Source organism: Oncorhynchus clarkii, chromosome 15, assembly GCF_045791955.1.
Source record: "Oncorhynchus clarkii lewisi isolate Uvic-CL-2024 chromosome 15, UVic_Ocla_1.0, whole genome shotgun sequence".
Taxonomy (NCBI): Eukaryota; Metazoa; Chordata; class Actinopteri; order Salmoniformes; family Salmonidae; genus Oncorhynchus; species Oncorhynchus clarkii.
Genome location: NC_092161.1, coordinates 28558781 through 28630869, shown reverse-complemented (window position 1 = coordinate 28630869; position 72089 = coordinate 28558781). Strand labels below are relative to the sequence as shown.

Below are 72089 nucleotides of genomic sequence, written 5' to 3'. Positions count from 1 at the left end.
TTAAGCATTTACTATAGGAGTACCTATGTCTTTGTTAATCGCTCAATGGAGAATAGCCGCATGTACGGACTCCCTCAAATCATTTGGAGAAAACATGATTTCTATTTTCTTATTCAGCTTTGTTCAATTGTGTTCTTCATACTATAATATAAAATAATGCCACAGAATTCTAAGTCAATTAGACCGGCAGTTATTTGCTTGACATTCATCGGCTTTACCCTAGGTCCACCTGTGTAATGATCATGCGGTTAAATCGGTGTCTTGATATGCCACACCTGTCAGGTGGATGAATTATCTTGGCAAAGGAGAAATGCTCACTAACAGGGATGTAAACACATTTGTTCACAGAATCTGAGAGAGATAAGTATTTTGTCCCTCTGGGATCTTTTATTTCAGCTCATGAAACATGGGACCAACACTTAACATGTTGCGTTTATATTTTTGTTCCGTGTAGTTAGTGAGTTATTAGCCCAGTTATAGATAATTTGTAGTCAGCAATGGGGGAGTGATTGCTTCCTACAAGAACACAAAATCTGTGCATTTTTTTTTTTATCTTTGAAAAACAAGTCGGGTAAAGTTTTTTTTTTTTCTGTTGTATTTTGAGACAGGTTATTCAAGCCGAACTAGCCAATAGGCAGAAGGTAGCATAATCTGATTCTCTGTAATAGTGGTATGGGAAAAATTATGCATTTAATTTTGTTAAGTGGTTTCTTGCATCAAATAATGCAACACATTTTGTGGATAAACAGGTTAATGTCAAGCCCTGCATGTTTCATGGAATGTAGACCGACATTGAGCACCACACATTGGCTGCTACTGTAGGCTGAATGAATAAACGGCTATTTCCATGTTAAAATGTAATGGGATGCATTTTTTCCATTTGTATTTCATGGTAGGCCTACATTAAAATCAAATTGCCACAGTAGCCTACTTGACCACTGTTAAAACTAACTTAAAGCAGTCACAGGCGGTGTTCACAGAATTTTCACAATGTTAAATTTTGAGCTCAGTGACAAACAATTTGAGGGAATGTTGTTTGGTGCACTTACAAACTTCACCTCCCAGTCTCACTCCGTTTATACTGCCTCCCCTTTGTGTCCATTGTGATGCTCCGTCTGTCAGTATGATGTTAGTGCCCAGCGTGACCTAAAACCATGACCTCAATCAGGTCAATCCCATCTCTCTCTGCACATATTGTTCATCTCAGACCAAACATGAAACAAAGTATGTGGTCCTTATGAACATAATGAATGTACTGTACTGAAATATCATCATCTGGATGACAATTGCTATTAGTCTATTCATGCTAACATGAATGCGAAAGAATTAGATTCCCTGAGACCATATTCAAAATGTCTGACACTGCTGCAGTCTGTAAATGTGTACCATTTTCCAAAGACTACATTGAAGACACAAGAAGCATTTAGATTTCCACCTGGAATAGTAATAGCCTATCAAATTCAGCCTACAGCTAGTGTATCATGTTATTCATAGCACATGATTTCCCAGGAATTTGAAAGCCTCTGTGTGTTTGAGACTGGAGTAAGATTTCATGATCATTGTTCAGATTTTCTCCACGCCTCAGTCTTGAGTCTTTTGGGACCAAGTTGCGGCCAACTCAGCTTATTACAAAGAGACACCTGGTCAAAGCTTCACATTTACCATTAATGTCTTGCGAGAAAAGTGAGACATTTTGTACTGCCAATGCAACCTGAGATGCTCTCTGCTCAGTGGTCTTTCTTAGTACCTAATCAGTTATGCTGGCTGGGTCCACAACGGTTTGTTTTTTTAGATTTGCCTTCACAACAGAAGTTAAGTGGATATGCACTGAACAACATCCATGGGGTCATCCACACTGACATTTGACATGGGGTGGTATGGTCTGTATGCAGGCCTAAACATTGGCAGGGTCAGTGGTATGCAACAGTTGTTGTAACACTGACCATAGCTTGAACTAGAGGTTGACCGATTATGATTTTTCATTACCGATTATTGGAGGACCAAAAAATGCCGATACCGATTAATCAGACAATGTTTTTATTTATTTGTAATAATGACAATTACAACAATACTGAATTAACACTTTTATTTTAACTTAATATAATACATCAGTAAAATCAATTTAGTCTCAAATAAATAATGAAACATGTTCAATTTGGTTTAAATAATGCAAAAACAAAAGGTTGGTGAAGAAAGTAAAAGTGCAATAAGTGCCATGTAAAAAAAAAAAGCTAACGTTTAAGTTCCTTGCTCAGAACATGAGAACATATGAAAGCTTGTGGTTCCTTGCTCAGAACATGAGAACATATGAAAGCTGGTGGTTCCTTTTAACATGAGTCTTCAATATTTCCAGTTAAGAAGTTTTAGGTTGTAGTAAGTTATTATAGAACTACAGTGCCTTGCGAAAGTATTCGGCCCCCTTGAACTTTGCGACCTTTTGCCACATTTCAGGCTTCAAACATAAAGATATAAAACTGTATTTTTTTGAAGAATCATCAACAAGTGGGACACAATCATGAAGTGGAACGACATTTATTGGATATTTCAAACTTTTTTAACAAATCAAAAACTGAAAAATTGGGCGTGCAAAATTATTCAGCACCTTTACTTTCAGTGCAGCAAACTCTCTCCAGAAGTTCAGTGAGGATCTCTGAATGATCCAATGTTGACCTAAATGACTAATGATGATAAATACAATCCACCTGTGTGTAATCAAGTCTCCGTATAAATGCACCTGCACTGTGATAGTCTCAGAGGTCCGTTAAAAGCGCAGAGAGCATCATGAAGAACAAGGAACACACCAGGCAGGTCCGATATACTGTTGTGAAGAAGTTTAAAGCCGGATTTGGATACAAAAAGATTTCCCAAGCTTTAAACATCCCAAGGAGCACTGTGCAAGCGATAATATTGAAATGGAAGGAGTATCAGACCACTGCAAATCTACCAAGACCTGGCCGTCCCTCTAAACTTTCAGCTCATACAAGGAGAAGACTGATCAGAGACGCAGCCAAGAGGCCCATGATCACTCTGGATGAACTGCAGAGATCTACAGCTGAGGTGGGAGACTCTGTCCATAGGACAACAATCAGTCGTATATTGCACAAATCTGGCCTTTATGGAAGAGTGGCAAGAAGAAAGCCATTTCTTAAAGATATCCATAAAAAGTGTTGTTTAAAGTTTGCCACAAGCCACCTGGGAGACACACCAAACATGTGGAAGAAGGTGCTCTGGTCAGATGAAACCAAAATTGAACTTTTTGGCAACAATGCAAAACGTTATGTTTGGCGTAAAAGCAACACAGCTCATCACCCTGAACACACCATCCCCACTGTTAAACATGGTGGTGGCAGCATCATGGTTTGGGCCTGCTTTTCTTCAGCAGGGACAGGGAAGATGGTTAAAATGGATGGGAAGATGGATGGAGCCAAATACAGGACCATTCTGGAAGAGAACCTGATGGAGTCTGCAAAAGACCTGAGACTGGGACGGAGATTTGTCTTCCAACAAGACAATGATCCAAAACATAAAGCAAAATCTACAATGGAATGGTTCAAAAATAAACATATCCAGGTGTTAGAATGGCCAAGTCAAAGTCCAGACCTGAATCCAATCGAGAATCTGTGGAAAGAACTGAAAACTGCTGTTCACAAATGCTCTCCATCTAACCTCACTGAGCTTGAGCTGTTTTGCAAGGGGGAATGGGAAAAAATTTCAGTCTCTCGATGTGCAAAACTGATAGAGACATACCCCAAGCGACTTACAGCTGTAATCGCAGCAAAAGGTGGCGCTACAAAGTATTAACTTAAGGGGGCTGAATAATTTTGCACGCCCAATTTTTCAGATTTTGATTTGTTAAAAAAGTTTGAAATATCCAATAAATATCGTTCCACTTCATGATTGTGTCCCACTTGTTGTTGATTCTTCACAAAAAAATACAGTTTTATATCTTTATGTTTGAAGCCTGAAATGTGGCAAAAGGTCGCAAAGTTCAAGGGGGCCGAATACTTTCGCAAGGCACTGTATTTCTCTCTATACCATTTGTATTTCATATAGCTTTGACTATTGCATGTTCTTATAGGCACTTTAGTATTGCCAGTGTAACAGTAAAGCTTCCCTCCCTCTCCTCGCCCCTACCTGGGCACGAACCAGGAACACATCGTCAACAGCCACCCTCGGAGCATCGTTACCCATCGCTCCACAAAAGTCGCGGCCCTTGCAGCGCAAGGGGAACAACTACTTCAAGGTCTCAGAGTGAGTGACGTCACCGATTGAAAAGCTATTAGCACGTACCCCGCTAACTAGCTAGCCATTTCACATCGGTTACACCAGCCTAATCTCGGAATTTATAGGCTTGAAGTCATAAACAGCTCAATGCTTGAAGCACAGCGAAGAGCTGCTGGCAAATGCACGAAAGTGCTGTTTGAATGAATGCTTACGAGCCTGCTGCTGCCGCCTACCACCGCTCAGTCAGACTGCTATATCAAATCATAGACTTAATTATAACATAATAACACACTGAAATACGAGCCTTAGGTCAATTAATATGGTAAAATCCAGAAACTATCATTTAGAAAACAAAACGTTTGGCCTCCCGGGTGGCGCAGTGGTTAAGGGTGCTGTACTGCAGCGCCAGCTGTGCCATCAGAGCCTGGGTTCGCGTCGTAACCGGCCGCGACCGGGAGGTCCGTGGGGCGACGCACAATTGGCCTAGCATCGCCCGGGTTAGGGAGGGCTTGGTCGGTAGGGGTGTCCTTGTCTCATCGCGCACCAGCGACTCCTGTGGCGGGCTGGGCGCAGTGTACGCTAGCCAAGGTGGCCAGGTGCACGGTGTTTCCTCCGGCGCATTGGTGCGGCTGGCTTCCGGATTGGATGTGCGCTGTGTTAAAGAAGCAGCGGCTTGGTTGGTTGTGTATCGGAGGACGCATGACTTTCAACCTTCGTCTCTCCCGAGCCCGTACGGGAGTTGTAGCGATGAGACAAGATAGTAGCTACTACAACAATTGGATACTACGAAATTGGGGAGAAAAAAAGGGGTAAAATTAAAAAAAAAAAAAAAAGAAGTTTATTCTTTCAGTGAAATACGGAACCATTCGGTATTTTATCTAACGGGTGGCATCCATAAGTCTAAATATTCCTGTTACATTGCACAATCTTCAATGTTATTTCATAATTACGTAAAATTCTGGCAAATTAGGCGGCCCAAACTGTTGCATATACCCTGACTCTGTTGCACAGAACGCAAGAGAAGTGACACAATTTTCCTCGTTCAAAGAAATTCATGTTAGCAGGCAATATTAACTAAATATGCAGGTTTAAAAATATATAATTGTGTATTGATTTTAAGAAAGGCGTTGATGTTTATGGTTAAGTACACATTGGTGCAACGACCGTGCTTTTTTCGCGAATGCGCTTGTTAAATCACCCGTTTGGCGAAGTAGGCTATGATTCAATGAAAAATTACCGGGCACCACACCGATGACAAGCTAGATAAACTAGTGATATCATCAACCATGTGTAGTTAACTAGTGATTATGTTAAGATTGATTGTTTTTTTTATAAGATGCGTTTAATGCTAGCTAGCACCTTACCTTGGCTCCTTACTGCACTCGCATAAGAGGTAGTCAGCCTGCCACACAGTCTCCTCGTGGAGTGCAGTATAATTGGCCATGATCCAGAAATTCCGATTTACCTACTGTTATGAAAACTTTAAATCGGCCCTAATTAATCGGCCATTCCAATGAATCGGTCTACCTCTAGCTTGAACCATACAAATGTAAATATACTGAACAAAAATTTTAATTGTTGCATTTATAAGATTTTACTGAGTTACAGTTCATAGCAGGAAACCAGTCAGTTGAAATAAAGAAATTAGACTGGGCAGGGGTGCAGCCATGAGTGGGCCTTGGAGGGTATAAGCACACCCACTTGGCAGCCAGGCCCAACCACTGGGGAGCCAGGCGCAGCCAATTATAATTACTTTTTCCCACAAAAGGGCTTTATTACAGTTGTGAGGTCGGTTCAACGTACTGACAAATTATTTAAAACTACATTGGAGGTGGCTTATGGTAGAGAAATTAACATTCAATTTTCTGGCAACAGCTCTGGTGGACATTCCTGCAGTCAGCATGCCTATTGCACGTTCCCTTAACTTGAGACATCTGTGGCATTGTGTTTTATGACAATTGGCTTTTTATCCCCATCACAAGGTGCATCTGTGTAATGATCATGCTGTTTTATCAGCTTCTTGATATGCCACACCTGTCAGGTGGATGGATTATTTTAGCAAAGTAGAAATGCTCACTAACAGGGATGTAAACACATTTTAGAGAAATGTTTGTGCGTATGGACCATTTCCGGGATTTTTTTTATTTAATCTCATGAAACATGGGACCAACACCTTACATATTGCGTTCATATTTTCATTCAGTGTAGATCCTGATCTGAGAGATTAGGCTACATAGTGTCCATTGCTGGTGTGTGTGATGGCCAGAAGAGAGCATGATCGTGAACCATGACTAGTGCATAAACCACATAGGTCTGTTAAAAAAGGACCTCAACTGGGGATTTGGGATTTTTCCTTTGGCGTTTTTGAGAAGCTTACAGAGATTTACCATGCTTTTTGATCTGGATCAAGAGTTTAATTCATCACCTTTATACCAAAGACTTTCAGCTTTTTATTCAGACTGATGCCAAGTACATATCTAGCTAACGTATTTGTCTACAAGAGTGATTACGTATTTAATTTGGATAATTCAAACACAGTAGTAGATGATAAAAGTCTATTTAGCAGGCAAGGCTATTAGCTCCATTCCAACATGCCAATGGGGTGTGTTTGGGACTCAGCCCTAGGATGTATGGAAGGTGTGGTAGTAGGCAAAAGTTGGATGATGGTTGCTAGTTTCAATGTGTCAAATTGTGTGCTATCAATAGTCTACCCACCACACCCCTCCACTCAATAGCCCTTGCTTGCCTCCCTGAGGTAATTGTGCAGAGGAGGCGGGTCTTGTTACAGCAAGAAAATGAAATGCCTTTTACAATGTTCTTGACATTGTCTGTTGTCACAGGATTGTTATGTTGAGCCTCTGAAGTTTCCATTCTGATGCTGCGTTTTGTAACCAGGTGTGAATGTACCCGTTGTTAAGTCGTAAATATAATTTGGATGCATTCATGTGATTTGAACTCGTTGAGAAACGCTGATTCGATAAAGGGCCTCGTTGCCAACATCCCAAAGTATCCCTTTAACCAAATAGCTATCGAGACGATCTGCATTGCCACTTTTTTTCTCATCACATATGCTGCTGCTACTGTTTATCTGTCACTTTATTCCTAGTTATACAGTATACACACCTACCTCAATTACCTGCACATCGACTCGGTACTTGTACCCGTGTTTATATCGATACTTATTGTGTATTTATTATTGTGTTTTTACTTTTATTTTTATTTATTCATTAATTCTGTATTGTTAGGAAGGGCCCTAAGTAAGCATTTCACTGTTAGTCTAACCTTGTTGTTTATGAGGCATGTGACAATTTGACTTGATTTGATAAGCTATTGGCCAACAAGCTGCGGCAACCATACATTTAAAATACTGCTATCATGCTTGTAAACTAATTATAGAGTTAAAAAATCACAATAATAGATTGCTTTTCATAAATAACGTTTTGTTGCATTTAACTTATGAAAATGCTGTTATAGAGGCCATTTCTTAGTAGGTGATGTCTGAGTTGACCATGTGTGGGGAAGTGAGTGCTCTGGATGATGGACGAGTTACCAGCTAGTAATTACCAGTTGGAGGGCCGTTCAAGTGGATTTTTCGCAGTCGTATGTGGTAAATTCCGACTTCCCACTTTGTTATGAACGCACCATGACACTACCTCAAATTTTGACTGTCATAAATGGGGCGTGTCTGTAGCACGGTTCATCGCCCAATTCATTGGAAGCTTTGGCTTGCTTATATAGAGCGGGTACTACAGGGGTTGCTCAACTAAAAATGCTGCGGTTATGCTGCAGGATTTAGAGGTAATTTGTGGTTTAGTACGGTACCCTGCGTCACTACTTCATTTACCAGACCAGCACAAGGAGGAGTTGGAACCCAAAAGCATAATCAGTGCTCTAAGGCACTACTGTGTCTCTAAAAATACACTTATTTGTTACTACTCGTCAGTATTACTTACTAAAACTGTTGTTACATTAAGGTTTTTATTCTAAGAGAAACTTGGACTACAATTATGGTGTGGAAATGTTAGGATTATTTTTGCTCTTACTGTAGTACTGTTTTCTACAACCGACCGGTCACGTTGTACAGCTCCCGAGTGGCGCAGCGGGTCTAAGACACTGCATCGCATTGCTACAGATGCTGGTTCAATACCCGTGCTGGCCATGCCCGGGTGACCCATGAGGTGATGGTAGGCTTTTGATTTCTCTCCCTCCTAAAAAGAGAAATAAATCAATCTAAATAACAAACTGGCTTTATTTACAAATTAGTAACCATGTCTCACCCCAAGTTCAAGAATGGCCTTTTTCTCGCTCACTTTACGTTATTTGAAAGCTAAATCATCTCTAAAATATTGTTATTTTTAAAACAAAGCTATTATTATTCATAATAATTCATTTAGAATGTATATAAAGCCCCTTAGATATTCTCAGATATATTATTAACCCTGTTTTTCACAAGCGTAGCAGGCTGTGAATTCTGCAAACAACGTTTCTAGCAGGACAATATATATTGGTCATGGCTCCCGAGTGGCGCACGATAGGGATTGCCTTGCAGTTCTCCAGCTTTATCCACTGACTAGAGAAACGTTCTTGCTGTTCTTAGTGCCTGTCTGAACATTCAAACTAAAACAATGTAACTAATAATGGCGTGAAAAATTACGCTTAGATATGAATTCGGAGGGCAGATATGATTATATATTGAAGCATTAGACCTGGGTCTAAAATTGGGGCGTCAGGGGAGCCTAGTGGTTAGAGCGTTGGTCTAGTGACCGGAAGGTTGCAAGTTCAAACCCCTGAGCTGACAAGGTACAAGTCTGTCGTTCTGCCCCTGTTAACAGTTAAACCACTGTCATTGAAAATTTGTTCTTAACTGACATGCCTAGTAAAATGTAAAAAATCAGGAGACCTACATGTAGAGATTTAAAAAAACATTTTTAGATATACTGTAGGCCTACCGTAGGTGGTGTTGGTCTTTTTATTTATTTTTATTTAACCTTTGTTTTACAACATGGTCTACTTACTCTGCTGGCGTCTTGACCCAGTTTATGCCCTCATTTGCAATGCAAACCGGGCGACAGTGTGTTTTCGGTCATTGTCTGCTTTTGGAGAAGAAAAAAATACATTTAGCCTAACAGGCAAAATTAGGTACAATACTAGAAATATACATGTAACTAGGCCTAAACATAACACAATATTGCTATAATCCTACCTTGAAAGAAACGACGTGGTCCCAGAAACACCTCTCTAGCATAGGGTCCAGCATATTTCTTGATTTCTTCCTCAAATAATTATCGAGCCATGATACCTGAAACAGGAGGCAACAGTGAATTATTGTGGAACACATAGCAGTCCGTGATGTGTAGGCTACAATATTTTATTTACCTTTTGCTTTGTAAATAGCCAAACTGGGCCTGGTCCCTGGCGAGAAATTGCCCCCCACACATGAAGTTTGAGCGGATGCTTGGGACTCGGCTTGCTTGATCTTCCTTTTTTTCCTGTAACAATTTGGAGCAAATTGCTCAAGGGCCATGGTAGATTCGTCTGTGAAGATGACATCATTGAATGTCTCGCCAGCTTTGATCCATGCCTGGGCCTGCAGGACACAAAGTTCTTTGTCAGATGTATCATAGGGTTGAAACTACAGAACAGTATAAAACAAGCTCACATGGTTAATGCTCTGGAAAAAAGTGTGTATGTATGTACACTATCGTTCAAATGTCCTTGTTTTTGAAAGAAAAGCATGTTTGTCCATTTAAAATAACATCAAATTGATCAGATATATAGTGACGACATTGTTAATGTTATAAATTACTATTGCTGGAAACGGCTGATTTTTAATGGAATATCTACATAGATGTACAGAGGCCCATTATCAGCAACCATCACTCCTGTGTTCCCAATGGCACGTTGTGTTAGCTAATGTGTTGGCTAAGTTGATAATTTTTAAAAGGCTAATTGATCATTAGAAAACCCTTTTTCAATTATGTTAGCACAGCTGAAAACTGTGGGCTGATTAATGAAGCAATAAAACTGGCCTTCTTTAGACCAGTTGAGTATTTGGAGTATCAGCATTTGTGGGTTCGGTTACAGGCTCAAAATGGCCAGAAACAAAGACCTTCTGAAACTCGTCAGCCTTAATTTCTCAGAACAAGAATAGACTACGTTTCTTCAACTGTCTTCTGACTGTGATTTAGAGCGATGTTGATGTTGTGCCGTGATGCCAGCAGATTACAGAAGGCCTTTGCCGATCGCTCATCTTCATTCATCAATGAGTCGATGGCTTGAATAGTCTCGATGGAAATGGAATACAATGTAAAAATGTGCAGTATACAGTAAAGACCAGCAGTCACTTTTTTTATTTAAGCATTATTTTTAGCATTATTAGACCCACTTTACAGTATAGTCTCCCACTGTACCTGTTCATTTTCTTGGGCTTTCACGGTCAGCGTAGCACAGGCATCTGATGATAGTGTTTGCGAATAGCACTGACCGTGACCAAAATCCCCAAGTCTACCAGTATTTTTTAAAATGTCTCCAGTAGAGTTTCCATTCATCCTGAAAGCCCAAAAATGCTCACTTAAATGAATAGAGATCCTAGTCATGGTGCTACAGTATGTTACAGCATAATCAAAGTGAGAACAATCGCGATTAGGCACTTCACCATGTTTACTACAGTATGTACTGTAGGCTATATTTACTTCAGACAGCACAGTAGCTTAATAAAAAAATGCAGGTGGTTTCTATCTTCAAAATGCTTTATTATCCAAATGTTTAAAATGCGTGTGGGTGACGACCTGTAACCGCAAAATGTCGGATAAACCATATACTGTACTGTATTTCTTCATCAGCATCTTTATGCTTTCGTTAATAAAATGTTGATAAAAATACTCTTTCAAAATGCAGATGTTTATTTCCTTATGGCTGCATAACGAATTGCTATGAGAATAAATATCCACTGAATGACAGAAATATTGGAACAAAGTAGGCTAATGAAGGTAAGCAAATGGTTGCTTACTGGAAAATACTCTTTCAAACACACACGGTTATGTTGTACAGCGCCATTCTGGCTATTATCAGGGCTATTATCAGGACAATAGACTTGCCTAGAAAGAGGGTAGGGGGAGCGTTCTATCGCCAAATGTATTTCTCATTAGGTTTGGTTGGCTGTATCACAACCGGCCGTGATTGGTTGCAATTTCAGTTTAATCTACCAGAAAATACAGAACAAATAATACAACAAATATTGTGGTTAAATTCAAATATCTTAATTGATAAAACATGTTTATCAATTGGAACCTTTTAATATGTAGAAGGGGGGGGGGGAATAATAATTTATTATGTATCACATCCGACCGTGATTGGGAGTCCCATAGGGTGGCACACAATCGGCTCAGCGTTTCTCTCCTTCTAAAAACAGAAATAAATGTTTTGGCCTTTGGTGGTCAAACTAGTACCAACTAGCATTAATGGTAAAAATGGCTGACAATTTAAATAACGTGCCATAGAATTCTGTGCATATCCGCGGCTATAAATCAAAGACTGTAAAAAATATAAACCTAGCTTACCTATCGCTCTTGTAATTTATTTGGCCCAGTCAGAATCAGTTGCCAAGGAATGTTTGAATGCAGAGGAGAGACGATGTTGTATTGTTTCTTTGAGTTTCCATCTTGCTCTGGTTTACTGGGGTGATGTCGGTGTAAATCTGTCGACATATTTGAGGTGTTGGCAGCTGCAGAGGCTATTCTCATAGAGCGTGGCGACATACTGTTAATGTTTTATCCACAACTCTCTGTCCTTCACCGTTATAATCTATTGGGAAGCCAAAATGTTCCCAAGCTGGAGATTTAAACAAAGATCCTTTATCGACTCGCCATCCTACAGAACTAGTTCCCGATTGCACCTCAAAAGGACAGTGTGAAATGTGGCAATTAAGATTTGAGTTTTGGTTACAATGTGGGCATAGTCTAGTTGTTTTAATGGAATAGCCTGAAATTTGTTTTCTTTTTCAGCTCAGATTTACTCAAGAGGCATAGGCCTCCAAGGCATAGCCTATAGGCCTAGTGTTTTGTATTTTTAAATCTTTTTTTGTATGTAATCGGGTTCACAGTCCGGACTGAACCAAGGTCCATGTACTGAATGGTTTGGTACGAATACGTGTACTCTTACACCCCTCGAAACCACATGTTTGGCTCTGGTCCATGAATTCCATTCTAGCCATTACAATGAGCCCGTCCCCCTATATCTCTTCCCACCAGCCTCCACTGGTATCGAGGCTAGAACGATGACTGAATTTTCCTCTTTAGACAGTGGGGTCTGTTGACAATAAGGAAGCACATGAAAACCTCCATCAGCATGCCACCATGGGATGTCCTCAATCGGCCCTTTTATATATCCCTCCCCCCAAGACAGGTGCTACTTAACTTGCAGACAGAGCTGGACAGACAGAGCCGGCTGACTGATTCTTCTGAGGGTAGATGGAGAGAGCTGGACGTACAGTAAATTCATCAGGAGCAGCTGTTGCTGTGTGTGTGATGCTGGAAACACTCCAGTTACTGTGTGCACAGAACCCCCAAGCCCTAGTGCTATTTCAAGGGAAACAACTTTTCAACGGAGACGAAGCTATCAACACTGACCACTGCCAGATCACCATAGGAATAAACCAATAGGCCAACTGGGCTTATAGCAAACACCTATCTAGATCCAGGGTCCTTCTTATTCAAGTCGGTGCCAAGACAATTTTGAGAGGGCTTTGACTAATCAGGGGACTGGTGAGTTTGTTTATGATGCGCCTGTTTACTTACTTGCAAATGTGTAATGATATTTGTTGCCTGATCCGGGATTAATAATGTTACCACTATTTGCCATTACAAAAAAAGTTAGCTTCTGAGGGATCGTTGGTCTGAGTGTGTATCTAGATCATAGAGAATGATTGAGGCCTCTAGTGGCCAAAAGGCTTTATTAGCATGGGCAACGCTTTATCTATTAATGCACCAATCGACTGCACTGCAGGCATTTTATTTAAAAAGTACAAATATCCACGTATTTAAAAAATTATAATAATCCTATGCTATTGAAAACCATACTGTGGGTATTTCAAAATACCCCGGGATATGATAAATACGGTATAACGCCCAACCCTAGAATGTCCTTTAAAAAAGCCACTGCTGCAAAAAAACTAGTGGAAACACTGGGCTACAGGCTTACAACAGGAACAGAAATGATAGGAAGCAGTAGAATCTGCTGCAGAAAGGAATTTTGCTGATGGTTTCAAAACTCAGTCCAAGTGAGCTCGAAGTGTTTAAAACACCATAGTTATATATCACTCAAAGGTATACATTTCATTATTATTAGTTTTTTTTTAATGTGTATCAGGCAATTGGTTAGAATACCTTTTTATATCTGTTATATAGACTAGGCTATATTTATAGTCTTAGATTTATGTTCAGGTGTTTGCCCAGTTACAGAAGTTTTGGTAATTTCAGCCAGGTTTGGATGATGCTGTTGCTCACCACATCGTCAACTATTTCCGCAAGCAAATATGTACTCGGTCAGTTCCAATATTTCAAAAAGGAAAACAAAGGGAATGTAGTTGGCTGTGTTGCAGAAAGAGCAGAGAAAGAATGCTGTTTACATTTCAAGCTATCTACTGAGCATTTGCCTAATTGTCTGGTGGCCACGGTAAAAAAGCTCATCCTCCACAATCCAAAGGGGCTCTCACACCTCTTTTTATAGGTCTGACCACAGTACTCCATGGAGAAATGTTATTTTCAGTGTGCTATTGGGACAGAGGAAACCCCAGTCTTTGAACTGGTGTCTAGTTTGAGCTCATTGTGGCTTTTGCTCTGCGTTTCCTCTTTCTTCCAGAATGTCATGTGACTCCCTGTGAGCACATATACCCAATGACAAACAATCATGCCTGCACACTAATACTCTCACACACACACAGGCACACACACACACAGCTGTGTTTTTGTGGAATTTCAGGACTTTTTCAGGGGTAAACATTTACCTAACCTTAACACAAAGACCCTAAATCGAACACTTAAGCTTAAAATAGCATTTGACCAAATTCAGGTTCTTGTTTTCCTACCTTATCAGGACCCCAATGTCCTGATAAGGTAGGAAAACAAGTACACACACACACACACACACACACACACACACACGTTATGTTCTTCTATCATCATGGGGACCTAAAATTTTATTTCCATTCAAAATCCTATTTTCCGTGACTACGAACCCTTACCCTAACCCTAATTGTAACCCTCCGCACGCGCGCACACACACACACACACAGGCTCACATAGGCCTTGTCACCCATGGCTACAGGCATTTCTTCAGCACTAAGTCTCATGTAAGCTGATGTAGGAATGCTTGTTGTTTGACCCACTGGCTAAGTGTTTAGATTGAATTACTGCACACTTTGTTCAAAACATGTATAATCCAGTACCTTAGTTGACTTTATGTGGAATTGTTTGAAGTTTTAAGCGGATTGATAGTTCCGTTTTTCCTAACAGAGGTATGAAGCTTACTATACCTCTGGACTACAATAAAGCCTGGTTGCAATCATTTCAGTATCTCAAAGTTTACATACACCTTAGCCAAATACATTTAAACTAAGTTTTTCACAATTCCTGACATTTAACCTTAGTAAAAAGTCCCTGTCTTAGGTCAGTTAGGATCACCACTTTTATTTTAAGAATGTGAAATGTTAGAATAATGGCAGAGAGAATGATTTATTTCCGCTTTTATTTCTTTCATCACATTCCCAGTCGGTCAGAAGTTAACATACACTCAATTAGTATTTGGTAGCATTGCCTTTTAAATTGTTTAACCTGGGTCAAATGCTTCCTTAGCCTTCCACAAGCTTCCCACAATAAATTGGGTGAATTTTGGCCCATTCCTCGTGACAGAAGATAAATGTTCAATGGGATTGAGGTCAGGGCTTTGTTATGGCCTGAGTTCTGAGTTCTTAGCTGATTTATTTAGATTTTCCCATAATATCAAGCAGAGGCACTGAGTTTGAAGGTTGGCCTTGAAATACATCCACAGGTACACCTCCAATTGACTCGAATTATGTCAATTAACCTATCAGATGCGAGCTACCTATCAGCTTCTAAAGCTATGACATTGTTTTTTGGAATTTTCCAACCTGTTTAAAGGCACAGTCACCTTAGTGTATGTAAACTTCTGACCCACTGGAATTCTGATACAGTGAAATAATCTGTCTGTAAACAATTGTTGGAGAAATTACTTGTCATGCACAAAGTAGATGTCCTAAACGACTTGCCAAAACTAGCTGACAAGGTACAAATCTGTCGTTCTGCCACTCAACAGGCAGTTAACCCATTGTTCCTAGGCCGTCATTGAAAATAAGACTTTGTTCTTATTAACTGACTTGCCTAGTTAGTTTTTTTTAAATTTTTTACAAAAATCCCTCCCATCCCGTAGAAAAGATAATGGACCTATATTTATAAAAAAAAAACACTTTAAGATCTAAAATATAAAAAATGATACATTCAGGAGTATTGTTGTCATTTGATTTTGTTATGTTTGAGTCACTCAAATAGCATAAGCCATGACCGAATGTGAGGAATTGCAGTACAGTTTCTATAAAACTGCACATTTTTCTCTCAGCCTCATGGCAAAATGTGTAGAATTGCAGGAAATTAGCTTTAAAACGGCTACATTTTTAGGTCAGCCAACCATCATTAGCCATGCCCCCGCCACAACCACCACCTAAGCCCTATGTTTGATCCAGAAAAAACCCTGTACTATGCTAGCGTTTGGTTCAGCGGGGGTTAATATAAACCCCGCTGTGTGCCTATTCGACCTGTGCAACATGTTGCAGTTGTTGCGATCACCACCGTGCCGTGCAAATGAACGTGACGTGACTGTCAGCTTCTCTCATCAAAGCAAATGAATTTATCAGGATCATTATAATGGATATATACAAAGAACATGGTTTGCATGACGTGCTTAAAGTACTTGCATTTGGCACTCTGAAATTCAAGTACTGGAATACCTTAAAAATCTGACATTTTCTGAAGTTGGTACTTGGAAAAGTACTTAAAGTACTTGAATTAAAATGAGAGGACAACAGACAATGATCAAATATGTTAATATGAAGAATATTAGAAACATTTATTGGTCTTGTGAATTCATTTCCTGGCAGACTACTGAGTTTTATTTCCTCATGTGTTTTGCACGCTGATTGCTAGGCAAGCTCGCTCAGTCCAACCACACTGCGACTCTGTCAAGCAGGTACGGAACTGACTGATTAGGCGCCACCAAACGTCACATCGATAGCTAAAATGCCGGGCAAATACAGATTACTTTTTGCTTGGCAGGATATTTGTTTATGAATGTTTTTGCCAGACCCATCCAGGGATGTAGTGGAGGGTAAACCCGTTAATGTCATTTACTCATTTTTTATTTGTGAAATAGTTTACTCTCCTTTTTTTGTTTAATATCGTTTACACACTTATTGCATTCCCAGCGTTGTTCAACAGTCAGAAGGCTTCTTGATCTGAGTTCTAATCGCACATACCTCTGCGAACGAGTGGAATCATAAACTATTCATGTATGCTCATTATGTTCACCGGCTCCCTTGTATTTTGCCTTGTTTTCAGTGCATTCATCCACCACTCTGTCCAACGAGACTCCACCCACGACAGGCTGAGAGTTGAAATTAACTCCATCAGCCCAGACCTACACTGGCAAGTGGGAGACACTGCTGACAGTGGGATTTTTTTTTAGCATCCTTTGACTCCTGCTGTGTCAACAGACATTCCCCAAACGGGGGAAAAAAAACTGCCACTCAAAAAAATGAATGTACAACTGGTAAATAGTCGCTGATATTTCAGTCAGATGTCTAGGTAGCTCAAGTGCTCTGGCTGTTAGCCAGGTAGCTAGCTATAACTAGTTGGCTAGAAGGATGAAGTTGGAAGCTAATGTTGAACAGAGCCTGACCTCAGCAGGAGCAGTTGACTGAAATTAAGCTAGCTATAATCAAAATATGGGCTACTATAAGTTCTCATAACAAAATGTATTTTATTTTTACAGTGAGTAGTGACACAGTGGTGAGTCAGGATGCAATGAACGAGGCAAAGGAGATACACCGAGAGAGGGAGAGAGAGAGAATTAAACCAAGCAGGGAGAGTGGTTAATAGTACAGTGGGTTCTAAACATAGTGGGTCCTTTTGTGTTGGGACAGCCTATGGGACCTATAATTTTGTGAAATATAAAGACATTTTAAATTTTAATATTATCATGTACACTGAACAAATATAAATGTTACAATTTATTTATTTTTTACTGAATTACAGTACATATAAGGAAATCAGTCAACATCATCAGTACTGACTTACTTCTCCATGTATGTAGTGAAACATATATTATTGAGTAGAACTTGTAAGATAGTGATGAATAAATAGTTTGTTTTTTCCCCTCATGAGGTTGTGACGATATATGGTGGCGACTAGAAACACTTAATCTGAACTATTACAAATTGATGGTCCTTGAAAATAAATATGTGCTTGAAAAAGTACTGAAGTCCTTGAATTTGACTTACCACTGTTGGTACAAACCCTGAAAGAAATTTGACCAACCACCTTGATTCGGTCTTAGGTAGCAAAATTTGAAATGTGTGCTTTTTACATTGGATAAAAGCATTTTGAGGAACAATGGGAAAGTAATTCTGCTTTGAAAGTTGATAAGCTGGCCTTTGAATGTTTTGGTATCTACTGGAGAGCTCTCCTTTGTCTACACCCATTCAGCGTTGTCCACACCCTCTGAAGCCAGCCCCACCCATCTCTTTAAGGATTCACATGTGAGGTCACGTACTAAACAGTGAGAACTGTGGTAAAGATTAAGACTAAAAGTGGTACAAGTAGTAGCCTACAATTAAGGAAAAATTCCAGGTGAACAAAGTGTCCCGATATCTAGTATTTAAAAGATTTTCTAAGTGTATGGATCTCTACAGAAGCTGTAAACGGTACAGCCAAGCCAAATGGTTACTTGCACAGTAGCAATATCAGATAGTGTCAATATAAATAAAATGATATACATTATGTACAATAACGATATCGGTAATAGATGAGGTAGTTGTATGCATACAATCAAGGGTAAAGTGGCTGAGCAGCAGGATAAAAAGGAGAGAGTCATTTGAATAAAGGCACTGCAGATAGTCCTGATTACTGGTCCATCCAAACCAAGCATGAAGAAGGGAATCTATATTTGGAGAGCCTGTTTCTGTCCTGCCCTTGATTTTGGTGCAGGGCATATGATGTCCATAGCCTCTTCGTCACAAAGCTCCCTGATCTTCTCAAAAATATAAGTTTGTCTAGCTGTGTCCAGGTGGTGCAGGCAGACCATCTATGGGAGGAAGGATGTCTCAGCAGCTGAAACCTGGTCCCAACTGAGTCCGAACGCTCCTTGGCGGCAACAACACCAGGCTCCAGAGCATCGAGGCTGGAAAACAGGAAAAAAAAATGTGAGCTCAGTAAAAGTTGTGCTAGTCATGTTGGAGGTAAATTAAATGATCAAAACACGTTGTTTATGCTTTACATACAGTGTTGTCATCGATTCCTTGTAGAGACGCCACACCGCTGATTTTGTCACATGGGATGGCAGCAGCTTTCCACCAAGTGTTTGTGTCCTGGGTGGCGTCCTGGTAATACTATTGCATTATCCTCTGCGTAGTTGTTGAACTTCACAACTCGCTTCAAGTCCACATGCTTCAGGTGTAAGCTGTGCTTGCTTGGGTTAGCTCTCTTTTTGATGTGAGGCATTAGACCATTCTCCTTGTTTGACTGGTGGAGGAGAGTCAGGCGTGTGCTACTGATGCTCAAAGACATATTCCAGATACAAGTATTTTGGCATTATTATACATAGATAGCCAGGTGTGTCTGACGGTGATTATGGCTAACTTTATGGGTTATGTAATCATCTTGCGAAGTGTTGTCTTTTGTTTAGACATGCTAGCTAAATAATTAACCATAATCCTAATCCATATAGTACCAGCAATACAAACTGATTGTCATAGCTAGCAAAAGTTAACCAAATAGGTTCAATGTTAGTTAGCTAGGTAACATTAGGCTATACCTAGCAATGCAAATGTCATTCTGAGAACGTTACTACACAGATAGTACATGTAATGTCAGCTAGCTAGCTAACAGGAAGCTTTAACTTGGGGTATTTTGTTCCGACATCTAGCTAGCTCAACAATGACCCATAATCCCAATCCATAGAGTACCAGCAATACAAACCGATTTGTCATAGCTAGCTAAAGTTAACCAAATAGGTTCAATGTTAGTTAGTTAGCTAGCTAACATTAGGCTATAACTAGCAATGTGAAATGGCGTTCTGAGAACATCACTACACACAGATCATAAATGTAATGCTAACTAGCTAGCCAGCCATCTAACATCAGCTACCTAGCGAACAGTAAGCTTCAACTTGCAATGAAAACAACTTTCGAACAAAATTAGGAACATATAATATCTGAAACTGTAGCTAGACTCTTAAAAGCAGGAAATGCATCACCGATGCTTCTACTACCATTACTTCCAATTAATCTTGTTTGGATTTTTCCCTGACCACTGTGGCTGCCATTTTTAGACCATTCTGGAACTTTGTGGGTTTATGACATATAAACTAGTAATAAATAGGATCTCTGAAAATATAATATATTTCTTATTTCTGACAGTATTTGATGTTTCTAAATAATAATAATAATAATAGTTCTAAATATGCTTTATGGTTAGTGCATGAACCTAGAATGGCAGCAAATTATTTCTAATTGGTTTTTGTGGGCTTTCTCCATTCTGATTGCTTTATACTGTTCAACCGAACTTCAACCAAAAATAATAGGAGGACACAACTGACAGTAAAGTAGTCTTATTTGTAGAACATTGCATCAAAATATTATTTTGTAGCCTCATGCTGGTACTCGACCAATGGTTTCCAGTTGTGTAGTTGGGCTATTTGTTCAATTCAAGCATTCACTTCCAGAAATGTCATCAATTTCTTGTTCTAATTTATAATTTACACACGGTCACGTTTCTTTTGTCTTTTAGTATTTACATTTTTTTGTAAACAAAAAAAATTGTACTTTTGTCACTAGACAGCAGTCCGACGATTTTCGGGGGTCTCTACTCCCGAAGTTGTAGACTTGTTGTGCTTGCAAGTTACCTAGCTCAGCTGTTAGCAGTTTCTTGCTGGTGATTAAAAACAAATTATTTTATATAATTTACTGAATTATTTAATGTAACAAATACAACATATAAAATACTGTTAGAGGGTACAGTAAAAATCCACACCAGTGCGTGGATAAATACCTGTAGGCCTATGTAGTAATTAAGCAATAATAGAATTATCATTTGACAAGCTGAAGCCAAAGGTGAAGCCAAGGGCTGGTGCTTGCCTCTTAGGTGGAGAATGGGATGTCCCACTCACATCGTTGCCAGCTAAAATGGCACTCCAGCACTGGAATTCTGAGTGTTTACGGTTTCCTTGGTGAATTATTAGTTTCATGTTCATTCTTGGGCTAGCTAGGAATGAACATGGTACAGGAGAGATTGTTGCACAGGTCGTAGAGGCTGACAGATAGGTTTATACAACTGCCGACTGTTGCAAACCAAATAGCATGGACAAATAATATGTAGATGTTTATGAATTTCCTGCCTGGGCTGCGGGGACAGTGGAATTGACATTAACACCATGTTATTTTGCGAGAGTTATTGTCCCACAACTCCTGCATATCAACCAATCAGCATCAAGGATCCAAACAACCCGTTTTATGAAATATGATATACGGCCCTGCCCTACGCCACCGTTTGTCATTGTTCAGCACAGAATTGCTATTCAGCTCAATGTCCAGTTGATTGTATGTCATGGCAACCAGATTTTGTCGAGCTCTCTTCATGTTGTATTGTTAATGTCTACAGCATTTACTACACTGCTTGCCCATTGTGGCACACTATAATCAAGCATTATTGTCCCAGGTTTCGCCTGTGTCAATATAGTAGGAGCCAGACATCTGAAGATTGGTGGACTGCTTCCCTGCATTAATCTATTGATGATGAGGTCATAAAAATGATATCTTGTAAGGCTGAGGTATTTCCTAATCCAGGGTCACATTATCTTGTATTATTCTGGTGGGATCACCACACATTATGGCTGTGTTGTTACTTTGACGCTAGAGGTGACGGTTTTCATCACACAAGATTAGCTACACGACTCCATCACTTTGGCCTTGTTCTATTACAAGGAAATAAGTGTGTTATCTGTTTCTTTTTTGAAATTCCAGATAGAGGTATAATGTTTATACAGTAGTTGATTGTGTTTTGTGTTCAGTTCATAAGCTATAGGCCTGTTCAATTGCATCTAAAAAAAAGTGTCTGTGTGCTTGTCCGAAGCCTCTGACTCAGAGGCTTCGGACAAGTCGTCACTGACTCCAGTCACATGGCTACTTGTCAGCGGGCTGCAGGAGGAAACATAATCCTGTGGAGGAAGGCTGCATTTATCAGTCTGTGACTGTTAGTGTGAGAGGGAGCATCTGGGTGAACAATAAACTAGGCTCGGAGCCCACCACGGCCAGTAAAGCCACACAGAAAGCCTCTCTAATTGCAGCTTGCTTTCTGTCTTTCTTTTTGTCTCACGCTTTTCTTTTTCTTTCCTTCACTTTGTCCGGTTCCTGGTCTCCCCTCACAGCGGCGTTCAGCTTTGCACTACAATGTCAGGCTCCCCTGCAGGAGGCACACAAAGGTACAGTATAAGGTTTTTGAAGTTGTCTCGGTAGTGACTTGTTGGAAGTTTTTGATACCTGTCCAGTTTGGCTGTTTTCATGTTACTTTTAACCATTTACTTCAAATTGGATTTTGTCTGCTTCATTCAATGTGAGTTTTTGTGATTTCAGTTTAATACCGTACAACAAGGTTCATTTGGTTAGAGTTGCATTGTGCTCTAAGTAATTCAATGAATTGAGAGTAAAGTTTCCCCTTGTGGACCTGCAGAGGTTTAGGTCTCTCCAGAAAAATTATCCTAATTTCCTATCATATTCCTGTCCGCACTGTTTGTGCTCTTCTAGTTAAGTGGCTCCAACAAACACTCCGCCACAGTCGTATAAAGCTCGAAATAGACTCTTTTATGAACTTGTTTTCAGCAACACACATGGTTTGCTAAATGGCATTTTGAGTTCATGATAAATGCATTTGCTTCCCTCAGAGTTCTTTGTTTGCTCTATTGGAGGATTGGGCATTTCTTTTCACTTTCTGAAAACTCTCCCCTGTCTAGTTCATTCATGGTCAGTAAGTGTAGACAGTTGGTACCTAGGCTACATTTGAGGTTTTTCTTCTGTAGTCTGTCTGTACCTTTTAGTGCAGGGGTGTCAAGCGTAAGGCCCGCGGGCCAGATCCTGCCTGCGAGCTGATTCAATGCAACCGACAGGTGGTTTGATGAAAACCTTTTTTTCAATTATGATGGACTTACAATACAATCTCTTCGCTAGACTGTCAGGTAGCGTCAAAGTCCAGGACAGGCGCTCTGTGTGAAAGATGCTATGAAAAACGATGCACTCTGAATTACCTAAAATGATGAATCCCATATTGGTCTTTCACAGTCTGGCCGAACCCAAACTGTACTGTGCAAGTAGGGTAATAGTAGTCCCACTATTAAAACAGATAAATGAGGCTACATTTGCTTTGGAGGTGTTGATACCTAACCTGTCCTGTTTGGCTGTTTTCATGTTACTTTTAACCATTTACTTCGATTTGGGTCTTTTGGTTTTTGTCTGCTTCATTCAATGTGAGTTTTTGTGATTTCAGTTTAATACCGTACAGCAAGGTTAATTTGTTTAGAGTTGCGTTGTGCTCTAGTCTGATAAGTAATTCAATGAATTGAGAGTAAAGTTTCCCCGAGTGGACCTGCAGACATTTTGGTCTCCGATGACACTCACTCCAGGTTTCAGCTTTTTTGGCTCTCAAAGTCACACTTTTTAAAAAATAGAATAACAACAAAATGTGATGTTTTAAGACCACAACAATGCTTAAACCACTTCAGGTGACCACTTTTGAGGTGTGGGAAAAATCTAGAAATGTTGATTTTATTGCAAATAATCATATAATTCCGCCAGGTAGGCATAGGCTACTTTGTAGCTAGTTAACATTTAATTGAGAAGGTTTTTGGGAAAACCTGTCCATCTACCAGAAGACAGTTGGGCCTATCATTAGCATTGCTATATTTTTCCTGTTCCTTAATTGTTTGAGACTTGGACGTTTTACTTCATATTATGAGGCATGTCTTACCTTGCTTCAAAGTAGCCTATAGTCAAAATCCCATCATAGAAACGTGGAGGCAATTATTTTGTAAAGACTTCCTCATATGCGCTCTCCTGTTCTGTTGGTTTTCAAATCAAAAATGTTTCATTGTCTAGCAGTCAAATGCATTATCCTAGTCATATTAGCAACCTATGATAGTTGTTGCATCTTTAGATTTCCCCTATTTCAAAATGACTAAAGGATATTTCCATCTCTGTCCATGAAACCTCTCGCATGTGCGGTGGTGTGCATTTTAGAATGGTGTCTTTCTGCAAATTGCATTTCTGCTCTTAAAATGTGAAGAAGTAATAGTTTATCAACACTTTCAGCTAAACATTTGTATCTTTTCCATCAGCCTTATTAATTGATATGGTATATGCCTACAACAACAAAAGAAGTAGGTATACGGCTTATACGCTCCACTACACCACTGCCTGACAGGCAAAATGAGTATGGACAGCCCTGCTTCAGTGTATTTGATAAGGTTCCTCTTGTGTATATAAGTTGTTCAGTGTTGATTATGGTGACTAATAGGAATAGTCTACACCACTGGGGAATATCTGAGGGAACATGACATTTGTTTGGAGTTGTCCACATTAGAGGTCGACCGATTTAATTAGCATGGCCGATTTCAAGTTTTCATAACACTCGGTAATCGGCTTTTTTGGACACCGATGGCTCTGAACGAACTTTATTTAACTCTCTGCAAACTGGAAACAATTTATCCGGAGGCTGCATTCATTGTAGCTGGGGATTTTAACAAGGCTAATCTGAAAACAAGACTCCCCAAATTTTATCAGCATATCGATTGCGCAACCAGGGGAGGAAAGACCTTGGACCATTGTTACTCTAACTTCCGCGACGCATATAAGGCCCTGCCCCGCCCCCCTTTCGGAAAAGCTGACCACGACTCCATTTTGTTGATCCCTGCCTACAGACAGAAACTAAAACAAGAGGCTCCCACGCTGAGGTCTGTCCAACGCTGGTCCGACCAAGCTGACTCCACACTCCAAGACTGCTTCCATCACGTGGACTGGGAGATGTTTCGTATTGCGTCAGATAACAACATTGACGAATACGCTGATTCGGTGTGCGAGTTCATTAGAACGTGCGTTGAAGATGTCGTTCCCATAGCAACGATTAAAACATTCCCTAACCAGAAACCGTGGATTGATGGCAGCATTCGTGTGAAACTGAAAGCGAGAACCACTGCTTTTAATCAGGGCAAGGTGTCTGGTAACATGACCGAATACAAACAGTGCAGCTATTCCCTCCGCAAGGCTATCAAACAAGCTAAGCGCCAGTACAGAGACAAAGTAGAATCTCAATTCAACGGCTCAGACACAAGAGGCATGTGGCAGGGTCTACAGTCAATCACGGACTACAGGAAGAAACCCAGCCCAGTCACGGACCAGGATGTCTTGCTCCCAGGCAGACTAAATAACTTTTTTGCCCGCTTTGAGGACAATACAGTGCCACTGACACGGCCTGCAACGAAAACATGCGGTCTCTCCTTCACTGCAGCCGAGGTGAGTAAGACATTTAAACGTGTTAACCCTCGCAAGGCTGCAGGCCCAGATGGCATCCCCAGCCGCGCCCTCAGAGCATGCGCAGACCAGCTGGCCGGTGTGTTTACGGACATATTCAATCAATCCCTATACCAGTCTGCTGTTCCCACATGCTTCAAGAGGGCCACCATTGTTCCTGTTCCCAAGAAAGCTAAGGTAACTGAGCTAAACGACTACCGCCCCGTAGCACTCACATCCGTCATCATGAAGTGCTTTGAGAGACTAGTCAAGGACCATATCACCTCCACCCTACCTGACACCCTAGACCCACTCCAATTTGCTTACCGCCCTAATAGGTCCACAGACGATGCAATCTCAACCACACTGCACACTGCCCTAACCCATCTGGACAAGAGGAATACCTATGTGAGAATGCTGTTCATCGACTACAGCTCGGCATTCAACACCATAGTACCCTCCAAGCTCGTCATCAAGCTCGAGACCCTGGGTCTCGACCCCGCCCTGTGCAACTGGGTACTGGACTTCCTGACGGGCCGCCCCCAGGTGGTGAGGGTAGGCAACAACATCTCCTCCCCGCTGATCCTCAACACTGGGGCCCCACAAGGTTGCGTTCTGAGCCCTCTCCTGTACTCCCTGTTCACCCACGACTGCGTGGCCACGCACGCCTCCAACTCAATCATCAAGTTTGCGGACGACACAACAGTGGTAGGCTTGATTACCAACAACGATGAGACGGCCTACAGGGAGGAGGTGAGGGCCCTCGGAGTGTGGTGTCAGGAAAACAACCTCACACTCAACGTCAACAAAACAAAGGAGATGATTGTGGACTTCAGGAAACAGCAGAGGGAACACCCCCCTATCCACATCGATGGAACAGTAGTGGAGAGGGTAGCAAGTTTTAAGTTCCTCGGCATACACATCACAGACAAACTGAATTGGTCCACTCACACAGACAGCATCGTGAAGAAGGCGCAGCAGCGCCTCTTCAACCTCAGGAGGCTGAAGAAATTCGGCTTGTCACCAAAAGCACTCACAAACTTCTACAGATGCACAATCGAGAGCATCCTGGCGGGCTGTATCACCGCCTGGTATGGCAACTGCACCGCCCTCAACCGTAAGGCTCTCCAGAGGGTAGTGAGGTCTGCACAACGCATCACCGGGGGCAAACTACCTGCCCTCCAGGACACCTACACCACCCGATGTCACAGGAAGGCCATAAAGATCATCAAGGACATCAACCACCCGAGCCACTGCCTGTTCACCCCGCTATCATCCAGAAGGCGAGGTCAGTACAGGTGCATCAAAGCTGGGACCGAGAGACTGAAAAACAGCTTCTATCTCAAGGCCATCAGACTGTTAAACAGCCACCACTAACACTGAGTGGCTGCTGCCAACACACTGACACTGACTCAACTCCAGCCACTTTAATAATGGGAATTGATGGGAAATAAATAAATATATCACTAGCCACTTTAAACAATGCTACCTTATATAAATGTTACTTACCCTACATTATTCATCTCATACGCATACGTATATACTGTACTCTATATCATCGACGGTATCCTTATGTAATACATGTATCACTAGCCACTTTATACTATACTATGCCACTTGGTTTACATACTCATCTCATTTGTACATACTGTACCCGATACCATCTACTGTATCTTGCCTATGCTGCTCTGTATCATCACTCATTCATATATCCTTATGTACATATTCTTTATCCCCTTACACTGTGTACAAGACAGTAGTTTTGGAATTGTTAGTTAGATTACTTGTTATTACTGCATTGTCGGAACTAGAAGCACAAGCATTTCGCTACACTCGCATTAACATCTGCTAACCATGTGTATGTGACAAATAAAATTTGATTTGATTTGATGTTATCCACGAGGAAACTGCGTGGCAGGCTTGACCACCTGTTTGTTACCTGTTACGCGAGTGCAGCGTCAATGCAGCGTGCGAATTGTGACCGTAATTAATTTGCCAGAATTTTACATAATTATGACAACATTGAAGGTTGTTCAATGTAACAGCAATATTTAGACTTAGGGTTGCCACCCGTTCTATAAAATACAGAACGGTTTTGTATTTCACTGAAATAATAAACGTTTTGTTTTATAAATATAGTTTCCAGATTTTACCATATTAATGCCCAAAGGCTCTTATTTCTGTGTTTTATTATAATTAAGTCTATTATTTGATATTTGGCAGAGCAGTCTGACTGAGCGGTGGTAGGCAGCAGCAGGCTCGTAAGCATTCATTCAAACAGCACTTTGCTGCGTTTGCCAGCAGCTCTTATCAATGCTTGAAGCACAGCGCTGTTTGACTTCAAGACTATCAACTTCTGAGATTAGGCTGGCAATACTAAAGTGCCTATAAAACATTCAATAGTCAAAGGTATATGAAAGGTGGTTGACGTGTCATAATTCCTATAATAACTACAACCTAAAACTTCTTATCTGGGAATATTGAACCACCAGCTTTCTCATGTTCTGAGCAAGGAACTTAAACGTTAGCTTTTTTACATGGCACATATTGCACTTTTACTTTATTCTCAAACACTGTTTTTGGATTATGTAAACCAAATTGAACATGATTTATTTGAGACTAAATATATGTTATTTATGTATTATATTAAGTTAAAGTAAGTGTTCATTGTTCATTCAGTATTGTTGTGATAGATAGATATATATCGTCCGATTAATCGGTATCAGCATTTTTGGTCCTCCAATAATTGATATTGGTATCGGCGTTGAAAAATCTTAATTGGTCGACCTCTCGTCCACATTCTCCTGTGTCTTGGAGCCTCCCAATCATTAGAAATTGGAGTTGATGAACTCAATTCTGTGAGTTAGGCATTGAGGATTCATAGATGAACACCGTGTATTTTGAGTTAGGTTGGTGCTGGCCTTAAAGATTTATCTAAGGGACACCTCACACTTGAGCAGAAGTGCTATCATTATGCTGATGTAATGTAGCCTATTGCCTGCATATTCTATGCTAACCCTGCAAAACCACATCTAAAAACAAGTTGTTTTCAAGAAAGATAAACCCTGTCCCTAAAACAGGAGTCGCATACACTAATATAGCCTAAGCATAGACTAAGTAAAATCTTAAATCATCTTAAGTATACGTTGTGTCCACGATGAGGTTTCCACATTATAATTGAGTGTCTATTTGTGGAATGGCATTTTCATTGGTAGTTAGATTTCTTATTGAACTGCTTTTCCTGAAATGATGCCTTTTTGATTGAAGAATGCCAGTATGTAATCTGTGGTCTATACTTTTATGCCACACAATTTAAAGGCTTAAAACTGTCCAACTGCAACACAACATGTTTTTACTACCACTTGAATTGAGGCTTCCGAGAGTTATTGGCTTGTCATGTAGATTGAGCCTACAACAGCTTCTTATAAGCTTGAGTGGTACTGACTGTGTAGACTCAATTTACATGTTATATTAAATCATTTGCAGATATCAATACTACTACAATACCTACTCTAAACTGATCAGCTAGGCTTTGCTTTAAGTGTACTCTTAGCCTATAGTTTACTGCATATTGCGTGACCCAAGTCCTTTATAATCTCACAGAGCTGTCATGCTGTGCAAGTCATACAGGCCTAGAAGGCAAAATGCAAATCGAAATGTATGGATTTTAACTGCAGTTATTTATAAAGTGGTGAGCTTTCCCTAGGGGGGCATTATTTGACTCGAATTCAGACTGTTTTCAGAGCAGGTCCTTATTGTTTTATCAATTTAAGTGGACACGGCACAGATGCTATTTGATTCCCATGTCTGAGACATTGGAAGTTTACTGGTATGAGTGGGAAGTTGGGAAGCAAATAGGCCTACTCAGGGCTCTAAAGTGCGACCATTTTAATTGCATATGCGCCTAAATATTTGCGAGCACCAGTGCGCCTAGAAAAATGAAGGATTCTTGCTTTATTACCTCAAATATGTTTCATTGTGCTCCTAAATTTCTTTGTGTGAGCCTTCAATTTAGGCGCACACGTGCTTCTTATTAAAAAAAAGTTAGCGTAGAGACCTGCTACTGCTTAATGGAAGTAAGCAATTAAGTTGTTTCATGGAACTCTGCCACTGGTGTCATAAAGTTGTCAATACCTTCACGTCTCCTGTCAGATTCAAACTACCCAGGTAACTAACATTGATTTGATAGAGTATTAAAAATCAATATTTTACTATTTGAATAATTTTTTTGTAATTTTACAGCAGTGATCCATATTTTGCTTTGTGAAAGCATTAGAATGGAATCTCAGACATTGATGAGGAGTTAGTTATGTCACCATAAGGTTTGTGTACCAGGTGACTTAAGGTGACATCAGAATTGTGGAAACTCCGGTGACTTGACTAAACATAGATTAGAGAAATGGAAGACTTTACATAGCTTTATTTGCCAGTACTTTTCCACTCTGCAAGGGAAAAAGTGCAGAAGGCTGCAAAGGAGGCCACAGGGCTAGATGACCAAACCTCAAGCAGGAAATGCTTGCTCATGTAAAGGGTCTCCTCATCCACCTGTATTGCCATATCATAGACTAGTGATAGTGCAAGCTAGCATGCTAGCTGTTCCGGTAGACTTCCAGTCATTGCGTTTATGCTAGTTAGCATTGGCTCCAGGGTGGTGAATTTAATGCGCAAATGTTATCAGCCACATTTCTTTAAAACAACATATTAATGTGTTCTATACCTTTTCAAGCAGGCAAGGCCTCCATCTTTCTCTATTGTTTGAACCAGATATTGAACATATGCTGTACCCTACCTCGCTTTCACCACTGTAGTGTTGAAATTCTCTCTTCGAGATGACACACACACTCATATGTATGTTTTTTAAATTACTTATTTTTTTTAAATACATGTGGGCTTTGGATAAAACATTTAAAAGGCTCCCAAATGCTCTGTGTGACCACCCGCCTATGTCTACAAGCCAGCCTAAATCTACCAGCATTTGACTGTTGTTAATTTCCCATGCTGATTGGCTCACAAAACTACCTCTACCTTCATACTGGAACGCAGGAACATAAAATGTCTATCCATCGTTGCCAGAATCTTGCACTATCACTTTAGCCTATTTCTTCAGGTTATGTTAATGCAGTAGCAGTTAAGCCTGGGACAGAGGTTATCAAATTTTATTTGTCACTTGCGCCGAATACAACATGTAGACCTTAGAGTGAAATGTTTACTTACAAGCCCTTAAAACCAACAATGCAGTTAATAAGAAATAAATAATAAGAAATCAAAGTAACAAATAATTAAAAAGCAGCAGTAAAATAACAAAAGCGAGGCCATATACAGGGGGTACCGGTACAGAGTCAATGTGCGGGGGCACCGGTTAGTTGAGGTAATACATACATGTAGGTAGAGTTATTAAAGTGACTATGCATAGATAATAACAGAGAGTAGAAGCGGTGTAAAAGAGAGGGGGGGCAATGCAAATAGTCTGGGTAGCCATTTGCCGTGCGGTAGCAGAGAGAAGTCTATGACTAGGGTAGCTAGAGTCTTTGACAATTTTAGGGCCTTCCTCTGACACTGCCTGGTATAGAGGTCCTAGATGACAGGAAGATTGGCCCAAGTGAAGTACTAGGCAGTATGCACTACCCTCTGTAGTTTCTTGTGGTCGGAGGCCAAGCAGTCACCATACCAGGCAGTGACACAACCAGTCAGGATGCAGGGTGCAGCTGTAGAACCTTTTGAGGACCCATGAGGACCCATGCCAAATCTTTTCAGTCTCCCGAGGGGGAACAGGTTTTCTTGGTGTGCTTGGACCATGTTCGTTTGTTGGTGACGTGGACACCAAGGAACTTGAAACTCTCACTCAACCTGCTCCACTACAGCCCCGTCGATGAGAATGGAGGCGGGCTCAGTCCTCCTTTTCCTGTAGTCCACAGTCCTCTCCTTTCAATCTTAGGATGATAAATGTCCCATATTCAAAAGTCTGGAAGGTTGATTGATTGCAGGCTGAAAATATCAGATCCCTGAAAAAGTTATGACATGGCTGGATAAATCCACTGGGCAATTTGGCTCTGCATTGATTTCCTTTCATTGTGATTGCTGTAATTGTATTTTTTTTGGCTTTGTATTATTTGTATTACTGTGTTCATATTGTTATCATAATGGATGTTATTACAGTCTTACCCTGGGGTGCATAAGCCATTTCCCATGGTTGTGTGGTTAGGAACCCAATGTACTGTAATTCTAACTTTATCCCACTGTTGATCACTCCCCTTTCCTTAGTCAGCAGGGGTCTAGTTTTACTGAGAAAGTCCTATTTTAAGCGCATCAAAACAGTTTTTGGTTCTTATTGTGCAGTTTGACACAGTCCATTTTCTCATGTCTCCTAATTACAACTGTGCGGTGTGCGTGTGTCACGTGTCATTGAGATATCTTGTCTCAGTGCAATTGACTTGTTGATAATTTAAGATCTCTGGTACATGGAATTAGTCATTTTCCTGTGCCTTTTATGTATCAAGTGTCTTGGAGTAGTGTTGATCTAAGATTAGACCGGTCCCCCCTGTTCATGCAGTCTATTCATTGTGATATCAATGGCAAAACTGATCCTAAGTCAGCTGTCCTACTCTGAGACGCTTGATGCATACAGCCCCTAATGTCACTCCCTTTCCTTGTCCCTCTTGAACTCCACTTATGATTGGGAGAATTAACATTTTTGAACAAAGCGTTCTCTCTCCAGCCCACAACCTCCAAACAACAGCACGCGTCATGGCCTAATCTCTATATAGTTGACTGTACTAAGTTATGAGCCAGGCTACCTCTTAAGGACCTTTTCTTGCAAACAAGGTCATTGATATGATTATGCCCTGGCTTCAGTGAAGCACTTTGATAGTGATTGCCAGGAAAACTAGGCTGCCTTTGACGGAACAGACAGTGTTTCTAACGGTGAGTCTAGAATGGCCCAACGTGAACAGCCACCCTGTTGCAGTGCACTACTTTTGACCAGAGCTCTATAGGTCTTAGTCAAAAGTAGTGCGCTATAAACAAAATAGAGTTCCATTTGGGTCGTACAGATCTCCTCTGCTATAGCTGTCTGAATGAAAAGGCGCATCTCCTTCAACAGAGACACACAGAGCCAATGTTTGACTCACGCCAAGCTCTCTGTAAGCTGAAACCATTGACCACCTGGAATATCAAAGGGATTGAAAAGGGTAAAGCTTTCTGTTGATGTTCTCTTCGACAGGAATACATTAGGAAACATTATTCAGAGTAGGTTATACAGCATGCACCAGCATCTGATTCCTCACAATCAGTTAGTTTAATGTTGGCTGCCAGTTATCTTGAAATGGGTACAAAAACTCATCAGAAATCCATATTATGCAGTACAATGATCATACCAGACTTTAATGTTACACTTCTTGGTGCTGCACCACCACCAGCCCTGTCTGTCCTTGCTTCCTGTCTGTCTCTACTGTACCCAAAGGCTCCTGACCTGCAGGTATGGGTCCTCCTGCAGGGGTAGGGCGTGTGGCCCCAGTCACGCGCCATCACTTATCACAGCCTCTTCTCAACAGTAGCAAGCCCTTATCTGGCCCTTATCAGACAGTGGTTGTAATGACCTTGGGGGTGGTGAGGAATTACAGTAGGACTGGAGTCCTCCCCGACAGGGACACAGTAACAAGACACGTGACTAATCATGGTTAGGGGCCCTGTGTCTAAGTCTGAGCTTGTGCTGACAACCTCAGCCTTTAGGCATGAATCAAAGATGAATTATCATCTTCCTAACCAAACAAGGAAGCTGTCATGACCTTTGTGTTTTGTGAGAGTAGTTTTATTGTGCTGTGTAAAAACAAGATGACTCATTGAGTTTAGCACTGACTTTGCTGACAGCATCTTTATTGAGGAAAAATGTACTTACTATGACTGATATGTGGTTGTCTCACCCAGCTATCTTCAGATGAAGGCACTAACCCAAGTCGCTCTGGATAACAGCGTCTGCTAAATAACTCGTTCAAAAAAATATATAAATATATTTAAAGGTTTGTTTTAAGATGCACTTGCATCTTTCTGTCTTTCCCAGGTTATGCTGCCCAAAAGCTATCTGAGTCCGAGTGGGAAAGAGAAGGGCTGAATCCACACCATTCCCTAAACCTGTTAGCTATCCAGACAGCCACAGCACCAGCACCCATTCCACAGAGGAGAGGAGCCATGAGCAACCCCAATGAACCCAGCAATGTCACAGACGCCTTGGCATCAGTCATCCACATTGTAAGTCCATTCATTCACACTGTGATACAAGTTCAGTAAGTCAGGTCATCCTAACAAACATTTTCCACACAATGCAAACAAACACAGACATCAAAGAGACCTGTGATTTGACAGTCATTGACATCAGTAAGAAATTGCGTGTCAACATACAGTACAAAAGTTTGGACACTCCTACTCATTCAAGGGTTTTTCTTTATTTGTACTATTTTCTACATTGTAGAATAATAGTGAAGACACTGAAATAACACATGGAATCATGAGTAACCATAAAAAGGGTTAATCAAATCAAACATTTAGATTCTTCAAAGTAGCCACCCTTTGCCTTGATGACACCTTTGCACACTCTTGGCATTTGTCTAACACTTTTTTGGTTCCTACATGATTCCATATGTATTATTTCATTGTTTTGATGTGTTCACTATTATTCTGCAATGTAGAAAATAGTTAAAATAAAGAAACTTTTGAATGAGTGTGCCCTAACTTTTGACTGGTACTGTACATTGATATATTATTGCTCCTGACTATATATTGTGTTAGTTTATGCTAATTGAATATTCTCATAAAACTGCAGTGGTCCTCTGTGAGAAAGGCATTCATCTGATCTCTGATTGCCAAACGTCCTTGTTTCTTTGTACACGTGACACACATTCTCTCTATGCTAGAGTTCTGCTTCGTCAGCCTCTCCAGTTCACTGTGTTTTGGAATGGGAGTGTGTTTTTTGGTTTGTGCCGTTCCTCTCAGAGCAGGGTATATACAAATCCATGCCCTCACTGGGATTAAATCCCCTGACTCCAGGCAGGTTTAGGGATATTTTTATTAATTCTGACTTGAAACATGAAACGTTTTTCAAACCATTTCCCTTGGGCCCCATTTGAGAAGTGCCTGCTGCCCTTATACGACCTTATGGGGTGGAGATTGGCTTGGGGAATCAAGTATGTCGAAGGTTACACCAAGCCAAGCAATTTCCTTCCACTTTTCTTAAGCCAGCGTCTATTTAGAAATGACGCTGTACCAGGACCAAAATATCTTGTTGTATTTCCAGGCCTTTCCAGTGCCCGGTTTGTAATGTGGGGCAGAATGGGCACTCCAACTTAACATATTGGCATCAGTACTTTTAGAAGCTCGGTGCTAAAGCATCTCTGTGGTTTAGGCTCAGAGCAGAGGCCAGCTGGTCAAGGTCAATGGTTAAAACTAAATTCCAGCTCCCTGGGGTCCTCTCAAAATAACAATCTGAAGAAGATGAGTAAGTTGCTTTGGGTAGTGTTGAGAGAGGCCGTGAGGGTCATTCAAAGAAAGAAAAAATGTTTTCTGGGCAATCAATGAGGAATAAATACACGTCCTCTTTATGGTTTCTTCAAATGATTAATTGAGATTGGATACAGAGTTTATAGCAGATCTTTAACCTTTACACAAACAAAAATGAAATGAGCATTGTCCATGGCCGAGCATCCATTTGTGACCCACACAAACATTCTCCCACGACCCTCTTAAGCATGCATGCATGCACACGTACAGTAGACTCAAACACATGCACCACCACACACAGTGCAAGAGCGGTAGATACTAGAACGTCACTCACTGCTCAACCACTTCAGGAAATGCCTGCTTTCCCTGAGCTATGCAATTTTTTTTTCAGTCAGCTGCTTCCTATCCCATGTTACACAATCATGTGGCTGTGGCACTAGACAACCCCCCCAGGACTGGCCTACTGCCTCTTAGTAGGTGGACTCTCCAAGACATAAACAACTAAGAGTGAAAGGACGCTCATGTCCTGAATACCTCCCTGTGTTATAATGTAGCGGTAGTTCTGTAGTTGAATTGTAATGTCCCTGCTACACATGTCTGAGTTGCAGAGGTGCAATGCAAAACATGAACATATAGTAAGTTGTATGTACTCTGTGAGATGGACGGGTATCCCAGTGGCGGTAATGGCTAATTATGGCCTACAGATTTATCTACCGTATGTCTGGTTAGTGTGACAAGTCTGCTGTTTTGTGACATTACACCGACCTTATTTAACCTTGGTAAATCTGGGCTCTCTAAACCTTTTCCTGTCCAAGGACAGATGGCTTGTTGATGGACGGCTTTGAGGGCTGTGATTTGAATAGAGTCTACTGGTAATCAGATTCAGCCCATTAGTCAGTTCAATCAGTTCAATATAACTCTGTTACAAGGCTGGCAGCCATGAAGCGTCTTTATAATCTCTTACGGAGAATTCAGACGGTTGTCAGGTTGTCAATACATACCTAAGCTGCTATCCAATTGATGTGTTTACAACTTCATGGCTGCAGATGTTGTTTTCTTTCTTGTACATCTGCATGAAGCTGATAGTTAAATTGACAAAAGACATGTAATTTTCCTTGCTTCCTTGCTCTTCTGAGTTAATAATTCACCGTTCAAACGATGAGTGTACATGCTTGTATGCAAGAGGGAAGAGAGAGTGTGTGTGTGTTTAAGGATAGTTTAGATAATCCTATTTGGATTTTGGAAGGGTCGGTCAACGTTGTGAAACTGGGGTTGATGTCCTCTTCCTGCCGCTAGGTACTGCCCTTTTGTCATGTGACTGGAAGCAACCGAAAGAGACCATAGACAGAGGTTGAAAATGTGATTACTGTGTGCAGTAGTTATTTTTACTTATCAAGCAAAAAATAAGGTCGCTAGAGATAATGCCGCGTGAGAAACAAGATTGGACTTTGATGGAGTTTCTTTACACAGCAGCAAAGGTGAGTTATGAGTTTGAACACAGGGTAACATACAGCAACAGAGTCACATGGGCATTGATTTCCTTTAGAAGCGCCTCCATGTGTGTGGACATGAAGAGACTTTTCCTGTTCTATGTCTACATACCACGTGCACTATATTGGTTTTAAAGGCTGAACAAAAAAAATAGTAGATAGTTCTACACCTGACTTGTAGTAAAAGTGAACACAATGGGGTTCGAAACTGAATGAATTTGTCCTTTTTTCCCTGACAACATTTTGTTGTAATGTGTGCAACAAGTGAAACGTGAACTTTGCGAAGATTTGTTGCGACAACAACTACTAATAATAAAGAGTTGTTGCACTGTCCAATTCCAAAGGCGTCTGCGACGGTCTTGTTATTTTGTCAACAGCCCATTGACTGTTTGCGTGAGTTTGTGAATGGAGGACAACATTTCTTCTGATTTGTTGTCTTAATCAGTGATTTGCTGATAGTTACCCCTCGACTGTCAACAGATGGAGCACGCTAGATATCTCAGCAGGGGAATGTGGTCAGTCAGTGTCTTGTAAAACTCCTAGCTAATGGCTGCCAGAGCCATGTGTGAATAGTGTTGGACAGCTAGAAGTGGCAAGGCATGCGTCCTTAATGGCACCTTATTCTCTATGTAGTGCGCTACTGTGCAGGGAATAGGGGGCTGTTTGGGACACAGCTGTGGTGTGAGAGGATTTATACAATCAGCATGTTGTGAGTAACACCTCCCCTAGAAGTGACCCCATTAGAGAATAACTTTAGAGGAAGGCGTCTGGCATGACAAATCGCCAGCCTCTTTTGTTTGTCCTTCGTAAAGGGATTAGAATTAAGAGTCCCCGCACCCCGCACCCCAACCCCCTTCCTCCTCTCTAAGTCACAGTATGACAGTATCCAATGTCACTGGCTATCATCATGCAAGGGATATCACATTAATAATAATATATTTATATAGCGCTTTTTGTTACATGAAGAATATCAAAGGTGCTTTATTTTTTTAATAAAGAATTAAGTTAATTGATAGTTCATGGGCTGCATGGACAAAGATCTTCCACAGAGGCGGGTGCATGTCCAGATGACATCCGACTCGCACTAGGACTAGCTCCACTCCACTATCACTTAATCAGTGTGGGAAAGAAAGCTTTAGCATTGCTGGTCTACCCCTCAATAACGTTTAATGCATGGCCACCCTCGATTTTGTCAAGCTTACTTCCTCACGTTTCTCTGAACGTCAACAACTAAGAATCAAGGTCAGTGGTTGAAAATATTATTTGGTGGGCACTTTAATCAGACCTCAAAAGTGAAGGGAAGCAACTTTGAGGTACATTGGCCTGTTTACCCGGATGGTACCACTGGGGAGAAAGAGACAGTGGTCATATTTACACATAAGGCATTACCTTCAAAGACCTCTCCAACAGATGGACATGAGATCTCCTCGTCTGGCCTGCTGCTGCAGGAATGCAGTGACTCAACGGAGTATTACATGACCACTTACTACTCTATATCCGCCACTGTTAACCTGTCCTTCTGCTCTGAGTGTTGCTGACTGTGTGGGATTTCAGCCACCTCTCGGCTCCTCTAATCCTCTCTACAGCCTCTGTGTAAGTGACTAGCTGAGTACTCACTACACTCACTTTGCTTGTAACAAACCTAGTATACGTTAAGCAGACAGTAGGGGTTATTGCATTACTGAGATTAATATTTCAGTTTGCCTAATCTATCTGGTTTACTGTATTGGGGAACTCTAATTAGATATTAGAAAGCTTCCTCTGTATCTCTTTTCACTTTCCACACAGCAGATTTGATTTCTCTTCTTGTGTGTGATGTTTATTTTGATAAAAGTTTTGTCTACCTACCTGGTTCCTAAGAAGGTCCTGAGCAGGCTTCCCCAAACCATCAGTACGACCAGGGTAAAGCTTCAGTATGACAACTAACGGCCTGTGAGTGTTCATGGTACCTACAGAATCGTATCACCAACCTCACTTCAGGGCATTGTGGAGGTGACCTCCACTTTGACCTTCAAAGTGTTCTACAAGGCCTCGGCTTCACCCTGCCCCCCCCCCCGGCTAAGCAATGATAAGACAAAGGCAGAGCACACTGCATGTTCACATCTCCCCAGCTCATCTCCTATCTGATCACTTTAATTTTACGCTTCTAAGTCTTCCAAAGCCACATAACCATTGTGTGCCATTGTCCTCTAACAATCCATTGCGGACTGAACATGTTCAATGTTTAACCCCAGAACAATAGCACTTGGTGGAGGCGTTGTAACTAAGTACCATTTCAGGACATTCAGGTGTTATATCCAATCTACGTTTGTTGTGGAAAAGCCCCATTTGCTGATTCAATGCGCATGTTCTCTCCTCCCACAGTACAAGGCTGAGAGAATGTTTGTTTCTGTAAAAAGAAAAACGTGAGTGAGAAAGTTAAACCAAGACATGCTAACCTCTCCCCGTTACCAATAACAGGGGTTGGCATTTTATTTTATTTTTTACCTTTATTTAACTAGGCAAGTCAGTTAAGAACAAATTCTTATTTTCAATGACTGCCTAGGAACAGTGGGTTAACTGCCTGTTCAAGGGCAGACCTTGTCAGCTCAGGGATTTGAACTTGCAACCTTTCAGTTACTAGTCGCTCTAACCACTAGGCTACCCTACCGCCCCGGCATGTCTTGGGGGTATGATCTTTGACCTTCTGTAACTTTCATTATTCATTCAGGATTATCCGTAAGTAGTATCCACATTAATGTAGACGTGTTTAGAAATATATTATATTCTTATTTACAATAAAAGTGATTCTAAAATGACAACATTATTTACCATTAATTTCTATTGGGCACAATATAATTTGAAACACAACCAAAACAAACTGCAAATGCATCCAACAAGTTTGTAGCATCTAGGGCTGTTACGGTGATCATATTACCGCCACGCCGGCAGTCAAGAGTCATAACCGCAGTTAAATTCCACGTGACTGTTGATTCACGATAATTAGGCTACTCCAAAACTGCACTTGCTAACAGCCATTTGGTCACTAATGGCACTCTAATGGTCCTTCTAATCACTCTGATATAAATGCAAATGTATTTGAAAATCAAACACTTCATGATTTAATTTAATAATCTGCAGAGGTAACAATAGCCGAAACCAGCATTTTAGAAAAATCTGGCCCTGAAAACTCGCCTTGATTTTTTTAAATATTTTTTTTACTGTTATTTAACTACGAAAGTCAGCTAAGAACAAATTCTTATTTACAATGGTGGCCTACGGGGAACATGGGTTAATTGCCTTGTTCAGGGGCAGAATGACAGATTTTTACCTTGTCAGCTTGGTGATTCGATCAAGCAACCTTTCGGTTACTGGCCCAACGCTCTAACCACTAGGCTACCTGAACCACGTCTTCCCATATGGACAGAAAAGAGCAGAAGATCGGAGCGATCCCATCAGATCCAGTTGGTCAAAAACGGGTAAAAACTGTTTCTAAAACATGGTCATGGATATGTTTTTTTTTAAAGCCAAACACAACGGCAGCCATTTGGAATCTTTTTGGATTCAAGTCAAATGTGAGAGATCAGCTAATAAATCTGGATGAAGACATTTTCCGAATATGCGAGAAGAATGGTGATCTTCTTAAAGAAGAAACGGAACCTGAAAGCAAACCCCGGTACCCTTGATAGTGTGTGCCGACACCGATATGACCAGCTATATGGCAGAGAAGGAACCAGACACATCTGCTGACCCCCTGTCATGGTGGCGGGATATAACCACTCTCTCGTTTACCTTTATTGGCTCTGCTTGCCAAAAAGTATATATGCATGTGTGCTACCAGCACTGTGTCAAGAGAGGGTGTTCAGCACGACAGGGAACATAGTTACCTCTCTCCGGTCTTCACTGAAGCCCGACAAATTAAACATGTTGGTGCTTCTTAATCGGAACCTTAAAGCCTAACGTTGGCCAGTGCTATAGCCTATGATAGTGGACTGCAACATCTTTGCAAAAAACATACCTTATTTATTTAAGGTCCCACAATTAACAGTGCATGTCAGAGCAAAACCAAGGAAATGTTTGTAGAGCTCAGAGATAGCTTTGTGTTGATGCACAGATCTGGGGAAGGGTACCAAAACATTTCTGCAGTATTGAAGGTCCCCAGGAACACAGTAGCCTCCATCATTCTTAAATGGAAGAAGTTTGGAACCACCAAGACTCTTCCTAGGGCAGTCCTAGAGCTGACTGCCCGGGCCAAACTGAGCAATCCGTGGAGAAGGGCCTTGGTCAGCGAGGTGACCAAGAACCCGATGGTTACTGACAGAGCTCCAGTGTTTCTCTGTGGGGATGGTAGAACCTTCCAGACAACCATCTCTGCAGCACTCCACCAATCAGGCCTTTATGGTAGAGTGGCCAGACAGAAGCCACTAACTCAGTAAAAGGCACATGACATCCCGCTTGGAGTTTGCCAAAAGTCACCTAAAGACTATTTCTGAAACCAAGATTGAACTCTTTGGCCTGAATGCCAAGTGTCATGTCTGGAGGAAACTTGGCACCATCCCCACGGTGAAGAATGGTGGTGGGAGCATCATGCTGTGGGGATGTTTTTAGGGTTGCAAAATTCCAGTAACTTTCCCAAAATGTCCAGGTTTTCCAGAAATCCTGTTTAGAAGATTTTATTCCCTTCTGATTCCAGGAGTTTTCCAACCAGGATTTCTCGAAAACCTGGGAATTTTGCGAAAGTTGCCAGAATTTTGCAACCCTAGATGTTTTTCAGTGGCAGGGACTGGGAGACTAGTTAGGATCCAGGAAAAGATTAACGGAGCAAAGTACAGAGAGATCCTTGATGAAAACCTGCTCCAGAACGCTCAGGACCTCAGACCGGGGTGAAGGTTCACCTTCCAACAGGACAACGGCCCTAAGCACACAGCCGAGACAACGCAGAAGTGGCGTCAGGACAAGTCTCTGAATGTCCTTGTGCGGCCCAGCTAGAGCCCGGACTTGAACCCGATCTAACTTCTCTGGAGAAACCTGAAAATAGCTGGGCAGCAACGCTCCCCATCCAACCTGACAGAGCTTGAGAGTATCTGCAGAGAAGAATGGGAGAAACTCCCCAAATACAGGTGTGCCAAGCTTGTAGCGTTATACCCAAGAAGAGTCAATTCTGTAATCGCTGCCAAATGTGCTTCAACAAAGTACTGAGTAAAGGGTCTGAATACTTATGTAAATGTGATTTTTTAAAATATTTTATTATAAATTGAACAAATTAGCAAACATTTCTGAACCTGTTTTTGCTTTGTTATTCTTGGGTATTGTGTGTAGTTGATGAGGGGGGGAAAAAACAATGTAATCCATTTTAGAATAGGGCTGTAACATAACAAAGTGGAAAAAAGTCAATGGGTCTGAATCCTTTCCGAAAGGCACTGTATGTTTTGATTTAATAAGACATTCTAAGGTTTTTATCATTCACAACTAAAGTTTCCAAATAACTATAAATCAAGCGTTAGCACTTATTTCAAATGATCACTTTTTAAACTGGACACAGAATAACGGCTCCGTGTTCGCACTAGCTCATCAGTCATTTGGGAAAAATATCCTTTCAATTTTATTCAGCGTTGTTCAATTATATTGTTAGTGTAAAATCATATAAAATAAAATAATAGCACTGGAATTATAAGCGTACCTTGTCTGTTAAATTACTAACCTGCTGCCATTGGCATGGCGCATAGCCAGATCAGTAACATACATAGGCTGACTCAGATTATGTTATTCTGTTCTTCTGAAATACATTTTCTTCATATTATGTTTTATAGGGAAGACCTGCCTAAAATAATGGTTTCATTGTGATGGTGTATAGGCTATTACATTTATTTATTAGATTTTTTAAATGTAGACGTTTCAAAGGTACGCATCAGGAGCTTGCATCTGTGGAACCCCTTTGTCAATTAACAGTTAATTACCGTGACACCAGAAGTTATTTGCATGACCGCCACAGCCCTAGTGTTACATGCTATAAATGTGGGACCAAATACTAAACTTTTGGCTACTTTATTTATAAAAATATTTAGGGGTGTCAATCATTTTCACCCCTCCCTTTTCAAGAAAAACATGTATTACTTGTTAGACAAAATCTCTTTCTCTGAGTAATTGTATTATACTGAACAGAATTATAAATGCGAAATGCAACAATTTCAAAGATTTTACAGAGTTAAAGTTCATATAAGGAAATCAGTCAATTTAAATTAATTAATTAGGCCCTGATCTATGAATTTCACATGACTGGGAATACATATATGCAATGGGCCTCAGGATCTCGTCACAGTATCTCTGTACATTCAAATTGCCATCGATAAAATGCAATTATGTTCATTTTCTGTAGCTTATTCCTGCCCATACCATAATCCTACCGCCACCAATGTTCACATCAGAAAATCGCTCGCCCACATCACACCATACACGTGGTCTGCGGTGGTGAGGCCTGTTGGATGTACTGACAAATCCTCTAAAACGACGTTGGAGGTGGCTTATGGTAGAGAAATTAACATGAAATTCTCTGGCAACAGCTCTGATGGACATCCCTGCAGTCAGCCTACCAATTGCACGTTCCCTCAACTTGAGACATCTGTGGCATTGTGTTGTGTAACAAAACTGCACATTTTAGAGTTGCCTTTTATTGTCCCCAGCACAAGGTGCATCTGTGTAATGATCGTGCTGTTTAATCAGCTTCTTGAAATGCCACACCTGTCAGGTCATATTCTCTTGGCAAAGAAGAAATGCTCACTAACAGGGATATAAATACATTTGTGCACTAAATTTGAGATCATCTTTTTGTGCGTATGGAACATTTCTGGTATCTTTTATTTCAGCACATGGGACCAACATATTACAGTTTGTGTATATGTTTGTTCAGTGTAATATAATTTCCCCTTTTTTTGCATGCAATGTAGCTCAGTATTTGAAGTGTATATATATATTTTTTTACAGTCATTGTTCGTCTTTATCACGGGTGTCAATTTCAGACCCCACTGTGTATATACACAGTATAGTGTATATACCCCGAGTGTACAAAACATGAACACCTGCTCTTTCCGTGACACAGCATTCACCTGGTCAGTCTGTCCCTTATTGATGTCACTTGTTAAATCCACTTCAATCAGTGTAGATGAAGGGGAGGAGACCGGTTAAAGAGGGATTTTTAAGCCTTGTCACAATTGAGACGTGGATTGTGTATGTGTGCAATTGAGGGTGAATGGGCAAGGCAAAAGATTTGTGCCTTTGATGGGGTATGGTAGTTGGTGCCAGGTGCACAAGTTTGTCAAGAACTGCAATGCTGCTGGATTTTTCACACTCAACAGTTTCCCATGTGTTTCAAGAATGATCCACCACCCAAAGGACATCAAGCCCCATCCCACTCCAAGGCCTCTGACAGAGATTTAGGGTCTAAAGTACCTTGGTCAATATTGACACGTACCAAAGTTAAAATGAGGGAGGTGAATGCAAGGTATTGTTTGAGGACCATTCAAACACGGCTTGCCCTTTCAGGTGCTGTTGGTTTGTCCTCAGAGCGAGAATAAATGCAGAGTCTTGTTTATTCTAACACGGCACAATCATAAGAGAGAGGTTAGTGCCAGGCTGGGAGATACAGTTCCGATTAGCGCATCACGTGGTCACAGGGAGAGGGCTCTGCTCATTCTTGTGTTTTTTTATATAGGGTGTTGCAATTCAGAGCCCCACAGTGTCGCCGTAGATGAGGGCATTGCCACTTGCCTCAAACACCACTCCTGACTCCCAACACTCATACCACAAGTCATCCCATTGAAACATGAGTCTGGTAAGTCCCTTAAATCACAAATGGAAGAGAAGGAGAGCATATTTTTTGTCTTTCTATTGCTGGTTCTTTTGCTGTAATGGTTTGTTATTGCACATGTTTTTGGTTGTGGGAAATAGTTTCACCTCGCTGGCAATCCCTTACACATCCTCTCTAGCTGTCGAGATTGACTGTTAACCGCTGTGCACAGTAATAGGCTAAAAGCTGTCTTTACTACTGGAGTCCCTAGTGAGTGGGGATGTTTTTCAGGTAGACTTGGCTGTCATTTTCTAACTAAACTTTGATGCTTTATTGAAAAATAGTATGTGGTTAAGATTGGCAGCAGTCTTGGATGAAGTGCCCATCAACTGGAATTCATGTGTTGATTGTATTGGAAAGGACTACAGACTATCAAAACTTTCAAGATTTCGATTGTAGCTTACACATCCAAAGACTGGAGACTGTCACAGAAAGCAACTCTCAAATGTGTTTTTAATGGAGGTCACTGAGGTAAGGGTGAGGGTTTAATTAACATAAAGGGGTTCCACACATGCAAGCTGCTGATGAGTGCCTTTGGAACATCTACATTTTATAAGTGTATTATAAACAGGTTGGTTCGTAGTCTGAATGCCGATTGGCTGACAGCCGTGGTATACCACGGGTATGACAAAACATGTATTTTTACTACTCTAATTACGTTGGTAACCGGTTTATAATAGCAATAAGGCACCCTGGGGGTTTGTGATTTATGGCCAATATACCATGGCTAAGGGCTGTATCCAGGCACTCTGTGTTGCGTCGTGCATAAGAACAGCCCTTTGCCGTGGTATATTGACCATACCTCCTCGGGCCTTATTGCTTAAAGAAATCAATTTAATTGCCTGTACACCATTACAATAAATCCGTTATTTGATTTTAGGCAGGGCATTTTAGCTCGTACACACATGGAGTGGTTATTCTGTGTTCAGCTTAAAAAATGATTATTTGAAACAGGTTATATGTTTGAGTTATTTGGCAACTTGAGTTGTGAATGATACAAACCTTAATGTCTTATGAAATGAAACAAACACGGGCTGCATGATTCCACTCTATTGACAATGTAAAAAAGGGGAAAAAATGTCTTGTCTTAGTGTAATTGCCTATTATGTGTGAAATTAGTTTTGATTTAAAATGGCCAATATCAGCTGGGCAGGCTAAACACCACCACCATTATATACTGATTAAGCTGTTTATAATTTAGCATACATACAATTTTTCTTTCTTGAGACAACATAAAGCAGCATGGTGACATCAGCATTGTGGCTGTAGGCTACATATATAGACATTTTTGTATTTTCATTTTTTTGTTTAAAAGGGTTTGTTATAAAGTTCATGTAAAAAAAAAAAAAAATGAATTAAAAACACTGAAATAGTAATACATGTAAAGCAAAAGCACAGGTGAGGAATAAATAAGACACTTCTAATTATATAAATAAAACCAAGGTAAAATTATAATACTGCACACAAAGTTTTAGCTACCTGTTGCCTATAATGGCTATTGTTTCAGTCCACTATCATAGGCTATAGAACTCGCCAAAGTTAGGCTATAAGGTTCCGATTTTAAGAAATGCCAGCATGTTTACTTTGTCGGGTTTCAGTGAAGACCGGAGAGAGGTAACTACGTTTCCTGCCGTGTTGAACAACCTCTCTGACAGTGCTAGTAGCACACATGCACATCTACTTTTTGGCAAGCAGAGCCAATAAAGGTAAACGAGAGTGGTTATCCCGCCACCATGACAGGGGGTCAGCAGATGTCTGGTTCTTTCCCTTCCATATAGCAGGTCATCTCGGTGTCGGCACGCACTCTCAACTTTAGTTGTTCTACAAAAGTTAGGCTATATGTTTTGATTTTTAATACATCACGTGTCTTTCTCACAGGCTACAAGTGAAGACAGGCACTTCCTGGGACGCAACTGCTTGCGTCCTTATCCAATTCCGAGGTGCATATTGAAGATATTGGAAGGACTGTCCACATTTACTTTTTGTCAGCCAACATGATGACTAGGTCTAACGAACAGCAAAAGCACTAGCCTATGTTAATCTACTATCCCACATAGTAAAAAAGTCGACCTGTTCTGTATGAGAAATGAATATTCCAAACATAGTCTGGGACAGTTGTAGGATGCAATAGATCCCAAATTAATACAACTAATAGCATAGAAATATATATTTTACGCAATGTGGCTGACACAACGGATAAGAACTATGGCTTAAAATGTTGATAAACATTTAGGCTATTTCTTCACATTATAAGCGCAGCAATGCGCACATGGCAGTAGGCTATAAACGAGAATATTCCATTTGTGGGAAAACACCATTATCAAAAGTGACCGTGAATGTGATTATGCATGTAATGGTTTTATTATAAGATAATCTCTTTACAACAGGAGTAATATTAGCCTATCACTTGTGAGTTTATATATTATTACTTGTGAATAATGCCCAGCATGAGAAACAGCCTTTTCTCTCTCAACTTTTTCTAATCATAGTTGCACACCTCATGTAGTAGCCCATAGGCCTATATGTTTTGATAAGGTTTGTGTCTTAACACATACTAAATAATATGGGTGAAATTAGTTTTGATTTAGACTGGACCATTATCATGCACCTGTCTCCAAATGGACAGTGGGAAAAAAATAAATGTTATCTATCCATTTAAATAGCGGATGGAGGATGCTTTTCCTGTGATTCATTTTCATGCCAGCCAGGTAGGCTATACTCCTGTTGTAAAGAGAAGCAATGTGCTTAATATTAGGAAAGTTGAGCAATAAATATAGTAGGCTTAGCCTATAGAAAGCTGATGGGATCCTCCTCTTTTTTAACAGAGGTCATCACTCTGTTTTGTCCCGCAATTGCATAGCCTATAGAAATATTGTGCAAAATCAGCTCATGGGCTCTCATGAAGTGTTTGATTAGATTTTTGATAACATTTGCATTGATGTGAGAATGATTAGAGGGGCAATAGAGTGCTGAGTACCAGGCAGTTGGCAAATTTGGTAGGCTACTAATGACCATCAGCAGCATCAGAGCTTGGAGCAGCCTAATTACCGTGACTAAACGGTCATGTGGAATTTGACTGCCTTCATGACTCATGATCGCTGGTGTGGCGGTAATACGGTCACCGCAACTGCCCTATCTGTGGCACATGTTGACACTGTCAGGGATTCGTCTGGAGGGTTCTGTGTTTTACGCCTGTGTGTGGTATGTGTGTGTTTGTAGGTCACACCATAACTCCATGACATGGTAGCCATTGCTATGAAGATAGTTTTGTGCTTTATGAATATTTTCTTACTGTTGTTCCGTTTTCCAAATTTCTTCCCTATATTTTACACATGCAGCCCCATTGCAGGAAAAAAAGGTGACATTTGAAGGTAGAAAATTGCAATGATTAAGCTAAGAGTTGCTCCATACACAGTGCAGATGTATTTATTTATTGGTGTTATTTGGTGTAAGATGGACGAGTAGGGAAAAAGCCCATTGTCCACCATTTCTATAGACTGATGGGGAGTGTGAGGTGGAATAATTATATCTCATCAATCAATGTTTTTTCCTTGGTCCCCCTCGAGTGCAGGGGAGAATTTAATCTACCGATGACATGTTAAATGGCCTGAGAAAGGGTTTGGAGGGGCGTTAGATGAGGCATGGTGCCGTGACTGTTTGGCCAGTGTCACAGAGTGCTCAGTGAGGAGCCGCACGATCAGTACTGTAGCCACAGCAAAATCTGCTTTGCCTTAGCGCTGGACAGAGGAGACAAGGATCCCCCACTTTGTTGGGATCAAGTTCACCTGTGGCTCCACCTTTGCAACCATCCTTATCACAGCACGTCTCCGGCAGCCCAATCTAGCACCCTGCTGCAGGGGAAAACATCACTTACCTCAGGGTTTCTCAGCCCTCTCCTCAGGGACCACCAGGCGTTTCACATATTTGTTAAAGCCCTGAACTGGCACACGTGATTCAATTATTATTATTATTATTATTATTATTATACTGAACCAAAATATAAACGCAACATGTAAAGTGTTGGTCCCATGTTTCATTTAATACTGAAATAAAACATCCCAACATTTTTCCATTCACAGAAAAAGCTTATTTCTCTCAAATGTTGTGTACAAATTTGTTTACGTCCCTGTTAGTGAGCATTTCTTTGCCAAGAGAATATATATCCACCTGACAGGTGTGGAATATCAATAAGCTGATTAAACAGCAGGATCATTACACAGGTGCACCTTGTGCTGGGGGACAATAAAAGGCCACTCTAAAATCTGCTTTTTTTTGGTCACACAACACCATGCCACAGATGTCTCAAGTTTTCAAGGAGCGTGCAGTAGGCATGCTGATTTCTGGAATGTCCACCAGAGCTGTTGCCAGAGAATCTCTACCCTAAGCTGCCTCCAACGACGTTTTGGAGGATTTGTCCACTATGTCCAGCCGACCTCACAACCGCAGACCATATGTCATCACGCCAGCCCAGGACCTCCACATCCTGCTTCTTCTCCTGAGGGATGGTCTGAGACCAGCCATCCAGACAGCTGATGAAACTGTGGGTTTGCACAACCAAATAATTTCTGCAGAAACTGTCTCAGGGAAGCTCATCTGCGTGCTTGTCATCCTCACCAGGGTCTTGACCTGACTGCAGTTGTCCGTTGTAACTGACATCAGTGGGCACACTGCAGAAGTGTGCTCTTCACGAATGAATCCCTTTTTCAACTGTACCGGGCAGATGGCAGACCGAGTGTATGGCGTTGTGTGGGTAAGCGGTTTGCTGATGTCAATATTGTGAACCGAGTGCACCAGGGTGTCGGTGGGGTTATGGTATGGGCAGACATAAGCTACGGACAACAAACACAATTGCATTTTGATTGCACAGAGATCCTGAGGCCCATTGTCGTGCCATTCATCTGCCGCCATCACCTCATGTTTCAGCATGATAATGCACAGTCGCAAGGACCTGTACACAATCCCAGGAAGCTGAAAATGTTCCAGTTCTTCCATGGCCAGCATACATGTCACCAATTTGAGCATGTTTGGGATGCTCCGGATCAATGTGTACAACAGCGTGTTCCAAATGCATGTCTTATGAAATCCATAGATTAGGGCCTACTGAATGTTATTTCAATTGACTGATTTCCTTATATGAATCCTTGAAATTGTTGCGTTTTAAAAATATATATTTTTGTTCAGTGTACTTAATCATTCGAGTCAGGACTTACCTCCCCGGGATGTCCCCAGGATCTCCATCACTCCACCATCCACGACCATCCATAGCACCACCCTGTCCAAGTCCTTGATCAGAGCTTGTAGTGTAATCACTGTTTTAATTTTAATTTGAGGCTGTTGTAGTGTTCAGAGACCAAGCACAAGCTCTTGTCCTTTCAGTGGATTTTTCCTGTGGGAGGACTAGCACTTCCTTCAGTGTCAGTTTGGTTCGAGCTGCATGGCTTTGACAAGGGGAATAGGGATGAATGAAGTCGGCGAACAACCTCATAGAGCAAATCTGAATAAATGGATTGCCTAAAATGGACAATGGCCCAGTTCCGGAAAAAGTTCCTTGGCACTCCCATGTTGATCTGAAAGAATTGGATAAGCAATATAGTTGTAGCTATAACATTTAGAAGACTTGATTACATTTTCGCCATACTGATTTATGTCTATCCAAACCGTTCAGATTTACTGTGGGTCTAGGGGTTGTTTCTGAATGGGGCCTTCAACATGGTTCTTTCTCAATTCGTCTTTCCTTGATTCCTTGCGTCCTTATCAAAATCCATTGGAGAAGGTTCGAGGGGAGAGGGAACTTGGAACTTCTCCTCCAATACAATTAAAAGGAGTCGAGGAATCACAGAAAGATTAATTGAGATGAAGCCAATACCTTTTCCTGTCTTCCCTGACTGATCTAAATTGACCCTGTCCTCCCTCTCTTCCTCTCAGCCGGAGGCGCCATCAGCCTCGTCCATGCGAGGAGCGGTTGAGGAGGATGAAGGGGACTTGAACAAATCTCTGGGGGTCCAACGCTTTCAGCAGATCCTCAGCTCCGCCCCCAGGGTCCCCGACGAGCAGCACCGCACCTACAACGAGGAGGACTTTGAATGTAAGCACACACACAATTGTTCACACAACTTACACACATGCGTAGGTGGCTCACATACTTTTGCAGAAATTGTGGAGTGGATTACCTTCATTTTTGTGAATCGTAAATATAAACTGTTGATTTACTAATAAAATAAGTCCCTCTGAAAACCACACAAAATGTTTGATCTACTAACCATTTCCCTGCTGCAGACCACCGTCACTCCTCGCACCACATCCACCACCCCCTGTCCAAGCTGCCCTCCGATGGGAGGAGGAAGAAGAGCGGCAAGAAGAAAAAGAAGGAAAGAGAGCGCAAGGACAGTTCCGGCCCAACCAGCAACACCGCCATTGAGGAAGGAGAGGATGAGGAAGATGATGAGGAAGAGGGTGGAGAGAGCCACACCCATCTCTCTGAGACAGATTGTGACACCGTCAAAGAAGACGTACATGTAATGACACCTTTCATGTTTTCAAATGCGCTTTAACATTCACTTCAGTTGTCTTGTCAGTTGTTGTTTTTTTTAAACATGAACCAAAGGTAGCTTAGCGTAAGGCAGGGTTTCCCAAACTCGGTCCTGGGGCCCCTCCTGGTTGTACGTTTTGTACTAGCACTACACAACTGATTCAATTAACCAACTCATCAAGCTTGGATTATTTGAATCAGTGTAATGCTAGGGAAAAAACAAAACATGTTCCCAGGTGCGGCCCCAGGACCCAGTTTGGGAAACCATGGCGTAAGGCAATATGCATATCTTACTCCACTGATACTGGGTCTGCGTGCCAAATGACACCCTATTCCCTATTTAGTGCACTACTTTTGATCAAGGCCAGGTAAAAAATGTAGTGCACTATAAAGGGAATAGGGTGCCATTTGGAACACTGACATGTTTTTTTTTTTTTGCAGTGTGGCTGTGGTTCAACAGCATTATCTGTCAGCATTATCATATTTTCCTCTATGAATATTTAAACACAAGCTTAATTAATTATTTAACTGGTTTGGGGTTACACTGTTATATCACTGACAACTATTGTGTTCTGCCACACATGACCGGTTTTGACCTGTGATTTTCTCATATGAAGCTTTCTTTTATTCTTGAAATATAAAAGAAATGCTCAAGAGTGTGAATTCTCACAAAACTCTGACGAAAAAAAGACCATGATTTTTGGGATGTTTTTACGAAATGTAATCCATAAAATAGTCCTTTGGAGGATTGTTGACATGTATATTTAACATTTTTATCTAAAATAATTTATCAAAGTTGGCATATTTATGACATTTTGGCCTCACCCATGTTTCCTTTAATAACCTTTTACTGCAGTGGGCTAACTCCGGGTCGGTCACACAGTGTTTCTTGGTAGTGTTAAACAAATCTACTTTGAAACAAAAGTACACACCTCACACACATGGTTATGGGCAACAGCATTAAAAGAAGACACTAGTACCATGTCAGATACAGAGTTGAAATGTATTACATTTTGAGTTTGATTATTCTCTTTAATTTGATTTTATTAGGCTTCTCATTAGCTGACGTGAATGGTGACAGCTTGTCTTCCTGGGCTCTGACACATAACTAAAAATACATTACAGACAAAGACAATTTACATACATTTAAAACATTAACATAGAAATTACAGACGTTTATATTTAAAAACGTTTGGTCACATGGGGGAGAGGCATTGTGGCGTGAGGTGTCTTTGTTTTTTTAAACCCGGTTTACTAGCACTATATGAGATGGAAGGGAGTGCCATGGATTAATGGCTCTATACAATTTCTAGATTTCCCCCCCCCCCCTCAACCTGGGGACTATGAAGACACACCTGGTATCGTGTCTGGTGGGGTAAGTATGTCTGTCAGAGCTATATATAAGTTGATAATACAGTCAATTTTGAATATTTCTCTCAAAAACAAGAATTGATGCTGTCAATCTCTCCTCTACTTTGAGCCAAGAGAGACTGACGTGCAGACTGTTGACATTAGCCCTCTGTGTACACTGAAGGGCAAGACTTGCTGCTCTGTTCTGGGCCAGCTGCAGCCTTTCTAGTTCCTTCTTTGCAGCACTTGATCACATCGCTGTGCGATGGTCGATATTAGATCAAACTAGAGCCTGCAGGATTTGTTTTATCGACTGTGGTGTTTAAAAATGCTGAGCATAACTTTATCACAGACATACCTCTCCCCTCTTTGCAACAATTGAATCAATATGCCTTGACAAGTTGACACCAAGCAGTTTAGTCTCCTCAAAACAGCCACATCATTCATTACCAGATTCTGCTGAGGTCTAGAACTTAGGGAATGATTTGTATCAAACACAATGATTTCAGTTTTAGATATGTTCAGGACCTTTTTGTTACTAGCCACCCAATCCAAAACTGACTGAAACTCTTTGTTTAGGGTTGCAGGGACTTCACTAGCTGCGGTTGCTGACGTGCATAATGTTGACACACAGGCTTTGTTCAATGCTAGTGGTAGATCATTAGTAAAAATAGAGAACAATGAAGGGCCAAGTGCCACTTGCAAAATACCACACTTTGTTTAACATTAGAGAAGCTACCATTTAAAGAGAACCCTCAGTGATCTATTAGATAGCTCTCGTCCCATGATATGGCAGGGATGTAAAGCCATAACACAGATTTTTCCCGATTTTTATGGTCAATAATCTCAACGGCTGCACTGAAATCTAACAAAGCTCCCACTATCTTATTATCCATTTATTTCAGCCAATCACCAGTCCTTTGTGTCAGTGCAATACATGTTGAGTGACCTTCTCTATAAGCACGCTGAAAGTCTGTTGTTCACTTGTTCAGAGAAATAGCATTGTACCTGGTCAAACAACCTTTTTCTAAACGTTTGCTAAGAGCCGGCGGCAAGCTGATTTGGTTAGCTGTTAGAACCAGTAAAGGGCGCGTTTACCGTTCTTTGGTAGTGGAATGACTAGCTTCCCTCCAGGTCTGAAGATGAACACTGTTCCCCGGGCTCAGATTAAAGATATGACACAGGAGGGGCAATGTAGTCTGCTACCATCCTCAGTAGCTTTCCATCTAAGTTGTCCAAACCAGGTGGTTTCTCATTATTGATGGACATCAATCATTTTCCCACCTCTCCCACACTAACTTTACAGAATTCCAAATTACAATGCTTTTCTTTCATTATTAGGTATTTTGTGCATGAATATGATGGCTCACAGTTTGCCCACTTTGCCAATGAAATAGTCATAGGCAGGAAACACTCAACTTTACAAAAGTAATAAACCAAGCTTTCTCGTTCAGCATATGCCGCTCTCTGATGACAACATTTTGTGAAAATCCCCCATTAATGTGGTTATTTTTTTTGTTGTGGTCTAGGTTTTGTGATGAATCCCTCTGAATGATTTTAAGTCGATTCATTTTCTACATATTTGTATTGTTTTTTTCCCCCTCTTTACCGTAAACCCTATTGCAGTTATTTTCAATAGTATGTTGAATATACAGAATGTTCATGTCATGTGTGCCCTTACTCCCTCCATAGTTCTTTCTGTCAGATGAAGATCGCCTGGCCACACCTACCACAGACAGCCCCCACCCTGCCCGAGGGATGGAGGTTGTGCCTCAGTCTGCTGTGGGCACCGAACCTGAAGATGCCACCTCCACCGAGTGAGTACACCTCTCTGAATACACCCATATTTTTATTTCATTATTACCGTAATGAGGTGATTGGGTGAGCTCATTTTTGCCAGTTGAAGTGTCACCCTGCTTTGTGTCACAACACGACAAGGACTCTTTTGTAGCACTTAGCCTGATACTGCTTGCTCTGAGGCGTTCTCAGTCACTGATTGGATCAGAGAGAGAGAGAAAGAGAGTGTGTGTGTGTGTGTGTGCGCGCGGTCTCACCCAGGCAGGCCGACACACACTGTACGTTACCATGTTCCCGGCATCCAGGCAGCCTGCAGGGTTCTGATCTAATAGGACATGATTCATCCCCTTGCAACAACACATATTTCACCTGTCTGACTGTCTCCATAGAGAACAGAACACTGACCCTTCCTACTAACACACCTCTCCCTCCCTCCACCTATGGTATTTAGTCTCAGGACACATTAGTGCTTTGTCTTTTCTTCTCCTTTCTCCAGTCTGCCGAAGTTTTGCTCTGTGTGGACTTCCTCCTAATAGTACTACTAAAACTGCAATACTATACATTGGAAGATAGAGATGTCAAACAAGTGGATTATTCTGACCGGGGAGGGAACTTCTGAATATAGTTGGGGAAAGTAACGCCCAAAGTTTTTTTTCTTTTTTTCTGAAACAACCATAAAGTGGTTAGGAGACAGTTTGACGTCTTTAGGTGAGTGAGTGTCGGTTTTGGGAATGATCTGTTTGCTGGACTGATGAATTTTAAGTGGGCATCTTCACTCCTTAGTTTATGATGCCATTTTTAGGATTTAGTGCACCTGATTTTTTTTCTTCTGTGAATTTGGCTTCCTGTATGTTTTGTTCCAAGGAATGTTGAAGGAGACCAACAAACCGTTCTCTTCTTATCTTAGAAAATGTGAATTTTGTCATCTATTGGCCCCTAAATTAAAAATGAGTTAAGTTGTGTAGACCACTTCAGAGCCCTATACTATGAATCAAGTTTGAGGAGTTAGCGAGGTAACTTGGGTCAACTCTGAGATCAACTTGGGATAACCGACACCACAAAAATCGTGCAGCTTTTAGCCAGGTACATTTCTATGGCAACATATCCTTCAGAACTAATCTTCTCTGGGACAGGCTAATTCAGGGTTAACTCCATTTCTTTCCTGAAGAAGTCTGAGCCACGAGTTGAGAACCAATGAAAACCGATTCTCTCCCTCTCGCAAAGAGTGTGTCACCATACCCTTCATTTGAGGAAGACTACTGATTTAAATATTTTATTAATCAAATGTACTTTTGTGCGTTAAAAAATTCCTATCATATTAGTAATGACATTTAGTAATGACAGCGTTTGCTTTCTGATTTGTACATTTCGCGCAATTGTGTTTTGAAATTTGTTAGCGGGCTAACTGACAGCCGCATCCAATCATAGACATACAGTATAATCCATAGATGGCAGTTCCCATTCAAGTCAATGACACTGTCGAAGGCTTAGACCTAAACGTTTGTCTATATACCTACCATGAATGAAATAAATACTAAAAAGAACCTGATCTCCTTTTTGAGTTGAGCTACACAATTTTGGAAGCCATTGCTAGTGTACCCGTAAGTTTTAACAGTCAAATTGCCATGGTTCGAGGTTCCAAAACCCTAATGGATTATGTCTATGATCACAATGCAATAAGCTATTCCACAGATCGAAGGAGCGCTATGAGTGGGGAAAAGTTCTGGAAATTTGCCAGAACTTTTTCTTTCATTTAGATTTTGGCACAAATAAAAATGTGGCACTGACTCACCCATGGATTGATGTTTCAGCATTGTCTCAATGAAGAGTTCGGTGTTACAAGCTTGCTAGAGTTGGAGGGAGGCGGACGATCAATATCTACCATCGTAGTACGGATGAAGCCTGACCTGGAATGTGAAGCTAACTGAAGTTGTCTAGCTTTATAAAAGCCTGAGTAGATCTAGCTTGCTTTCTTAGTACACCACTCAGGCTCACGTCATAACTTTTTTATTGACTTTAAAGTTATTAACCCTGTTCTTTCTCTCCTCTCCCAGAAAGCCCTGTCCGACCTTGTCCAGCAGTGACCCATCCGACCCCGCCTCTCTGACCCGCATAGCCAGCCGCAGCTACGACCTGCAGGAGCGCCGGCGTACGGGCAACATGACTGGCGCCGAGCAGGCCAAGTACCACCGCATCCCCACGGATGAGAGTGAGGCGCAGACCCTGGCCTCGGCCGACTTGGATGGCATTAAGAGTGAGTCTGGGGAAATGGAGAAACATCAACTTAGACATTTCGGTCCGGTTTACAGATTAAGCCTAATCATAGACTAAAAATAATCTCTATTGAAAATGCTTCTTAGTCCAGGTTTAGGCTTAGTCTGTATCTGGGAAACAGCCCCTACATGTTCAGCCATTCATTTGTTGTCGACTGAACTGAAGCAATGTTTTAGTGCTTACTTTATTGTATGTATTATTAAATTCAGAAGACATGTTGGTTCTCTCTTTGTTATGTTCAAACTTCTTGTACATTTCCAGGCTGTTTTGTCCATTGGGAGATTTGTTCAGAAGCCCAGTACTCTAAACTCTCCCAGACCTTGGAGTGCTGCAGTCATCTGCTCTGCCAGATTAACTTTTAAAGAAGGCTGTGAGTGTGTGTTTGTGCGTGCAATTCGGCCTGTTTGATATCCCACATTATTACCCTTCCAGCTGAGCACTGTGATTAGAGTGGAAGAACAGTCTTTGGCTCCACTGAAGGTCGGAATGCTCAGAACAGAGAATGAAAGAGAGGGGGGCACACAGGGACACATTAATGAGTGGCACTATGAGTCAGTGTGTCCCCCCCCCGTTGCCCTGTGACGTCCCCAGCTCCAGGGGCACCAGAGGTGATTTACATCAGGGGGGGTCGACCCCTCAGTGGACAGCGGCAGCTTATCAGAGTGTGGCGGACAGGAACAGAACAGGAGCAAAGTCCTCTTGTTAAATTAGCCTGTTCCCGCTGTCAGCTGAGGCCCTTGGAACCAGGCCCAAGCCAACCTGGTGGCTAATTGAGAAAGCTGCCCTTCTGGTTCACAAGTCCTGAGTCATTAGTGACAATAAAACAATGGGGAAGAGCTAAGTCATCTGAAAGAACAACATGAGAGGGAAGCTGATGATCTGATGTAGGTGATGTAGGTCCAGTGCCATCATGGGGCTACGTGACATAAATGGTGTGGCCTTTGTCCTCTAATTTGTCCTCTTTCTCCTCTCAGCATAGAGATCATATTACATTACTAGTCATAAACCCTTCAAGTTTCAGAATGGTCCGAAAATGGCATTTTATTTGGGAATTTTAATTCCTCATTCTATGATCTTTTATTTTCTTCCCAGAACTGCAAAGCAGCCTGGGAAAGTGCCTTTGTGGCTGGCTGCTGCTCAATGATTGGAATGATTAGATCACTCTCTCCTTCCCCTTTTTGTTCAACCCTCCGGTTGTTAGCACCTCCGCTAGCTAATGCGCTCGGACGGTTTCTACCTCAACCAGGTCAGGTGGTGGTCAAGGAATGGCAACTTTTTTTCCCGCTTTTCTTTGAGCTCCAGTCCTGGACACGCAAGGACTGGATCTTGAGACGGTACAGGTGGCTGTTCCTCATACCCATGCCAGCTTTATGCCAGCACTGCGCCCACCTCCAAGCTCATCTCCTTCTTCAAGAGTGTTATCCAGTTAGGCCCGTCCCACTCGGGGTCTGCCCAGACACTCATGAGTCAGGAGTCAGACACATCGTGGAGTCTCTAGGGCGGACTAACGGTTCCAGTGGACATTGCGTGGAAGTCGGACAAGTTACAGCAACACCTTACAGCAAAACCTGGACAAAGAACAAGAGGCTCACATGACAGAAGATTATACTTTGTTGCTCTCCAGTTTCACTCGCTGGGTTTTCCTAAAAGGACCAACAGGACAACTTGTTCATTAGGAGAAAATGCTGTCATTTTTCCAAACCCTCAGAGTTGATGAAGGTGCTCAACGACCAGGGTGTTTCTCAAATAGGGAAAAAAGGCCACTGATAAAGGTAAGGTTCCTCCTATCTCTAACAGGATCATCAAACCTGTTGCACCTACCCTCTCAGATATATCTGAGAGACTCTCTGCCATCCAGCCTTGTCCAGGTTGTCCTTCGTTTGAGGCCACAGCAAGGTCAGGTGGAAAAAAAGCAGCAGCCTGGCCTCTGAGTGTGGGACTCTGAGATTTGACCTGATGGTGGGGACGTCATCCCAGAGCCAAGAGCTCACCGTTAGGAAGATCAATGTTTGGGGAAAAAGCTACAACACTACAATGGATTGTTGACCACTGTTAGTCAGTGTTTGGGATCACAATCGCCACCACAGTCGTATTCAAAACAAAGAATAAGGGGATGTCAATACACTATATAGAGACAATCATGAACCTCTATTGCGATGCCTGTCCTTATATGGTGATGATTTTGCACTCATCTCTCACTTTTTACTCCTCAGGCCATCGTTTTGAGGATGTCCCTGGGGTACGGAGACACCTAGTCAGAAAGAGCACCAAGGGCCAAGTGGTGCATGTCGGCAAGGACCACCAGGAGACCAGCATACGCAGCCAAAAAAAGGACCGGACCCCACATGAGGTGAGCCTCTGAAAAAACGAGCATTAGTACCCACTCCTTTGCTTGTGTTGGGAAACAGTGTCACATTGTCCCTTGTTTCAAATAGTATGATTGGGTTTTATTCATTTAGATGGTTTTCATGGATTTCCTGATGTTTTTGACAAGGAGGAAGGTTTGAAGGTAGATGTTGCTGCTTGTTTTAAGACATTCCATGCAGGACACGTGTAGGTGATGTTTGTCTTTGGAGACCAGTTTCTATGTTTTGCTCAGTTTAGACAAAGGTAAATGGGGTTCATTGTTTTCTTGACCCCCCCCCCCCCCCCCATCAACTAGAAAATAGAGCAAAACAAAATCCCCTCGTTCTCTGTTTGGGCGCAGAACACAATTAAAAATGAATGAATTAGTTATTTTCTTTCACACATCAAAAAGAAAGAGGCAGCGAAGAGTTCAGGTAACAAGACACCCGGTGCTCCCTGAGAGAGGGAGCCATGTTTTAATAACACACACACAGAGGCCCCCAACAACAGGTTCCTCTCATGGTAAAGAGTGTGTACGAGCTACAGTGTGTGTGTGGGGAGATGTAAGGGTCACCTGCTCTGTGCGGGGGTCTGTGTCAGTGTGTTGAGCCCACCCTCTCGCTCCTTCCAGTCGTTACCGGCAGTGGTTCTGTACCGTTCTGCCTCCCGGCCAGACGGAATGGTCCTATTGGACTACTCCGGCCATATGGCCCGGCCCCAGAAGGTGAGGCGGCTTAGCCGGCCAGACACAGGTTCCAGGAGTGTGGGTTTGCATGTGGCGCCGTGTCTCTGCACGTGAGGGTAGGTACAGTATGATCACTCGCTAATCATCAGTTATGTTGTTGGCTTGGTACTAAAACAGGTAGTAGTGGGTTGGGTCGCACTAACTCACCAGCATAGTTTCTCTTTAACCAGCCTGTTGTGACGTGATAAGGCTGTAATGGTGCAATACTGTGTTTCTACTCATCAGAGTCTCTGCTATTCTACTGTATTTATACCCATCCGAGTCTTCATTATTTCTACTGTATTTCTACTCATCAGTCTCTAAAATGTGTACTGTATTTCTACTCATCACAGTTTGTGGATGTTCGGGAAGAACTTAATCTCAACGGAGCGTCTGGTGCTCACTCAAATGGTTTTGACTGAAATAATGTTGCGTTTACTAGTTGCTTCGGCTATTTTCTGTCCGTGGCCTATATTTGCGAAGTGTATTGACTTTGAGGATAGTTTCAATGCATGTTTGTTGGGTGCTAATATAACCGAGTAACACTGTTGAGTGCGTTTCTGTTTGACATCAACATTGCACCGTATTCTGAGCCCTCTCCTGTACTCCCTGTTCACCCACGACTGCGTGGCCACACACGCCTCCAACTCAATCATCAAGTTTGCGGACGACACAACAGTGGTAGGCTTGATTACCAACAACGACGAGACGGCCTACAGGGAGGAGGTGAGGGCCCTCGGAGTGTGGTGTCAGGAAAATAACCTCACACTCAACGTCAACAAAACTAAGGAGATGATTGTGGACTTCAGGAAACAGCAGAGGGAACACCCCCCCCCTATCCACATCGATGGAACAGTAGTGGAGAGGGTAGCAAGTTTTAAGTTCCTCGGCATACACATCACAGACAAACTGAATTGGTCCACTCACACAGACAGCATCGTGAAGAAGGCGCAGCAGCGCCTCTTCAACCTCAGGAGGCTGAAGAAATTTGGTTTGTCACCAAAAGCACTCACAAACTTCTACAGATGCACAATCGAGAGCATCCTGGCGGGCTGTATCACCGCCTGGTACGGCAACTGCTCCACCCACAACCGTAAGGCTCTCCAGAGGGTAGTGAGGTCTGCACAACGCATCACCGGGGGCAAACTACCTGCCCTCCAGGACACCTACACCACCCGATGTCACAGGAAGGCCATAAAGATCATCAAGGACATCAACCACCCGAGCCACTGCCTGTTCACCCCGCTATCATCCAGAAGGCGAGGTCAGTACAGGTGCATCAAAGCTGGGACCGAGAGACTGAAAAACAGCTTCTATCTCAAGGCCATCAGACTGTTAAACAGCCACCACTAACATTGAGTGGCTGCTGCCAACACACTGACACTGACTCAACTCCAGCCACTTTAATAATGGGAATTGATGGGAAATGATGTAAATATATCACTAGCCACTTTAAACAATGCTACCTTATATAATGTTACTTACCCTACATTATTCATCTCATATGCATACGTATATACTGTACTCTATATCATCGACTGCATCCTTATGTAATACATGTATCACTAGCCACTTTAACTATGCCACTTTGTTTACATACTCATCTCATATGTATATACTGTACTCGATACCATCTACTGTATCTTGCCTATGCTGCTCTGTACCATCACTCATTCATATATCCTTATGTACATATTCTTTATCCCCTTACACTGTGTACAAGACAGTAGTTTTGGAATTGTTAGTTAGATTACTTGTTGGTTATTACTGCATTGTCGGAACTAGAAGCACAAGCATTTCGCTACACTCGCATTAACATCTGCTAACCATGTGTATGTGACAAATAAAATTTGATTTGATTTGTATACCTGGGTTCAACTACCATTTTAAAATATTTTGAACATTTTGCTCCAGCCTGCCTAGAATGTCAGATGGACTGGGTTTGCAGTTTGGGGACTATTTTATTGGTCCATTAAGCCAGGCAAGCTCAATCAACCACAAATAAAGTATTTAAAATAGTAATTGAACCCAGGTCTGATATACATTTTGCATGGTTTTCAGAAGTCAGCAGGTTCAAGGCCTGGTGCCAACTACTTTCACACTTGACATTTTGAAGAGTGAAAGTAGATAAACACATATGGACACGTAGTTATCTGGATATGCTTTCCCTTCCTTATAATGTCCACTGTCTTTAAAGAAACGGCATGATCCTGAGAAGAGCTAGTGTTCATTCTAAAATAACAGAAGAATATGGCCCAAAAAATGCTATCCGGGGTCCTTGGGACATCCCTACCCTAAATCCTAACCCCTTGCCTAACCTTAAATAGAACCCTTGCCTAACTTTAACCCTTACCTTAACCATTTTACATTTCAACTTCAACTGGGTAGGGCCATCCCAAGGATCCCGGATAGCAAGGACCGAAGCAGATCTAGACACATTTAAGCTAATCGAAAACAATTTCCCCTGATAGTTCAGTTATTCCGATCCTCACTGAATCTAATCAAGTTTCCTCAATAATAACTTGGTTTGAAGGAGATGCTGGTTTCAACATTTCAGACTCCTGGATGTGCATGTGCATCTACACAGAACATGCTAATATCATGGATATTGACTTGCATTGGTTTTTGGACAAACATGCTACAAAGTTAGCAATTGGAGACAGTGGTCACTGGCCAGGTAAACAAACAAAATAAATGATTACTGTCTTACCTTGTACATAGACTGCTTACAGGGTAAGGAAACCAATATGTAATTTGGGTGAACTATCACTTTAACATCCATCTCTCCCTCAGGTGTTTGTGGAGCTGAACGAGCTGATCATGGATAAGAACCAGGAAATGCAGTGGCGGGAGACAGCGCGTTGGATCAAGTTTGAGGAGGACGTGGAGGAGGAGACGGATCGCTGGGGCAAACCCCACGTGGCCTCGCTCTCCTTCCGCAGCCTGCTGGAGCTCCGCAAGACCATCTCCCACGGTAGGAGAGGAGGAGAGAAAGAGTGTGTGTGTGTGTACATCTGTGTGTGCCCTCACTGCAGTGTGCCGTGTCTCCTCTGCCACCCAGGGGCGGTGTTGTTGGACCTGGACCAGAAGACTCTGCCTGGCATCGCCCACCAGGTGGTGGAGCAGATGATAATCTCAGACCAGATCAAGGCTGAGGACCGCGCCAACGTGCTCCGAGCCCTGCTTCTCAAACACAGGTACAGCACTACCACTACACCTACAAATCGTCTAGGACAGCTTAGTGAAAAAAACACTCTTAAGTCTTAAGACGATCTCAACTCTTAGTATGGAAGTACGGAATACTGCCGTAGTTTTAGCAAATTAAGTGTTTGGACATTACTGTATTTATACTCTGGCTGTTGTTTTTCAACAGGATACATAAGACAAAATCGCAGGAGTTCGTCTAACATTCTGATCTCATAGATGAAATGGCATTATTAGTTCAGCATGTCAATTCACACTGATGAACTTTCCATGCCTGTCCCCCACGCTGCCTGCTTGCTTGGTAGGTCCCACCTCGCCCTCTCTCACGCGATGTATCTCCTGCTCAACCTCTGTGTGCCTTTCCTTCCCTCTCCCCGCAGTCACCCGAGCGACGAGAAAGAGCACAGCCACAACCCCTTCCCCAGGAACATCTCTGCGGCCAGCCTGGGCAGCATGCTGCCTCACCACCACAGCTCCAACCACATCCACCAGCCAGAGCCCTCCGTCACAGAGCCCCTCATGGGCTCGGCCAGCTCGGCGGAGCAGGAGACGCGCGTCGACGTGGAGAAGAACGACGTGCAGGTACCTACAGCTCCGGGTTGATTGATATTATGTGGTTTACTGTTGCGAATGTAGGTTAGATAACTTATTTGACTGACGAAGAGAGCAGGCAATAACATTGTGGTGGAGACATGTTTTTTGGATAGATATGTTTCTTCTAGCAGTTCATGGTTGAGTCCCTTTTTAATGATTAAGGTCTCCCGTTGGTCAGCTAGACAGAGACCTGCGTTAACTACGTTATGATTTGGTGTTCTGCAACAGAAGGAGTCGACTCCAAATATTGGCATGCACAGGTCCAAGTCCAAGCATGAGCTCAAGCTGCTGGAGAAGATTCCAGAGAACGCTGAGGCCACTGTTGTCCTTGTGGGTGAGTTGAATTGTGTTGATTTCTTTCAAGAAGGTACCATTGTTAACTGAAAATGAACCAGTAAATACTGGCTGAAACCGGAGTGTAAAATATTGCAGTTTCCCAGATACTCTGTTCCTCTTTCCAGGCAGTGTGGACTTCCTGGAGCAGCCCACCATGGCGTTTGTCCGGCTGCAGGAGGCGCAGGAGCTGGACTCTGTACTGGAGGTCCCCGTGCCCGTCAGGTTCATCTTCGTCCTGCTGGGACCCTCCAGCACCAACATGGACTACCACCAGATCGGACGCTCCATCTCCACACTCATGTCTGACAAGGTCAGCGTGGGACCAATTTAGAGCAGACCAAGACAATGGATAGAGTGCAATAGTAAACCTTCCGTGTTGTAATTTCACTGGTTTCAGTTTCCATTCATGTTTTCATTTGGTTTAACTGTTGTTAGCTCTGAAACCTCACACAGGATGATGAGTATAAATCCTTATATGTTGTGTGTTTCCCTCCCCTTCCCTGCAGCACTTCCATGAGTCGGCCTACCTGGCAGACGACCGTCAGGACCTGCTCAACGCCATCAACGGCTTCCTGGACTGCAGCATCGTGCTGCCCCCCTCGGAGATGGGTGGCGAGGAGCTGCTCCACTCAGTCTCTCGCTTCCAGAAGGAGATGCTCCGCAAGAGGGAGGAGCAAGGAGCCCTGCTGGCCAAGGAGCCCAAAAGCCAGGAGGAGAAAGGTGGGGGAATTCTGACATTTTGGTCAAATGATGTCCAAGCAACTTTCCCAGCGTCTCAGACCGTTACCTGGATGATAATGATTTAAGAGTTTCCCCTTTTTTTTCCCAAACCAACTTAATTTTTGTAGTGCAGATTTTGAAATTAAAGTCCATGTTAACACGGTCTGTGTTCATGTCTTCCAGAGTCCCTTCTATCGCCCGGGAAGCCGGGAGACGACCCCCTGCAGCGTACGGGACGCCCCTTCGGCGGCCTGATCCGGGACGTGAAGCGCCGCTACCCAAAGTATGCAAGCGACTTCAAGGACGCGCTGAACGCCCAGTGCGCGGCGGCCGTCATCTTCATTTACTTCGCCGCCCTCTCCCCAGCTATCACCTTCGGAGGCCTCCTGGGTGAGTCCCCCAGGGGTTAAAGATGGCTAGCAAATTCTGGCACATTAACAGAAATGTTGATGAACGTACAGTTTCCCTGTAAGTTCATTAAGTAAGGGGAACAATGAACAGGATGAAAAAACTAACCACTCCACAAATCCATCCGATACCAATCTACCCCAACCAACACACAACCAGACACTTAGCATGTGTTTAAGTCAGGCATTGGAGCTGTATTTAATGTTATTTACTAATGTTTTCAAATAATGTTCTTAGGTCGTTTCCTGAACGTTGCCTGTGCGGTTTCTTGACTGTGTGCCTTGTGGTAGGTGAGAAGACTGAGGGTCTGATCGGTGTGTCTGAGCTGATCGTGGCCACGGCGCTGCAGGGCATTCTCTTCTGCCTCCTGGGGGCCCAGCCGCTCCTGGTGGTGGGCTTCTCTGGACCCCTACTCGTCTTTGAAGAGGCCTTCTACTCTGTGAGTTACCTTAAACTGGATTCGGAGATGACATTCTTAACTACTGCTTAAGAATCCCTTTTGTATTTCCCTGCCATTGATGGTGTTTGTAACAAATCTTCCGTCAGTGTCATAACTTGTCACATCCTCTACCACTCTAGTTGCTTGTGTCCTAACCTCTCTCGCTCATATATAGTTCTGTAAGGGGAACGGGGTGGAATACCTGACGGGCCGGGTGTGGATCGGCTTCTGGCTTATCATCATCGTGGTGATGATGGTGGCCTTGGAGGGCAGTTTCCTGGTTCGCTTTGTCTCGCGCTTCACCCAGGAGATATTCTCCTGCCTCATCTCACTCATCTTCATCTTCGAGACCTTCTCCAAGATAGGCAAGGTATTGTAAACCTGGAGCTCAGTTGACTATAGTATTGAAACTGATAGAAACTATTTAGTGCCCTTATTAATGCTAAAAGCACTTGAATTTGTAGAGGGGGGATCAAATCTGTCTCTAGATGATTGGACTATGCTCACAACATGGGGTCGAAATAATACATTGCATAATATGATGCAAAATGCATCTTACTGTGACACAGAACTTAAAAAATACAAAATGCATCTTACTGTGACACAGAACTTAAAAAATACAAAATGCATCTTACTGTGACACAGAACTTAAAAAATACAGAATGTATCTTACTGTGACACAGAACTTAAAAAATACAGAATGTATCTTACACTTGATTGTTGACATACAAAACATTTTGGGACCGTATCGACAGTGGACTAATAAAACAAAATACCAAAATAGTTTTTGAGTGGTATTTTCCTTTTAACAGGTAAGTATTTTGTGATTGAGTGGCCCTGATCTGAGAATAAAGTGAATGGGACAGAAAGCCCGACTATAATCCGGCTTCATGAGTTCAGGAATGTTACTATTTTCAGACCTTTGCCAACACAAGACTTTGAAGGGATTATTTGTCTATGAATTAATCTCCATTCTCAGAACGTGTTTGTGCGGGGACCTTAAAGGTATAATGTCAGTTTTAATCTCTCTGAAGTCGTGTTGAAGTGATCTCGGTCTGAGGGAGGTAGTGCGTGCGTGCCAGCGAGCGGTGCTTTAATGCAAACCATTTTTCTGTGTCGCCGGGCAGATTTTCGTGGAGCACCCGCTGCAGCGCTGTTCCTCTGGCAACAGCACGGCGGAGAACTCCACAATGGAGAATAGCCCCCTGGAGCTGTTGCTTGGCAACGGCACCATTTCGGTGGTGCCGGTGAAGGTCTGGAGGGAACCCAACACAGCACTGCTCTCCCTGGTGCTCATGTCTGGAACCTTCTTCATTGCATTCTACCTGCGCAAGTTCAAAAACAGTGCCTTCTTCCCCGGCAAGGTAAGATACAGAACCATTATCAGGATGTATGTCAATTTAATACAAACTTAATAAAACTAAACATAATTATCTTGGAGTTTATTGTCGAATCACAGAACGTTCCTCCCTAGTGTCCCTTCATGCTGTTTTTGTGTTGTTCAGCTGCGTAGGATCATTGGAGATTTCGGGGTCCCCATAGCCATCCTCATCATGGTCCTAGTGGACTACAGTATACGTGACACTTACACACAGGTGAGCAGTACTGCAATGACAAGAACTCCAAAGACCTTCATTAGTTTGTTAATTTAATTGTTTCGATTAAGCTTAACTTCTGTTTTACTGATAAATTATATAGAACCAGTTTCTTTGAAGACCTATTACGCCATGTCATTACCCTCTATAACACACGTCACTTTCTCCCTGACCTTGTGTAGAAACTGAGCGTGCCCAGTGGCTTCTCTGTGACCAGTCCTGAGAAGCGTGGCTGGGTGATCAACCCCCTGGGCATGGACACCCCGTTCCCCATCTGGATGATGTTCGGCAGCATGCTTCCCGCCCTGCTGGTCTTCATCCTCATCTTCATGGAGACACAGATCACCACGTGAGTCAGGATCACACACACCTCCCTCCAATCCCCCAGGGTCTTCTTTCCCCCGATATTCAAATCAAAACAAATCCAACTTTATTTGTCACATGCGCCGAACACAACAAGTGTAGACCTTACCGTGAAATCCTTACTTACAAGCCCTTTAACCAACAGTGCAGTTCAAGAAGGGTTAAGAAAATATTTACCAAATAAACTAAAGTAAAAAATTATAAAAAGTAACACAATAACATAATTAAAATACATGGTGTGAATAGACGGTATATACAGTGTGGTGAGGACACGCATGGACATTACATTTGATGTATTATATATTTATCATATTTAGTCCTTCTCAACCATCTGCCTTCTTCCCTCCCTCCCTCCCTCCCTAGGCTGATAGTGAGTAAGAAGGAGCGGATGCTGGTGAAGGGTTCTGGCTTCCACCTGGACCTGCTGGTGATTGTGGTGTTAGGGGGCACCTCAGCCCTATTCGGCCTGCCCTGGATGGCAGCCGCCACCGTGCGCTCCGTCACGCACGCCAACGCCCTCACCGTCATGAGCAAGGCGGTCGCCCCAGGTGACAAGCCCCGCATCCAGGAGGTCAAGGAGCAGCGGGTCACAGGGTTGCTGGTGGCCATCTTAGTAGGTGAGTGTCTTGTCGGCTAGATGTAGAATAGACTAGAATGGAAGATGTTTGGCGCTTCTAAAAAGTTTAACGTAGCTTCCTCCCTTTCACTCTTCCCTTCTCTAGTGATTTGAAAACATAGGATAAAAACAAAATATACAAGCAAAATATCTGTGACTTTGCTTCTGTTGACTTGGCTTTTCCCATTCTCATTATTTTACATCAGACTGAAAGAAGAGGCAACTGTAATAGAGTATTAAGATGCACTCAGGTTTTCAGTCATTTCTCTAAACTCTTCCTCCCTTGTCCTCCAGGCCTTTCCATCGTGATCGGAGACCTCTTGCGTCAGATCCCCATCGCTGTGCTGTTTGGCATCTTCCTCTACATGGGCGTGATGTCACTCAACGGCATCCAGTTCACCGAGCGCCTGATGCTACTGCTGATGCCCCCCAAGTACCACCCAGACCACACCTACGTCCGCAAGGTGACCACGGCACACAGTCACAGAGAGAAACTTAGAGCAGTGGCACTTGGTCCGTATGCATTATGATCTGAAAGGCAAAACTGATTCTAGTTCAGCAACCCCTACTCTGAGACACTTGTTGGTTCCCAAAACCTTTTTGGCCCTGATTGTCTGCCTGATGCCAAACTCAGTCTTCCTGACTACAGAATCTGGAGAGGCTGATATGATGTTGTAGGCATGATAATTGAACATGATAACGTTGATAATGAAGGGGGGGAAAGGGTTGCATTTTCTTCTGTATGTTTTTCTCATTCAAACACACAACGCATACAGCCACACACAGCCCCCAAGCACCGCCCCCTTCCATTACAGCTCAGTGGGTCAAAGCTGTCCTTTGCTGTGTACCACGTGGGTCACATCAGCCATGCTACCGAAGAGAGCCTTTCCTGTATAATCCACTATATAAACCCGTAGAAGCTATTTACCCCAATGGGATACCAGACTGTGTATACATACTGTGTGTTATACTGTATCATATGCATGATTTTCATTGTCCCATTACATGTGTATAACGGTAATCCACCACATTAACCCATAGTCACTGTGTCCCCCCAGGTGAAAACGCTGCGGATGCACCTGTACACGCTGATCCAGCTGGTGTGTCTGGCGTCGCTGTGGGCCGTCATGTCCACCGTGGCTTCGCTGGCCTTCCCCTTCGTCCTCATCCTCACCGTGCCCGTTAAGATGTTTCTGCTGTCACGTATCTTCACCACCCGAGAGATGCAGTGTGTAAGTTAGCCCACACGGCGGCACACTAGGCCCATTCACTAGCTTTAGGCCAATTCACTAGCATTCAACCTATGGGCCCTGGTCAAAAGTAATGCACTATATAGGGAATAGGCTGCCAATTGAGACGCATCTACTGTCTAAACTCTGAGGACATTTGAGGAAAGGGCCTTATGGCACATTATATGAAAAGCGTAAGGAGTTTCTACTTGAGGCTGTCTGATCTGCTTGTTCTTCAGGGGAGTTTTAGGCCTGGCTTGGTGTAAATTGACTTTTTACCCTGTATAAAACGCTGTACATTTGATTGATTGAAGAAAGATTTACAATTCATCTACCTAATTCAAATCAATCAATCTTAATCAATAGTATAGCGAGTGCCTTGCTCTAACATTCTGCTCTCTTCTCTCCCAGCTGGATTCTGATGATGCAGAGCCCATCTTTGATGAGAGAGAGGTCCATGACGAGTACTCAGAGATGCACATGCCTGTGTGACCCACACCATCATATGCCTACCTATCGCTAGATTCATCCCTCAGTGGCCAAACCAACCTGCCAATCACTCTACCAGCCAATGAGAAGCCTGTCCAAGGGAAAACCCTATATACCCAATTGACAGACCATCATTGAGCTCTGTCGGTCCTGGCTTCTATTGGTTTAACCACACCTGACCGAAGGGCAAAGGTGTCGTATGCAGGCTTGGTTCCCTTTCAATCTCATTCACTTGGACCGAGTTCAATTGGATGCCATGAATGATTCAACGGTTTCATGACAACATACAAGCGGTCTCATGATGACACACAGCAGCAAATGGAGACCCATTATAGGGGGCGCATCATGTCATCGGAAGGGGTTAGGGGTCGGAGCACTTTGTGGCGTTAGGGATGAATACTGACTGAAAGGTCCAACCAGTTCAGCATATTTATTTTATTCATCATCCATGTTTTTATATATTGCTACATATTTTTTTAAATATCAGTGGAGGATAGGTTAAAATTCAATTGTGTTATATAGATTTCTAATTTCAAGGTTTATTCCAATGACATTATATATATATATATATATATATATATATATATATATATATATATATATATATATATGTTGTTTAATACACAATGATACATTTTTCAACCCTGAAAGGGTGCGCTGATTCACATTGAATGTGTGGATGATTACATATGGGATACATTCCTTGAGTCAATATATTTTAAAATATTGATATTTTATTTTATTTTGTTCTCTTTTTATGTTTAGCTCTTTCAGCTCACTAAGCGCCTTATGAAGATGACGATAACTGTACTGAGGAACGTTGTAGATGTTGCCTTATTTGTTTTAAACGGCTGTAATTTCAACAGTCACTTTTAAGCTCAGCACTTTTTAAGATACCAAATTTGGAAATTAGTTTTTGTGTAATATTAAATTAGTGTTTTATATTTGACTTTAGGTGTCTTCTTAGTCTATCAAATACTAAGCTGTGTAAAATAAATACATAGATGCCTTACATTTTTATCTCCATACCATTCCATTAGCTAGTATGGAAGGAGTCTGATTTTTATGTTTCCAAACAATTGCAAAGGGGACACAACCTGCTCCAATGTCCGACTGATATCAAGCTAATAAGGTAGTGGAGTCCAGTGATTTTACCAGTAGTCATTGCAACACAGTACTTAACAGGTCAGCAGTCACAGCAGTCTTGTGGCGGCGTGATGAGATGTGGGAATCTGTCTGGGATTGTGTGGTTTGTTTTGACAGAGAAACGATATGCAAAATACATGTTTTTTTTTAAAGTTCTTATAATCATTTGTTTTCATCCAGTCATCATCTGTGCTTATTTGACCGCTGTGGTGGCTCAAGCTTAGCGGCAGAGAGGAACCAAATGTAACCAAAGTACACATGGTAGTACCAAATGCTTTTAAAGTACTGTACTGAACGTAAATGTAACTCTCCCCAAACTTTTTCTATGTAAATTGACTGGAACTATTTGTCCGTATATGTAGTACTTTCACATGTATTTGAGGTACTCAAGTGGGATCCCATCTCTCAAGTGCTACACATTCTTACACATTTATGAAGTACTGTCTACACGAAATAGTTATACAGGTAAATGCCAAAATAATGGAAGCACCTGAGTAAATGAGGAATACAAATTATATTGAAAGCAGGTGCTTCCACGTGTGGTTCCAGAGTTAATTAAGCCGTTAACAAACCATCATGCTTAGCGTCATGAATAAAAATCCTGGGTGAGCTATTATTTTGGCCACCATGGCTTTGCCCGCATAAGATGACAATGCCCCATCCACAGTGCTCAAGTGGTCACTAAATTGTTTGATGAGGAGCATGAAAACGATGTAAACCTTAAGCCATGGCCATCTCAGTCACGCTTATGGGAGATTCTGGAGCAGATCCTGAGACATTGTTTTCCACCACCATCAACAAAACACAAAATAATGGAATTTCTCATGGAAGAATGGTGTCACATCCCTCAAAGAGTTCCAGACAGAATCTATGTCAAGGTGCATTGAAGCTGTTCTGCCTCGTGGTGACCCAACGCCCTATTAAGACACTTTATGTTGGTGTTTCCTTTGTGTTCACAATGAGGGTGATAATGCAGATTCAGTATATGTCCTGGGGGGGACGTCTTTGAGTTCTCACTGTCAACCTGTCGGCATAAAGCTTGTCAATTTTTGAGGAAAGGACTTATTTGTTTCTTTTCTGTGTGAGTGGTTTTATTTCTTGCCAGACCTCGGCCATGTAAATAGTTTTTAGTGTGGTCAGAACAATCTAATGTGGTTCAGTCATCTCTGTTTCTTGACACCTGGTTAATTATGTTTCCGAAGTGGGCAAAGGAGTTCAGCAGGTCAAGACCATTCTCTTGCAAAATTCCATTTGATCATACATCTAAGGTAATTTGAGTAATTATATTATCAAGTGTCGGCTAGAAGCAAATGCATTGTCTAAAATGCATAAATGATACTGTTGACCAAATTTCTGTTCAGTCCGTGTAGAGTTGACAATCACCTTTAGTATTTCCCATGCCACAGGAATGGCTTGAAGCCTTTTGAACATATTTTTTTATATGTATGTACACACACACTACCAGTCAAAAGTTTGGACACATCCACTCATTCAAGGGTTTTTCTTTATTTTTACTATTTTCTACATTGTAGAATAATCGTGAAGACATCAAAACTATGAAATAACACACATGGAATCATGTAGTAACCAAAAAAGACTTAAACAAATCAAAATATATTTTAGATTTTAAATTCTTCAAAGTAGCCACCCTTTGCGCGCTCTTAGGATTCACCTGGAATTATTTTCCAACAGTCTTGAAGGAGTTGCTGATCAGTTGTTGGCTGCTTTTCCTTCCTTCTGTGCTCCAACTCTTCCCAAACCATCTCAATTCCGTTGAGGTCAGGTGATTGTGGAGGCCAGGTCATCTGATGCAACACTCCGTCACTCTCCTTGGTCAAATAGTCCTTACACAGCCTGAAGGTGGGTTGGATCATTGTCCTGTTGAACAACAAGCGCAAACCAGATGGGATGGCTTATCGCTGCAGCCATGCTGGTTAACTGCCTTGAATTCTAAATAAATCACAGACAGTGTCACCAGCAAAGCACCATCACACCTCCTCCTCCATGCTTCACGGTGCAAACCACACATGCGGAGATCATCATCCGTTCACCTACTCTGCGTCTCA

The 72089-nt window shown here is 42.0% G+C and overlaps 1 protein-coding gene across 6 annotated transcripts; it reads left to right on the top strand.

The window, feature by feature from the left end:
• Window positions 1–18566: 18566 nt before the first annotated feature.
• On the top strand, window positions 18567–69436 carry LOC139367149 (anion exchange protein 2-like). 6 transcript variants are annotated; one of them, XM_071105257.1, is made up of 25 exons: window positions 18567–18712; window positions 21934–21987; window positions 33120–33307; window positions 43730–43849; window positions 49790–49949; window positions 50141–50379; window positions 53436–53560; window positions 55595–55794; window positions 58028–58164; window positions 61678–61858; window positions 61946–62081; window positions 62469–62670; window positions 62911–63016; window positions 63144–63328; window positions 63525–63738; window positions 63922–64128; window positions 64437–64585; window positions 64761–64955; window positions 65713–65949; window positions 66091–66180; window positions 66363–66529; window positions 66907–67160; window positions 67454–67623; window positions 68218–68391; window positions 68800–69436. In XM_071105257.1, the coding sequence occupies exons 4-25, from the start codon at window positions 43841–43843 to the stop codon at window positions 68878–68880; spliced, it is 3618 nt and encodes a 1205-aa protein (XP_070961358.1). In that variant the 5' UTR covers window positions 18567–18712; window positions 21934–21987; window positions 33120–33307; window positions 43730–43840; the 3' UTR covers window positions 68881–69436. The 6 variants fall into 6 exon arrangements, with proteins under 6 accessions (XP_070961358.1, XP_070961355.1, XP_070961356.1 ...); XM_071105254.1 differs by lacking the exon at window positions 43730–43849; XM_071105255.1 differs by lacking the exons at window positions 18567–18712; window positions 43730–43849 and having other exon boundaries at window positions 21781–21987.
• The last annotated feature ends 2653 nt before the right edge of the window (window positions 69437–72089 follow it).

Coding starts and splice junctions, on each gene's coding strand:
- LOC139367149 (XM_071105254.1), top strand. CDS start 33,248: ATGAGCAACCCCAATGAACCCAGCAATGTCACAGACGCCTTGGCATCA. Junction 55,795..58,027: donor CGACTTGGATGGCATTAAGA/GTGAGTCTGGGG, acceptor TTTACTCCTCAG/GCCATCGTTTTGAGGATGTC. Junction 65,950..66,090: donor GTGCCTTCTTCCCCGGCAAG/GTAAGATACAGA, acceptor TGTGTTGTTCAG/CTGCGTAGGATCATTGGAGA.